The sequence below is a fragment of the Pleuronectes platessa genome, chromosome 13 (genome assembly GCF_947347685.1).
Source record: "Pleuronectes platessa chromosome 13, fPlePla1.1, whole genome shotgun sequence".
Classification (NCBI taxonomy): Eukaryota; Metazoa; Chordata; class Actinopteri; order Pleuronectiformes; family Pleuronectidae; genus Pleuronectes; species Pleuronectes platessa.
Window position 1 is genome coordinate 4865784 of NC_070638.1, and position 72089 is coordinate 4937872.

The window sequence follows — 72089 nt, forward strand, 5'->3', positions numbered from 1 at the left end:
TATAAACTGACGAGGGCTAGGGTTAATTATGTATTAATATTATATAACATTAAGAGGCATAGGAAACAACAGTATTTGTGAATATTGAGGACAAAGGTTAAAAATAGATTCATGTGATACTTTGTCTTTCAGAGTGAGATTCTTTAATAATTAAGATTCTAACCCACAGAACCTCTTTTCACTATTTCATATCAGTCAGTTGATTTCCTGATTCCAGATCAGTGGCAAGTTTGGAAGTGTGTTAATGGCATAACATTTACAATGAAAGTTTATTTATTTTAAATCGGTTCAGGTGTTTTACTTTAACTTAAGTATTTGAGGTGTTACATCTTTAATAGGTCAATGTTCAACTATTAGTGGTCACATGGTCACAGCTCAGATCCACAGGTCAGTGGGTGTAGAACCTGTGGAGGACGTAGCTATAAAAACGGTTCTTTGCTTCAGCTTTTTGAAAATCAATTAATGCAGAATTTTTAATTACCATTTCACATATAGGCAAAACTTGTAATATTAAAACAATTTAAATGTTAATTTATAAAACTGATCGAATTTTATGGATATGAACCAAACTTGTCACAAACTAAGCTTCCAATCTCTTAGCGTTGGATCCACTCGCACCCAGCAACAGAGACGGAGTGGGAGGTCTCACTGGTTTTTACTCCTCTGTGAAACGCGCACAGCAGCGGGGCGGGGCTTCAGAGGCCTCCGTGTGTTCGACATAATCACCTTCAACAGTAAAAAAAAAAATAGAAAAGGTCTTAATTAGCTCGAGGCTCTTAACTCATCAATTAAGTGTTTACAGCGTTTGGCCTCATGAGTAAAAGATCAGCTCACACACTCAGTAAATATATATATATATAATAAACTATATATAATTATATACAGCTTTAAATGATTACTCATCAATTAAGAATAAACTACTTAATAAAAAGTAACAAGTTGGAACGTTAAATTTAAGATGATCAAAACCACTGAGAGTTCCAGAATTATGATTCTATCCATGAATCTGTATAAGTTTTCTCTATAAGTCATTGTTGAACCTGGAATAATGTGTTTCATTTATTATTCATAACTGTAAAGTCAACAAAACCCTTACAATCTCACAATAACAATAAGCAACAGGTTCACTGGTGACGCAGGTTTCACTTCTGTGGTCAACGTTTTATTATTTCAGAGGAAAACAGCCAATTTAAAAAAAAGAAAAAAATGCGTTTGCCATTTTTTATTTCACCATTTTGAGGAAAAACGTGGCTGCACATGAACAACAGCTGTTTATTCAGATACAGTGGAGGAGGTGAGGGAGGCGCACGGCCGTAATGTGGGGGGGGGGGGGGGGGTCAACTGATCTCCTTTGGCTTTGCATCGCAGCCTGAGCCTCAGTCACACGAACCTGGGACTCGATCCTCTGCCCTGAAAAACATTCACAGGCTGCGCAGGCACATTGAACAAATCTGGTTCTTGCACAGAAACTTGATTCCTTGGCGCTTTTTCTTTTGCCAAAACAGACCTTCAGTGGTGGAATCAACTGATGAGAAACAATAAAACACTGAAAAGATCATTAAAAAGAAGTAAAACAAAAAACACAATTCAAGTAGACGATGACTGAAATCAACTGTGAGAGGATAAGTTGCTATAATCGGAGGAAAGCGTTTGATATGTACAGTTCTGGGCTGCGGGGGGGGGGATCATCCGGCTGTTGAGTGAGTGAGGCGCTGCTTGCTGGCAAATGAGGTTGGCACTTCTACAGCAAGGTTAAATAGTGTTTTGCTTTCTAACATATACAGCCTATGGCGATTTTAAAGTTTCTGGAGTGATGGCTTTATTTCATAAATACAAGTCTGCTACAATTATTATTCTCGATAATCATAAAAATGCATCAAAGTCGTAAGGCAGTGAAAGCAACAAGGGTTTTGCTCGCTGCACACACACACACACAGGGAGTCGGCGTGCAGGCGGGTCGAGAACCCTTTTTAAAAATCGTACAGGGCTTTCTGGTTAAATCTGGCCGTTTGTTGGGCGATGCGACGCGGCGTCCCTGCTCATGCAAAATGCATTTGTTTCTTTTGCAGGTGGATGGTTGCGACGAGCGGGCGAGCTGCGGGAGCTGGAGAGAGAGGAGCCGTTCCGGTCGTTTCCCAGAGTCCCGCCGGCGTTCAAGAGGAGATCTGGGAGTTGGATTGTGGGAAGTCGAACAGAGAGCAGCCCTCAGAGTTACTCCTGGAAGAGCAGAGCACACAGGTTGGATTTCAGCCGCAGCTTCATGATGACGGTTAAAAAAAAGGATATTTGCAGTTTCTTTTCCACGTCATGAACAGATGCACTGAGGGACTACTGGGTTACCACAATGCAAATACACAACATAGATACACACAGGCTGCTGGGGCACTTTGACTATAACTTACAAACCAATAACTAATATCTAACTGTCATACTAACTTACATTTGAATAACAAATACAGAAACAGACACTATCTTTCTGTCACGATGTGGTTGTGGGTGAGAGTTTCATTCCAGTAAAATCTAAACACATCAAAGTACAGCATGCGTTCTACACCAGCTTCACAGAGACTTACACAATCTGCTCTTTGAGAGGGAGGGAGGCGTTTGTTTTCTAAACTGGGCGAGTTAAGAAGGATGAGTGAGGAATGGGACTTGAAGAGTTCGTCGGTTTAAACGTGAAAGAAAATAACAAATTTAAAACTTAGTTCTTGGATGGATTTGATGAGGTCAGATACAGGTGGACTGAAGACATCTGAATATATTGTTTTCTGAAAAACTCATCTGAATGATAAGTATAATGCTTTTATACTATTATTATGTTCTTGGCTCCCTTCACTGAGTGAAAGTTGCTTTTAAATCATCAGTTGAATCATATTTTTATAGGAAAGACTCAGTTTAAGTTTTGAAGAGGATGTTGTTGTTTCTTATTTTCGTTGTTTTATTCCCATGTATTTGGAAAATCCCTTCATTGATTTGTTTAGATACGTGCTATTGAAATAGTTTTATTATCATAATGATAATTTAAATGATATTCAACCTTTTACTTAGTGATAAATTAAGAGAAATTATACATTTCTGTGTTAATGGTATTCTCTCAAATAAGAGTAATGACATTTTCTAAGTCCCTTTCCTCACATGATTGATCCAGTAGCTGTGTATAAAGAAACCAGAGAAACCTCAGACCCACTGATGAAGGGAAAGTATTGTTTGGTGAAACTGATAAAGTCTTGTGTGATGCTGAGTTTAACATTTTTAAGACTGTTGATAATACAACTTGAAAGTTTTCAGACTCAGTGCCACGGTTCTGTGTGTATCTACAGTGAGAAGAGACAAGCATCTGAAAGACAAACATTTAGGATCATGTTAACAAAGTGCTGCTCAGAAACAGAAGCTGTTCTGGCACAAAGGTATTAGACAGAGTGTGCGTGCACACACACACAAGACTGAGGGCAAGGCTGCAGAGACAAAGCCAAGCATTCCCATCTGGTGAGTCCCACAAGTACACACATGCACGCTGGCTCATCCCACACCCTGAACCTCAGGTTCACCTCAGACAGAAACTAATGGAAAGACAAGCTCCAGAGACAAAAGGTAGATTTGAACAAACTGGACGATGCGTCGTGTTCAGGGACAAACAGACAAATGATGCTTAAGAGAAAAGGTGGGGGGGTTATAAGGACATGCTGATGACATGAGAAGGTTCCATCACGCAGCTCTTCCCCGGGGATAATCCTGACGCTACTGACGGCGGACATGTTGAAACACAAATGGCTGCATTTGTGAAGTTTGTTTGTTGCCACAAGGAGCGCTGACCTATTTCCCCCCCCCCACACAGAAAGGAAGAGTGCAACTGAAAGAGCAGGACGTCACAGAAACACACCTGTTATAGTTTAGTGATCCACCCCAAGCCTGATTGTTCCCCCTGCAGACGACAAGCATGAGCTGCTGTGTCGAGCTAAACTAGAATTTATTTTGTTTTAAGTTAAGCACAAGATTAATGACGACACCTTTGGAAAACCACCGTGTCATTTAGGCTAAATTTACCTCAAATTTGTTTGTTAACCTTCTACTTGCTTCTCTGATTTAATAATTAACCTAAAATTAAAGATTATTGCGAAACAAAACCAGAATCAATGCACAATTTCATAATTTGTTCTAAAGTGAAAAGATCCAGTCGGCAGTTCACACCGAGCTCTCTGAGAAGCAGAAGCCGGTCGAGCCAGTATTTAATAGCACATCACTGCCAGTGTCCTTTGTGAGGCAACACAATGTGGACACAACAGTGCTTTGGAATGTGTTGACAGAATATTCACTGACATGGAGGTATAAATACTCCAACACAAGTTGGATTCTTGTATTAGCAGATTGTTAAAAATCACTTTTTCTTTTTGATGATGCAATTCTTTTCATATTCTAGAAATTTCAAAGATTGGCTATTCTGGATCTTTTGTAATGATTTGTCTGTGTCGGAGGTAAAAGAGCTTTATTATAAATAAAAAAAAGGGAAGGTGCCTTCCTCCAGCAGGGGGGGCTGTTGCAGTTACATTTCAGGGGATTGCATGAGACCGCCAGCAGCATTACTGGAACGGTTTTTAAGCCTTGTCATTACGAGTTGAGACCATGATATCCGCTCTGTGAGCACACACGCACCAGCCGACCTTTTCCCTGCAGTGTGAGTGGAGCGGGAATGACAACAGCGTGATGCATTAGCTGTGAGTGCTACAGAAGCAGGGCTGTCTGTACCAGTGACAAGAAGTGCTGATGGGAAAGCAGCATGCCCGAGAATGGAGACCAGCTTGGAAAAAAGCCCCAGTCGAAACTAAATGACACCAGACTACACCGGGCAGCACCGGGACCAGGACTGGGGCCTCGTGGTCTTACCTGGGTCAGTCCTCCCCCTCCTCTGGCGTGATCTCTGTTTCTTTATGAACCACTACTTTGGTCACTGACATGTCAGGATGCTGTTCTTTAGCCTCCTTTATGGCCTGAGCCAGCGCCTACACACGGGAGTGCAGTGCCAGAAGGGGTCACCAGGGGGAGACAGAGAACGGGGAAGGGCAGGGAGGGAGCGGGGTTTGGATTGTAAGTCAGTAGTGCCAACAGGGAGTCACTTTCAGTTAGACTTGTCACACTTCCAGTATCTGTTACATCACACGTTAATGTTTTGTTTTTAAATGTCACATGCTGGACCTCCGAACCCACAAAGGGAAAGTTAAGGTCCTGGCGATTCACTAAAGGTAAGAATTAACTTATATTGCTCAAACCCAAGACTTTAAAAGGCAAAGAAAAATAATGCCATTCGTGGATACATAAAAAAATTAATAAAGATTAGAAGTCTGAGAGACCTGGTCGTGGTCGATGTCGGTATCTCCTGTGATGACGATCCGCTTCTCGATTCTCGTCTCTGATACTCCTCCTTTCACCGTCTGACCAACGGAGCAGAGAGACAATCACATTAATAAAAGGTTTATCAACAAATAAGAGGTCATGAATTATAGAGCTGATAAAAAAGCTTGAACATCTTAAAAGAAAAAACCCATAAAAACTATGAATTTGATTCCTTATCTTAATTGTCAGCTATATTCATAAGATAATCATTAATTGTTAAATATAAGGAAGCATGTCTCTAAACTACACAGATCGGTTCACTTCCTTTCCCCACACTTCCTTTGTGTTTTGGCCCAGACACAGAGGAGCTGGAGACGTATACAAGGCTTCAAGTGCTAAAGAGGCCGAAGGGACAATAGATGAACCCTGACCTTTGTGATGTGTGTGGTGGTCGTGGTGCTGGAGGTTTCTGAGGTGATGGTCTGAGCGCTCAGCAACATCCCGGGGTCAGCGTCACCATTAGTGTCAACCTGGTGACAAGCAAAACACAAAGTGAGAAGTCTGTGGGCTGGAATAAGTCAAAAATACTCCCTCCTGCAGGTTTTCATTTGGTGCCAGGGAAATTTAATAAAAAGTAATTTCATCTCTACTGAGCAGCAGACATTATTAAAACCAGTAAGTGTATAGTGGTTTCATCAGAGCTAGTTTATTTATTTATCTTTACTTGATGTGGCTAAAAACAAGCTAATGGTGGAATTTGAGACTTGCTAAACCTAAACAATGAGCTAAAAATGAAAAGTACAATTATCATTTTAAAGAAATATTGATTAGCACAGCTTCAAAGTGGAGATAATATATATTTTTTAAAGTTTTATTTGTAAAGAGGAAGAAGTCAAACAGGGGATATGAAAGACATTTTCCTCAGGAGTTGGAGGAGCCCAAAACAGAGCTAATGAGGACTTATTTATGAATAAATTAATGCTTTTTTTGCTCTGTATCTGCTGAGTGTGTGAAAAACAAGTTATTGTTCCAAATATGAGCTAAAAAGATGACAAAACACTATGACATTGTTACCAATACTGTTTTATCACAATCTGCTCTAACAAACCCAGAACTCACCTCTGCAGCCTCATAGGTGATGGTCTTTGTCTCTGTGTGGACCACAGGCATCTCTTTGGTTCCCACCTCACTGTTCTCAAGACTCTGGAAGTAAAAAGGAAAGAAACGTAAACATTTAGTGAATCGTACACTAGGGTGTAGAGGGAGTACAGCAGCGCTAATACCATCTGCTCACGTTAAATTAGTCTGAAGCAAATTGCTGCAGGTGTTCGACCTCTTAGCTGCAGCTCTTTGTTCTTAAAATAGCACCACAAGGTCGTACATAAAATGTAATTAACGCAAATAAATACCGCATGCTAATAAACCGAACCAAAGGCTCTCATTGTCGGGCTTAAATCTCTCAACCAGCATGCAGTCATGCATTAGATCCCCCTAATTCAGTGAAGGAAAAGATACTGGGAAGTGCAAATCACAAGGTTTTGATCAAGTGTGTGCACCACATCAAATAACATATCCCCTGATCTGCTCGGTGATGAGTTAGGAAGCGGAGATGCAGATCCATGCGTTCGGTGGAGTCTTGGCCCCTGATTATTAACGGCAGATTGTGTCAGCAGGAGCTGGTGGTGAGGTTACAGGGCCGAGGGAGAGGCCGCTGGCGCTGACGTGGGGTTACCTCCGACTGAGACCTGGCTGGAGGTGAAGAGGTGAGTGGGTTTCCTGTGGGTTCAGTCACATTCGCTTCCTCCTCCAGTTCTTTAGATACCAACACGTCTCCCCCTTCTGAAGCCTGATCATCGACAGTGTCTTCTTCTAGTTTCAAATTCAGTTCTTTGTCATTGAACTTCTTCTCTGCCTCTTCTTCCATTTCAATAATCTCCTCCTCCTCCTCTTCCTCCCTCTCAACTTCATCGTCTGAGCTGTCCGTCTGTGCATAGTGGTATTTCTCTTTTTCAAAGGTCAAAGGATTCTTGGTGTCTGCAGAGATCTTTTGTTCTTCATCCTCTGCTGGTGAACATTCATCCACTTGCTCATCCACCTCTTCGATACCGTTGTTTAACACTGTGGGAAACTCTTCTTCCTCGAAATACTGCACCTCATGAGAGAACTGGACTCTCTTCCCTGATTCTGTCTCATTTCTCTCCTTTGCACATTTTAAATCTGTCAATTCATTCTCCAAAGCCTCCAAACAACTCTTTACTTCCTCTGTTGATGACAACTTCTCCTTTTCACATCCTCCTATGTAAGCAGGAGTTACATTGAAAATTACACCAATATTTCCATTTTCTGACACCAAAGGTTCCCTGTCGACACCTGAATTCTCCTCCTCCTCATCTATCACTTCCTTATTTCCTTTTTCTGTGGACTCTGGCAAAGCACTGCTGTCAGAGAGACTCTCATCAAACCCCGAAGTTGTTGCTACTGGCTGCATTTCTGCTTTCACAGACGCACACTGATGAACTTGCTCTAAAGACGGAGCGGAGCCAGGAACAACAGATTTTTCACAATTATCTGAGGCAGCTGGTGGATCTGCTGAGCTACTGTCACTACTATCCCTGTGTGAGGTTACTATGCAGCCTGACTCTCCCTCTGCAGGCTCTGCTGACATTATAGTGACTATGAGCTCTGCTGCGGTGTGCGCCGATTCGGCTTCGGCAACCTCTGTGGTCTGGATATTCACCGTTGGCCCAGTGGACTCTGCCGGCCCCGCCTCCGTCTCTGTGGCCAACTCTGTCTTCAGCTCTGGATCAGCTGGTGCCTGCGATTGATAATCGTACCGTTAGATTTTGTTTTTGAATATCCATGAGTTAAGAAAACAGTATACTGGAGATTCACATAAACCTGATGGGAGAGAAATGGTTGTGTTTATTAGCAGATTTCATTATATTCAACAGGACTGAGTTACTTACAATAGGCACAAATATTTAAAAAATAAATTATGAAGACCAGAGAGGAGTGGTCACCTTTTGAGAGGAGGAAACCCATCCCAGCGTAGACTGATGGGACAGAAGGATGGATGGACACAAGAACAGAGAGAAAGAGAGGATAGTCAAAAGTCACAGTGGACACCGGACAAAAAAGCGGAGGAAGACGGGGAAAAATGAAAAAATGTCTGAAAAGTAAAATATTATATGGAATGTATGGAATACCACGATAAAGCTCATTCAAACTGCTGAAGCTGAAGCCAATTGGAATGAATTGTAAAACAAACTGAAAGTCTGGTTTAAGAAATGCAGATTTCAACTAATCTGCTTTTGAAAAACTTTTCTCCTAAAAGCAGTGAAATGTCTTTTCAGGTAGATCCATATATTTGATCTGACTGGTTAAAGAGGGAGAATGTTTTTTTATTTTGGAGGATGAGTTGGGGGAAAGCTGCTGTAGTGGCACGGAGCCAGGGCTATGAGGTCACCTCTTTCAGGAAACTGAAAAGAAAGAAAGGCATCGTGCAGCTGAGCCAAACTGTAATAAACATGTCGTCCTTATCAGCTGCAGGAGCCAGCTGCTAAGGTGGGGGGGGGACTGGACTGTTTCAGCTGTCAACAAACTGATAAGCAAACACAAAACAGTTGTATCAAAAAGAAGCGGTAGGCTTGACTGCAACAGAAATATCATCAGCTTTGCGAGAGGGAGAGTAAACGCCGGGTGTTAAAGGGGCCGTTAGCCATGCACTGCGCTCGGTTACATGGTTGTTAGACTGGTTTTGCTGCTGCTGGGGGGAAGGCAATGAGGGGAGGCTGCAGGTGGTGGTGTTGGTGGAGGTATGGAGGGAGGGAGGGAGGCAGCCAAAACCAGGTCGTTGCCTTTGATTTATTTATACAGTACCACTGCTAAGGTCGTAGTCGAAGGTTCAGGAATTGAGTTTTGAGTAAAGCTGGACTTTGGCTGTTCGGTCAGGACGACTTCTTCGAAGAAGAAGATTTCTGCTTTCTGCTGCAGGCCGTCACAAGTCACCATCTCCTCGACTTCCTCTGCAGACACACGTATGACCTCTGAAGCCTCGGTCTTCACCTCCTCAGAAATCCAGGATGCCATCGCCTTTTTAGGTGAATCAATACCTTTAATCTGAGTCATGTCATCGGTTTTTACATCGATCTTCGGACTCAGAGTCTTGACTACTGTCATTTGGGCTTCGATGATGACAGCACTGTCTTCTTCGATCATTTCTTTCTCATTAGAACTGGACAGTAAGTCCTTCTCCTCGGCGTCTGTCTCTCCAGGGACAACAGGCTCTTCTTTTTCTTCCAAGACGCTCATCTCACTGCACTCGGCGTCTAATTTATCCTCTTTCAAGATAATAAGTGTCCCTTTCTTGTCACTGATGGCCTGGGACACTTCCTGTCTTACAGCTCCGGGGCTGACCTTCAACACCGACCTCTCCGACAGCTCATCTTGTGAGTCGGGCGTCTTCTCCTCCACCTCCCTGAGGGTCACTTCCATGAAGACGTCGTCATCCATAGTGGTTGACAGACTAATCCCGTGAGGCCCCGAGGAGGTGGCCCCATCGGTTACGATACTATCCGCCATGTATTTCACCAGATATCTTGCGGCCTGAGGAGACACTTGGCTCATTGGTAATAGTTCGTTCAAGTTAGTAAACAAAGGGCGACACACAGCCAATACATGGCAAGAATCAGCTTAAGAGACAGTTGATATGAAATGACACTCAATAAGCTCCATAAGTACTAGGACAGATTAGACTGGAAATTACTTTTATACGTTTGTCTGCAAAAATATGGCCATTAGGTTACTTGAAGGACTGTAAAGGGGAAAAATAATCAGGAGTATATAACATCAGATATTCTAAAAAGCTGTAATCATAATTAAAAACTAACCAATCATTGTGGATACCAAACAACCTTTCGAGCTTTGTATATGAAGCCGTTTTCAGACATAAACACTGGACAATTATATTAAATTTGCCGATTACATATGAAGAATGTAGCAGGAGATTATCCAGATATCATTGCATGTTTGAGGGCAGCTAAAAAGTTATGAGAAAAGGGCAGAGAAAGGAAAGAAAAATGGCAGAAACGCTTCTTATGTGAAGTCACAAGAGCCAAAATACCAAACTCTGCTCTGCTGTCACTATACATCAGGATCGAGGTCGATACAAAGAGCAACAAACACCATCAACACTCACAAGAGCAGTTACACAAGACAAACAAACTGGGGGCATTTTGTTTTTTACCTCAGTGGATTGAGGCTCCATCTCTTCTTTGGTCTCCTCTCCTGCAGGAGGCTCATCTTCAGTCTGCAGAGGAATGAAAACAATTCAAATGTCACACATTGAAACAGACACACTGGAGGAGATAAGTACTGTTACATCTTCAAATGGACAAGAACTGGATCCCAAGGCTCCTGCAGAGAATCAGTTTTCTCTTGCTATCAGATGAGAAACATTTGATGTCAGTGATTGGTCCTCAGAGGCTTCGATAAGTGTCGCTCATTAGTCCTGCACCAGATCATCAGATTGTGTTTCACAATGCAAGTAAAAGAAGAAACTCAAAAGAAACTCTGATTAATGGCTTCACTATCCGTAACTGTGATGAATAACATCTTGGCCGCTGAAGACATAAAATAATATTGGCAAAGAAAAACACATTTGCTGGATTACATGTAGAACTTTATTTCACTTTGAAAGACTTGCCCATATTCTTCTATAATGTGCACCGAGTACTGAATTTACTGCACTAGGTGTCATGATGCAACGACTGCTCAGATTAATGTCTTTGTATATAAAAAAAATCTCCTTGGTGATGTCATTCCTCTCTCACACACACACACACACACAAGCCGCCGCTCAGTCTGCTGTGGACTGCAGCTTACATCCTGCGGCTCCAGAGGCTCTATCATGGGCGCCTCGTCTGCCCTGGGTGAGTGCGCCGGGGACGAGGAGAGTCTCTTCTCCCATTCTGTCAGGCCCGGCGTGCCATCGCCGGTCTCAAGGAAGGAGCGCTTCAGTTCGCTGATGTTGGTTTGGTGCTTGACCATCTCCGCCGGGGGCTCGGTGTCCTGCAGTAGCCGGTCAACCACGACACAGAGAGATGAGGGCACGAGCAGCGCGGAGGGAACGACGGACATGCTTTATGATCGAGGCGTTAGCTTGCATATCCAATGAATACCCCAAAAAATATGTTGGTAGCATAAAATGCAGTTCTGAGAAGGTCTGTATCAAAATGTAAAGTGACACAGACCTGAATCAGATGCATTATGCACTTTATAATTCGTAGTTTCCTGTTCACAGGCCTGTTTACGAGGCTGTGCAGCCTTCCTGTGCAGCAGCTCACACAAGCAGCAAAGAAACAGCAAACGATTCACCCACACAGCGGCTGTAACTACGAGAGCAGCAGCTTCCACTTAAATGCTAACAGAGCATTTAGGACCAGATGAATTCAATGAAAAATAAAATGGCGTCATGCATATAGTTACTGATTTAGTTTTACAGGTTTAGTTGAGCACAACACTCCCAAATCTCATTAGAAGCCAACGATCTACTCACACTGGTTTTATTCTGTTAGATTTCGGTTGCGTTATTTCTTACGAAAATGAATTTTGATGCTCACAGCAAGAACTCTGTTAGAGAAAACTGTAATAAAAACAACTCTCATTCACACCAGAACAATCTGACGCTGGCAGAGCCACCGGCTTGTTATCAATATATGTTATCTATCCTGTTATTGGTTAGGATTCCTCATAACAAAAACACCTGCATGCTTATTTCACTCAAGCAGTTTTCTTACCAACCTCTAGCATCAGATTACTGTGCCTGATAAAAACGTCCTCCCCTTTTACTCGTCTTATGAAACTATACTGTAAAGACAAAGAGGGGAGAGGAATTGTAGATGAGGCTGTTTTGTCTTGTTGAATTTAGACTCTTGTTAGGAGAGATGGGAGCTTTGACTTCTTAGACCTGGTTGTCAAATGACACAATGGTGAAAAAAAAGAAAAAGTCTTTAAAACTGTGAAATCTGACTCTCGGGCGCAGCAGAAGGAAAAGAAAGGTAAACACGACTCCACCATTTGCACACAAAAGCACTTTGAGGAATGAGCTGGATGGCGTGTTCGCCAGCAGGGGCAGCTTTGCAGCGGCAGCCTGAGACGTGAATTCAGGCAAGAGGGAAAGGTCAGTCTGGTGTGTGGTGTGATAATGTCAACAACAGCAGCAGTAGCAGTAGCAAGGCAAGCCAAGGCGACAAGATGACAAAGAGTGATGGATGGCTGATGTCTGTGAGGCTCAGTGCATCTGGTGGGGGTTGTGATGGTGGTGAGATGCACTGAGCTGGGCCATGAAGCGAGCCCAGTGTACCTGAGTCCGCATCTCAGAGTCGTCCTCCCCTTCCGACTGACAGCAAGTAAAGAGGGAGAGCACAGAGAGTGTGAGACGAGGAGGAAAAGAGCCACAGTGTTAAGAATGTTAGAAGAAAGGCAAAGGGGAAAGTCAAGTTAAAGAAAGTGGTTTTACAAGGAGAAGCAAGCAGAGGGACAAGGAGAAGGGACTGTTTGCTAAACCCCTCCCATGAATTACATTTATCAAATTATGGATTAGCAGCCACAACAGGAGCCAGCGGGCCAGTGAGACAGCATTTTGTTTCTGCTGTAGAGAACGGAGTAAACAGTGCACTCGTCTGGTCTGGACTTCCTCCTCCTTTGAGTTTGAAATCTAGTTCCTGAAAAGCATGCATAGGGTTTTAAAAATACCCTCTTCACACTCTGCAAGTCCAATTGTTACAAAATGTGACACCTCACTTACTTCTCGTCCTGTAAAGTATTTATTACTTCTACTACAAGGCTGCTTATCACAGAATTCTTGTTCTAATGTCATCTCACACCAACCAGTCACCATTTGTAGGTTTTGAGGTTGTGCCCGATATCCACCGATCTGCCAAACCATCAAAACCAGTTTTCTTACCAGTGATTGGTGTAAAATAAGCTGAAGTCCGAGCTCATGTCCACTCATCTCACTGAGCTACGACAGCTGTCAACTGTAGATAATTAATTGTTGCTAGCTACAAATGAGAAGTTCTTCTACCATTGTATACAATCAAGGACCCCCCCTGTTTTAATTGGTATATCTGCAAATGCTTCCACTGTTTATTTTGTGCTGAGCAACAATAAAAAAATGTTAGCCCAGTCATGGGGCTGGGCTTGGCAAACAGTCAGTAGTTTAAAGACTTTAAGGGAAAGAGTGGAAAATTGTGTCAGGAAAACATCCTACTTTAAATAAGTTTACAATACATCTAAAAAGAAAATAACTAAATTGACGAAAAGGATGCAATGCATGCATAATATTTAGATCTTCAAGTGCAGGCGTTGTTTCACATTTCACAACTACGATCCAGCGTCACATTTTTGTTTCCCTCGTCTCTATCTGTGTGTCTTTCATGCCCGAAATACAATATTCTCCTCCGATGTACAGACCTCTGTGGCGGTCATCTCTCCGTCATAGGCAAAGTCAGTTTGATCGCTGTCGGTCTGCGTTCACAAACGCAGCAAAACCGATCCGAGTGGCAAGCAAAGGAGGAATGACAAGAACCCAGCTTTTAAATCCTTGCATACATCACACATCGACAGAGATTCTTCATTACCACAGATGAAACAAATGGAAATGCAGCGGCCGTTTCTGTCAGCTGCAAAAATACAATATCCGACAAGACTATATAGATAAGATTAGCAGTGGATCAACACAAAGACAAATAAAAGAAAAAATGCAAAGTAAGCAAGCAAAACAGACTCAGAGGAAGTTGAAACCTTGGGTCGGTCACTTTCAAACAGGAACATTATTTAATTTGCCTCAGATTTGAAAAGACTAAATCCTGGTATTCCGTTAATGAAACTCAGTCCAGGTAAATGAAATCTGTGTTGTGCAAAAGTACAACACGCGATGACAACATGGGATTTAGAATTTTTCTTTTGTTGACGAACAGTAACCTGACTTTCAGGCCCTCCCCCCTCCTCTCCATGCATGTTGACACTGAGGGTGATGTGGATGCATTTGAGCATCACACTCTCTCTGCATCACATGGATTTGGATTTGACTCGCTCTGAAAAAGGTCTCATCTTGACAGACTGCAGAAAGTGCTGAGAGAGTTTCCATTTTGTTTGAGGCTGCGTCAGCCAGCGATGCAGAGAGACTGAGAGCTTAAATCGAGATGGAAATGTTGTCATGCAGCTTGTGATGATCGTGAAACATTCACTATCTACACTTTTAAGTCTTAAATGTGGATGATATTACTGAGATGAGTTAGGCACAAAGCAGTGTTTTTAGATTTGAAGTTACGTAAGGAATTAGTGACAAAAATGGAGGCCGACGACTTCTTCAAATCCTGGTGATTATTAACAATCAGTAAAATAATTAAAAGTTGGCAGGAATAATTGTTTTACGGTCATACGGATGTGGTTTAGCAAGTCACGAGTGGTGCCCACTGTTTGTGTCGAACCCTCTCATGAAAGGTGACGATCAAATATGAAATGTGAGACTTGCAGGCTCATCTCTGTGCACTCGTGAAGTTGATGGGGATGTGGTCTACAGGATGAGAGTGTGACTGGGCAGAGATGAGGTTCTGAAAGTAGGAGACTGACAGACACTGGGACAGACAAGGTCTCCAGGTCGGCTCTGAACTGGTGGAACAGCAGAGCGGGATACAGGACAGGACAAGGAGTTAACGATCATAATGAACTGTACGTCTAAGCCAAGAGGCCATTACTGGAACATAAAGTCGCACGCACACACCTCCTCTTCCTCTGAACTGTCATGGTCATGGTAGCCCTGGGCAATGGAGGCGGTCAGGGAGGCTGCCTTGGGCTCCAGGTAGCAGAGGCACAGCGCCAGGGGGAAGGAGAGGGTGAGGGCGTAAGGGACTGAGAAGGACGTGGAGAGCAAGAAGAAGAAGATGAAGAGGAAGCAGGGGATGAGTGAGGGTGACTTAATGGGGAGGAAGCTGTGCGCGCACTCGGGGAGGAAGCGCATCTCTGACAGATCGGGGAAGGTGAGGTAGCCGTCCTCATCCAGCAGGGAGGACCAGTCGGGCAGGTGCAGGGAGAAGGAGAAGAGCGTACCGCCGCGGCTCTTGCCCTGCTCCAGCCTCTGCTTGCGGGCCAAGAGCAGCAGCGCCTGCTCCTGCAGCAGGGCGGCTTTGCGATCGGCGTGGGCTTGCCGGCGGCGGCACCCATTGCCGCTCTTGGCTGGACTGACTGATGAGGCCCGTTTACGGACATTCTCCCTGCGCCTCCGCCGCACTTTAGTTGATGAAACAGGAGATGAGGGGAGTGAGAGCTCCGAGCGGAGAGGGTCAGTTGTGTATACACACGGGGAGTACTGACGGAGGGTAATGTCAACGAAGGGATGACGTGTGTGTAAATGGAGAGGAGCGAAAGGGGAAGGGGGCGAATACGCATGAGCACACACGAGTATAGTGTGGGGTCAAAGGAAGGACAAGAAAAGAAAAGCTAATTAGTAAAGCGTACACAAGATGAAAGCACTTAGGCCTAGCCTACTGCAGAGGGTTAGGCTGAAAGCAACTAGGAAATTCTCTTCCGCCATAATGTTATTAAATAAAAGTTTATTAAGGAAAAAAAAAAACTCAAATGTTAAAAAAGGATTAAAAAGATTTGCAGCAGCTTCTAAGGAACATGATCCATTTCTTTGAAAATCCAAGGGCATATTTGCTAATATTACCTCTCTTTGAACCAAATACAAAAAACACTTCAAAGCCCCTGAAAGGTTCTTTTATCTGAGCGGAAGGCAGCTCTCACTGCGCTGAAGGTGTCTGTACACAGTGGATTACCTTTGTGTCGTGTCTGAGCGGAGTCGTGGCAGTGGGCTCTGCCGTTTCTGCTTCATCCATCTGAGCGTCTTCCTGCTCCTCCTTCTCTTCCTCTGCCTTCTTCTCTGTAGTTACTGTGGTGATAATGTCCCCCTTGGCTATGACTTTGGCCGCCCCGTCACTGTCCTTCATCAGAGTCTCGTGGTTCTCCATTATGGGAGCTGAAAACGGCCAGAGGACAAATATGGATGTGAGGGGACAGAATGATTCATGTTTTTATAAACACCGAGGGACTGAGAAATCTGTGAGCAGGGAAATCAAAAGGTTTCATTGTCGCTTAACTGCACAAGTGTTACAGATCTTTTTTGGGGGCTTTTACGTTTTTCCCTGTTATTTGATTCAGCTCTATTTTGTTTTGTTGTTTAAATTGTGCAGGGGAAAAAAACAGGGCTTCAAAAATACAAACTGGGTAAATAAACAAAAGTCCTGGAGTTGACAGCATTTCAACTTTGATGGCGCTTGTGGCCAGTAAATAGACACCACCACCAACAGCTCCTCACCTCCATCTAAGCTGAGGGACATGTTGTAGCGTTTGCTGGCCGAGCGCTCAAAGAACGGAGCCGGTCTGATGATGCTGGAACTGGCTTTGCGGGTCTGAGCCTGCGTTCTGCCACTGTAGCGGAACTTGGAACCGAGGCTCATGAACTTCTTCGGTGGTGCCTCAGGGGATACGAGCCTGTCGCCAGTTACAAACACTCACATTAGTCAACACGAAAACAGAACACAGATTTAAGCTGTGAAAATAATTAGAACGCCTGCTAATTTGAATACTCTCCCGAGAGCCTTCGGGGTGGACTCGCTACACAAAAGAACCCAGGAGACCAGTTTTTTGCCTAAAGCAGCACAAAGCTACTCTGCATGTTGTCCAAATGGCAACGGCTACTAACAGTCTGAGCAGCGCTTCAATAAATCAAACATTTAGGGTGGTTATCGGTAAATTCATGTTTGCACGGTTGGCAAGCTCTTCACTTTAGGAAGGAATGAAATCCAATATTTCTGATTTAAAATTACTGACCAACATGCTAAGTGAGAAAACATCTCCTCGTTTATTTCTTACCTGAAAAAGGTATGATGCTCGACACAGACCTTCCAGAGCCTTTTGGCAGCGCGATGATTTGGTAGCTTGAAACCGATCGTGCTTTCAAACTGTTCAAACTGCAAAACACAGATTAAACACTGTAGTCAGATTCTCTACAGGTAACTTTAACCTTGCTTACTCGTGTATTGGGAATCCCATTTCTCCCTTGATTTATAGTGCTGTGTTAATTGTAGACATTTCACCAGTTTATCAACAAACCTGTAGAGAAATAACTACTTTAATTCATTGTAAATAATTAGCATTATGCAAATAGTGAAAAACGGTACAAGATCAATTATTTACATTTCCTATGTAAAACAGCTTCACACACAACAAAGCCACTCCAATTAAAGTTTACATAAGTAAAGAGTCAGTAAAAGATATGGTGGGTTAGGAAAAAGTAGCGATGAAAACAACTGCATTTCTATTCATCTGCAGAAAGCTTAGAACTTCAGAAACAATATTTCAGCAGCAGCAGCAGTTTGCAGTTCACCTGAAACAGAAGTTAATTCAAGCTGCTGTAGTGAGATGGTGTCACAGTAAACACGGGATAAGAAATGGATGGTGCTTTGTGGGAGATAGTGAGCACAGCAGCTTTCATATGAATACATCCATCTAATTTATCTTTTCAAATGAGCTGTCACGAGTAGACGAATATCTCTTTACCTCGCCGGGTCGAATTTTGATGTAGAAATTGTTCCTCTTGTAGGAGATCTTGAGGATTTTGGGCCAGGCGAACCGGTTGATCCGCAACCGGTCTCTATAGATGAGGAGGCCACTTGCGCAAACGCCCAGCATGATCTCCACACCCTCAGAGTCCTGCAGACATCACATTAACATAGACACACAAAGAAATAACAAAGACAAAACACACAAATATGTTAAATTAGTTTAGGGAATCTCCTTAATAATGTGTAACGATCCCTGACAAAGGAGAAGCTTAAGAACAACAGTGCTCTTCTCTTCCAGTTCTGCTAAAGATAAACTCTTATTCGACAAACTCTAAGGAGTATGGGGGTTTTCGGGAGCCAGGGCACAGCAGGTTAAAGTAGACTTGAACAGAGCTAACTTGTGATAATAGAAGGGTAAAGCAGGCAGGTGATGGACTAATGAATTCAGGCAAACTCTTATCTTCTCTATGCAGGCTGTGTTGCTGTTGAACGGTGATTCAAACGGGGCACAAAGTGAGTGAGAGTTGGCAAAAGCGACAGTGAAGTCTTGGGAAATGGTGGATGAGGCACAAAATGACGCTCTTCACTGCAGAAAGCATGAGACGAGCAGGTGAAGCCACTGATAACAGGTCCGGAGAGGGAGGCTCTGGTCCCAAGCAAGAACAACCAGACTAAAGTAACAATGGGATGTTGAAAGTGACAAATTTGAATGCAACCATGCACGAGAAGAAGAAGAAAAAAAAAAAGCACACACACGCACTCACACACTTGGGTAAGCACATGAGATGCAGCCTCTTACCTCTCCCAAAGCTGGAGCCAAGCTTTCATAGAGGCTCCCTACCAACTTTGCATTTAATGAGAGAGGAGAGAAGACAAAAGAGGGATGCTGGTCTGATATGTGTACATATTTTTTCTCGTGTATCAAAACGGTGTCTCACAGAAGCGGAGCTGAGCATTGTTGTCGACTCGGTTTGATCAAGGCTGCGTGCTCGTCTCTGTCATCTCCTCCATTCTGATCTAAATCTGCGTAGGCAATATCCTCCCCATCACTCACATCTACACCCATTTTGACTTTCAAAGCACTTTGGATAACAGATTCATATCAGGACTGATGAGTGTAATTTTCTTTTATGATGACAGCCGTCCTGCTGTCATACTGCAGCTCTTTCCTTACTGCCTGTGTTCTAATGAAGTGTTTGATCCCATCTGGCTGGCAGATTAGAAGAGCAAAAGGAAGGCAGAGCCGGGCTCCAGATCCCACCCCATCCTGCCCCTTTCTCCCCCTACCCCTTCAGCCCCAGATCCACGGTAGAAGTGAAATAATGTCAGTCAATCAGTGGTGCAGCAGAGGCATTTCTGTGGCAGCCATGATGTTTCGGAAGCAGCGGTGTTGTGGTGGAAAGCGTCACTACTGAGTGCATGATTGCAATGTGTTAGATTGCATAGAGAGAGAATACAAAATACACGTCCATAACATTAGTTGAAAACATCTTAATGCAGCGTGGAGGCACTGACCAATTCCTGGAGACATTAGGTTAAACAAATGAAAAGATACAACTTACGATTGGTATGAAAGATATAAAGCTACACACAGCAGCTGGTTAGCTTAGCTTAGCATGAATGCTGCAGACAGGCATTGTGGTTTAATTTGAGGAAATGTTAAATCATTTATAGCGAAAGGATGCGATAACTTAATCACCATCTACAGCTTTGATGAGCCCTCTCCAATTGTTACATATAATTTCCCCCGTGAAAAAACAATTCTAAACTCTATACAAGTAGTTAAAAGTTTACAGCGACTTGTTACCTTGGCGTGGTGGAGGTCCACACCATACATGGACAACTTCTTGGCGTTTTCCAGGAAGTGTATCTCCGCCTCGCCCGGTGTCATCCCCCTGATAAAGACGGAACCAACAAACTCAACAAATGGAAACTACAAAAAAGAACGATTTGATGCTTTCAGACGGATGTTGTATTCAAGAGCAGTCCTATGAGATCTGAACAGGGATAATTCACTGATTTATTGTATAAGAGCTTTCTGGGAAATGGTTGTTTTTATGGATGCTTTCAACTGAAGCGACACAGATAACCATGAGTGCATCCACTTTTAGCATAGAGGCCTTCAGGGAAACTCTAATCCTGGTACTGCCATAGCCTCGCTCCACCCACAGGGCGAGACAGGACTGCATCAAATTACACACAAATCACTGTAATACAGGGAGAACAGGGGACTCAGACAAAAGGACAGCCAGCTGGATCCATTTATAAGAAAAGATAAATCCAGTGACGGCAGACGTGTTGCCTTTCAAAGAATATTATTAATCCTGGATGTTAACGTCCCACAGGTTAACCAGACTGACTAAAGGTTTTAGGGTTAAAAGGATCTGAAAACGTATTTTCAAAATCAGCTTCAATATGTGAATTTTCTGCTTCAGCTAGACACGTTTTGGTTGTTTCATAGGATGTAGTTTCTCCTTAAGGAGGTTTTTTGCACAAATCAAAGTGCACATTCAAAACTGAGTGAACACATTTGTTGGGCTGAATTCAGGCCACTGTCAATAAAGATCTAAGATTTATAATAGCTTTTTAAAAGATCTTTTACAATTTGATGGATAAAACAGTCCAGGTCCAGGGCTGTATGAAAGGATAAAGCTATAAACATTGTTTTAGAAATATAGGTTGAGACTAACTTGTAGCTCTTGTGGAGTTCCATGACCTTCTCCTCGAGCTCTTTGGTCTGGTTGGGTGCGAAGCGCAGTTCGCTGATGTAGTCGCTGCCCAGTTCTTCAGGGTCATAGTCTCCCAGTTCAGACTGCACTGCGTAGGAACCCAGTACTGTGTGGGTGGCGAAGGAGCAGGGCAGGCGCCCTGACACCACATCATCTCTCAGCTGCAGGCACAGATAGTACCTGGGTGAGGAAGAAGAGACACAACACAAATCAGAAAATTGTTTTGTCTGGATTTTCTCGTGCATTTCCTTGAAAGTGTTTTTTAATGTAATTGCATCAACATAATCAATTATTTTCCCATTTAAACTACATTGTTAGGAATCAAATCAATTAAACTAAAGCTTAAAAAAAACCAAAATCTCATTACTAAGGGAGCTGCTGACTCACCTTGTGATATCCTCAGTGAGCTGGGCGGGATCTGGGGGGTAAAACTTCACGTTGAATGCAAAGTTCCAGGGACCAGCTGAGACACAGAAAAGACATGGAGTTATTAAAAGCAGCCCTTTTGAGGTGATGCACCTCATTTGATCAATTCACTGGATTCAGGAGGATATGAGACTTACTCCTTATCTGCTTCTTCAGTTCCTTGCCGGGGTCCAGCCAATTCTACAAAAGACAACCACAGACAAAAACATTCATCAAGACCACTTTGTGAGCATATTGCTAATTCAAGTTTCTTTAGTCGGACATTCTGGCTCTGTGGGAATGTTTAGCAGAGTCATCATATAATTTTCTTACGCAAGGACTTTAGGAAAGTTTTTTGTTCGGTCTGGTCTCAATGTGGAGCATTGTACTCCACTAACTTTATAACGAGGGTTGTTCCTAATGTGTCAGTCAAGATGATAGTTTGCTGATTATACAGTGAATTGTTTTTAATCACCTTCTGGTTCTCTACATCCTTGTGTGTGATTCCGAAGTAGTCTTTCTCCAGCAGATTGAGGTGACCGCACACTTTGTCAAGGAGCACTTGTCCCTTGGCTCGTTTCTGTGAGAGGAAAATAAACATCCAGTAGTCGGTATTGTTATATAATGAAAAAATTGATAAGCAGTAGGAATATAAGAACGAGTGATAAGAGTTTTTTTTAAAGAGTTTTAATCAAGACACCCCAAAGCACAGGTTTATAAATCTCAGGATGTTTGCTGGTGTATACAGTTCCCCTATATCTTTAGCTACCTGAATGAAAATTAACTGTCGACAAATTTTTGCAGTGCATCAACTTGACATATTTCCTATTTGAACAAAAGTGTGATGACTCAGCACACTACACTGCTGCATGATGACGCTCTTTCTGCCCAGGCAAATCCTCAAGGTATTGGAGCTGCTTTCTACCATCTGGGCATCTCTGGACCAATTACTTCCCTCTGTATAAATAAAATTATACAACAAACACACCTTCACACTCCTGAGCTCAAGGTGAACCTCAGTTATGTGAAGGCTTAGCAACGATCCACTGCACATCACTGACGGGGGAGCCAGATGTCATCAGCTGGAGCTGTGTCACTTCAAACTCATTTGGCTCGGCTCACACGGGATATTTTAAGGCCCGAGTTGCCACAACACAGACTGCGCTGAAAGCCACTGCCACATTTCAGCAGCAGGAGTCACAACGCACCGTCACATCTGTCAGATTCACATGCAGGCCCAGTATTGCCTGACATGGATAAACACGCAGGGATTTTGAACAGATGCTGACCAATATAGTGTCTCAACACGCGGCTGATTTGTGTGATTGTCTACATGCACATATTTCAAGCGTACCCACGCCCTCTTTATGAGAGAACTCCAGGGTGAGTGCATGATTTGAAGAAAGCTATAAAGCCGCTGGTGGCAGAGAGTTAATCCTATCAGAACATCTCAGAGGGAATTAGCAGAGTCATGTCAGACTAGTGCTGCCTTGCTGTGACAAGCAGCTTTTCAATGCAACACTTAACTCTGGCTTTTAATGACAGAGCCTCCACACACACACACAAGACAGACGGATCTGCAAATCTGTTAAGGCTCAGTCACGGAGTTGTCTGAGCGATACAGCTCCAGCAACCAGACTGCATGTTAGGAGAGCAACAGATTCCACAGACTGATCTGGTTGTTGAGGAAAATGGAAACAGCAGGAAGCTGGATGGAAAATTGACGTCATATTAAACAGCGACTGGAGATTCATAATGATCTTATGGAAAAGGAGCTTACATCACTGAACCATGTTTTAAAACTTGTTATACAACTATTAGTGACTATTTCCTTCATTTATTTATCTGCAGACCATTTTTCTTTGATATATAACAACAACAAAGTGAGGCGTGGGATTATTCCCCCCCCTCTAATGAGAAATACCAGCCTCTGAAGTGAAGCGGAGGAGGTTCTGTCACAGAAAATGATAGAAAACGATTATGCAGTCACATTTCAGTTGAGCTGGAAAGCTACAGGGTCAGGGGGATAAAAATGTCAAATCTTGACATTTCTGGATGAGTTTAAATGGGATCGGGGGAGAGGATGAGGACTCCCTGGCAGTTCTCTAAAGGATCCTCTGACCTACCCTGTATCACTGTGTCAAACACTATAAGCTGAACTACCATAGATCAGGTCTGCTTCGTTTTACTTTCACTATTTTCATAAATAACAGTATAGAGGATGAATGTTCATGTTTCTTCCTTCATGGTTGCTCACCTATTTGTTGTAATTTGCTTTTATATTGTAAGTAATTTGTTTTTCATGAAACCCTTTCTGTCGGTATTGGTAACAACTGGATAGAATATACTCATGAAGACATTGTTACTGTGATTTGAGGTATTGTCCATCAACTAGCATCACTTGTGTATGATTCCCGCCTAGTGCACCATCACTGCATCATTAGCAAAGCTTGATTCTGTGATATTGCTCGAATTTCAAAAGGTGCTTGATTCTATAACGACGATGTGAAGAATCAGATGAGACATGATTGTTCAACTAAAAATACAAACGTTTGCTGAAGTGTCCCTGGAAGATCTGAACTGAAATATAATCTGTTTAGAAATTTGTTTTTTGCCACACGTTGAGAAAGGAGAAGCAGTTGATAAATTACTTGCTTGTTGGATGAAAAATGACACCAAGCACCAGCCTGATAATGTTAAATTATAAATGCATTTGAGATTCTGTTTGATAAAGATGCAGAGCATAAGTCTAGGTAAATTTGTGGCTTTTTACTGATATATTAAAAGTATATTTTAGCTTTGGACTGATAACTCAATCATTCCAGTTTGTGTCTCTCCTGGATCCGTCGTCTCATATTCCCTCTAATGACCTCTACACCAAGGTTAGCTCTAAGTATTCCTCCTCTAATGGCCGTCACTGTCTGGAAACAATGAGCGAGACCCAGGAAGCAGGGTTGGAGATAAGATGATTCAATACTGTAACTATAAGACACAAATATCCCCTTAACAGGGATTTACATTTCTATAACACATTATCTGAGAGTAGACTGATTACATTTAGGATAAGCCCCTTGAGAAATATAATCTTGCTTTAAAGGAGGGTCCAAATAGATTAAATGAGAATTAGATAGAAGGTTGTTGTGCTTAGACAGTTAAAGCTCAACTGCAGGAAAACGTAAGTAATGGCCTCTTGTCTATACTCTATATCTGCTGGATGATAAAATCAATATCTTCTAAGAAATGAGTTTTGATTTAATGCTCATACCACTTAAGTTGATTCACTTAGATAATTGAAGAATCGTGTCTCTTAATTTATGAAATATACGAATTTTGTTGTTTTACTGTCAGCTGTTTTTTTTAGAATATCAGTTTACTCATCATAAGATGTATTATCCAGTCAAAGCAGTTGGTAAATGGAGATGCAGCACTGGTGTTATAAGGATTGTCTCAGCTTTAGCTTGGAGATATCTTATTATTCTTTTTAAGGGAAATAAAAAATAGGGAAATGATGGGTAAAAATAATAGAAGACAATATCACTGTGTAAAAAAAGAGTTTAAAAGAGATTAACATTCTCCAGACAGGGAGTGCTTAATGAAAGAGACAACTAAATTGCATTGTGGGAAATGTCAGATCCAATGTCCAGCTTGACCTACATTAAGTCATGGATGTTTCCGCTGCATTCATTTGTTATTGCGCATCACAATTGCAAGTCCACCATCTTTATGGTATAGTGCTCTGCTTTCACTCAACATTCAGGTTGGCGCCAAAGCCACAGAAAAATAATTAAGTTACTTTTCTCAATTCAAGTTCTTTGTATTTGATTCCCATAAATCTACATCGATCGTGCTATAATTCAAATACATAATATCTTCAGTTATATTGGATGCAGTACAAGGGGGGATTCTCATTACATTACCTACAGTATCTATTTACCATCAAACAGAGCATTCGCACATCTCTCTGAGCAAAATCCTTTCAAATCAGCAGCACTGCAGAAACCCACAACAACAAGTCGCCCACATTGACCCTCGTTTCCAGCTCCTTGTCCTTAAGAATCCTTCCCTGGTCTCAGCGGGACATCAAGTAATGCTGCCAACGCAAAGTCAGTGACACTGATTCCCTCCAACAAATGCTCCTGTGTCACGGTCAGAACGCCTCACCTCACCGCCACCACCCAAAACAGTGGGATTATCTTTCGATCCAAACCCCTGGTGGGAAGGAATCTGCTCAGAGGAGACCCGAGAAGAAAGGTCTGGTTCTTTACTTCAGCCCCGCACACATTGTTGGGGGGAAAAGTACAAAAAGTTGAAAGCCACACAACCCTGAGAAAAGGCTCCACTTAGTATTGTTTGGGAAGAAAGTATGCAAGAGTGAAATGTCAGGTGAGTTCACTGGTCAGATTTCTTTTTGAATTTTTGAAGTTCTGGGAAAGAAAGGCGACTGTTTGAAGGCAGAAAGCTGTTTACTATGACTGACTGTGGTCTCTTTATAAGACTTAAGATGTGCAGTGTCCCCAAATATCACAGCCTTCCTCTGGTTACCACTCTATTGTAATGCAACTAAATCTGAATCAATAAAATTGAGAGAACATTCTATTTTAAAATATGACTGTTTTGGTTAATTGTCCAGACTCCAGCCGAGAAACTGACGCAGCCATTCATCACCTCGGCCTGCTCTCTCATTCTAACCCATTGTGATCAACAACCATCTCATGCTCCATTTCTCCTCCTCACAAACATCCCACCACAGTATTTAACTTCTCCACATTATGATAAAAGCAACACTGCTGGGATGGTGAGGTTGCAAGCTTCGCATTTACAAGACAAAGGCACGTATTTCTCAGTGACTGTCGGTTCCCTTTCCCTCGCAGGATTTATTTCTGGATCGCGGATGAGCTTTGAAGTAAGAACTAAACATTTAAGGGCTGTGACGTGATTTTTTTTTTTTCTCTCAAGACTGCAGGGAAGAAGCTTTGGAGGAAAAACAAATCCCCCAAAGCAATTTGGCTCAATGCATATATGCACAGTGAAATCCATGAAATCATTGTTTCTAAGAAGCATTGCCAAAAAATATACGATATTTATTCTATTTTATTACAGCGGGCCAAGTGTCAGAGGACAGATATATGGAGGAATCCAGACACAAATTCTCAAGGGTTTCATCTCCTTTTTGTGGGACACCTGAATTTGAATATCAATGCAGAAAATCAAGTTGATCTCTATGGGGCATAAATTGAATGTTTTGTAACCCTCGGGGTAAACAGGGCTGCATACTGCATTATTTGTTTATTGAAATGAAGAGAACTTTTCCATGAGCCATGTTCCTCCATTTCTGCAAAGTAAAGTGTTTTTTAAGTAGGACTACAGTGCAACAGGACCCAACAATAGCGTTTATAACCCACTATAATTATTAAAATGCATATATCATTAGTGCTGCTGCATTGAAGCAAGGAAATTCAAAAGGCCAAGTGATAGTTGTTTGAAATTAATCTGCCACTTCTTTATCTAAAGCAAAAGAGCTTATACATTAATTCAGACTGAACCAGCTTTGATTCATCTTTAACAAAAAGACATTGCTTCAGTCTTGACGCAGATGGGTGTTAATTTTTCAAGTGTTCAACGCAACACCTTTCGAAATATAGACAAGACAAAATTAGTTTTAATAAATCACACAGTACCAACCTCCACATCGAGTGTGAAGTCCGAGCCGTCCAGCAGGGAGACCTTGCACTGCATGATCTTCACCTTCTTCACTCCTCTCAATGGAGACTTGGATAGACGACTGAGGGACGACCTGTGGGATTCCTGGTCCTCTTCCTGCTGCTCCTGAAAGGACAAAGGGAACAAGTGTAATTTAACACCAATGAGTACTTAGTATGGACTCTGTGTCCATTTCACTGGATGAGTAAAAGAATTCTGATTGAGACTTAAATGATTTTTGACTGGACGTAGAAATACTTTCTTCACACCATTTCCTTACCTAACTGCCTCAGACTGACTTAAAGGATTTTTGATGTAGTGCGATGCTGTCACATTTCCAAAACCTCAAAAAAATGCAACTGGGACCCTGAGTGAATGTAATCAGGAGTGGACCTAGAGGTGTACCGCCATTTTGTCTTAAACACAGAAATCCAATTTTCCACTTGGCTGAAAACAAAGCCTTCCTGACTGACTTTATGCTGAAAAAAAAAACCTCGAGCTCAGAGACATTTCTTTTTTCTTGTTCGCACACAAAATGGATTTAACGCCCCCTTTCATTCCCACATTGCAAATTTATTATCTTGTTCTTCAGAGGAACTTTGGAACCGCACAAGACAATTAGGATAATTTTTATAGAGAATGAGAATTAAAGTAACAGCGTAACTTAGATATGATTTACTTCAACTTTCCAAAGAATACCAAAGAATGTGTCCTAAGCTTTCATGGGTGATTAATGAGCGACAGAGACAAGTGTCACAGATGAATGAAATCCCAGTAGAGGAACTGTAAACAGAGGCCACTTCACGGATGCATCACATTAATGACTGACTGGGTTTCATCACGTTGCTGTGATATCTTTTAGCCATGTTTCTGCTAATTCACACAAATCCGACAATGGCCGAGCCTCATCTATCACTCTCAGTGTGACATGATGAGGGCTGTGCCAGGGGCATTGCTCTCATTGTGTCAACATCAGAGTGTTGTTTGTTCCAGAGTGGACTACCTCAACTGCTAAATACTTTGGTAAAACCACATTTCTATCAACGTCACCAGTAGCAAACCATATGCTCACAATCTTGCTTTCTATTCCTGAATTGTGGCTGAATCATGAACAGGAAGGAAGACAAAAATTATGGTATGACGTCACAGTGAAGGTGCCCTTTGTGGAAAAAAAAAATCACCACTTCACTATTTTATCCATTTACCACATTAGAGTGAAATCTTTTTTTTTCATATTTAGTGTGCAAATCTTTGAGTTATGAACAAAAAAGTGTTTGTCCCAGTGGCCTTTGATAAGTCTAATCACTCCGTCTTCCCTCTGTGCTACGGAAATATCGTCTTCACGAGAATGGGACGGAAAACCAGAAGGTCGCTGACCTGGCCATCGTGGAGTCACAATAATAAGAACAGACAGCTCAGAGCGAATCCCTCCTCTAATGCAGTCTGAGAGCCCACATACACCAAACAAACCTTTTTTCAATAGAATTATAAATATGTTTTCTGCTCTTCAGGTTAAACAAATCAACGAATCAATTTCTTCCTGATGAAAAAATAAACATATAAATGGGTTTCATACCTTGTGCAGTGAGTAAACATCCTACAGCTGAACTGGTTTGATTTAAAGCCCGTACACGTGGTGCTCTTTAAAGCGAGTTGTGCCTTGGGCTATATCAGCAACCAATTTTGTGATCGCCAAGGTAGCCCATCCTGAAGACCAAATCTGTATGCATGTACTGTACCGCTGGCTAAAGAAGTACTAAAGCAGGGAAGGGGCTGTAGTTTCAAAGCCCTGGAAATCTGATCCCCTCAGATCGATTAGATACTGAGCCCTTGAGGTTGTTTGGGCCAAAACCAGCAGACAGGCACTTAGTATTCAGATAACATCAGAAGCTACCTGGGCTGTCTCTCTTTATAACATGTACAGGCCACTGGCCATATTTGTATTCATAGAAGATAGTGGAACTGGTGTGTTTCACAGCAGAATATATAAATACCAATTTCTTCTCAATGCTCTTCTCTAAAAGCAAATTGTTTCAAATTTTTTAAGAGTGTACAATTGTCAGCGAACTGAATATCATGTGATTCACTCCCCCTCACTACTGGATGTTCAAGTTCATTTCAAAATCAAAGCACAGATTAGGCAACAGGTATGTTTTAATGCAGAGATGTAAGCACCGCTGAGGCCTCCGGGGCCATGTTGTCAGTATTTTCTTTCCCATGTTCATTTCAAATTTTTACACAAAGACATAATTCATTCAGGAGAAGAATGTTGTCTATTGTGTTTTTCTCTCTCAAATTCAAGCCTACGATATGAGAATATGTGGAGTGTTTACATTCTGAGAATTCATTCTTAATCGAAACCCTCCAGTGTATTTTTAGGCCTCATAGAAAATAATAGGGCTGAATAAGATGATATTAATGTGGATTTAATTTTAGTCCAGATGTCCATGACAGCTAGCTGGGTATTTTGTCGGCCTGCATGTTCCGACAGGCCTGTGTTGTAAATGTGGTTCTGAAGAGGCTGACCTGTTCTTTCCTGGCCGGGGTGCTGTGTCCGACAGCGGCTGGAAGCTGCTCCGGTTGGTTCCGAGGTGAAGTGGGCTCGGCTGCGGCCTGGCTCGGCTGGGAGGATGCTGCTGTAGCTTTCCCCTTCTCCGTCTCCTTGTTCTCCTGCGGCTGCTTGGCCTCTGCGTCTGCGCCTGATTCAGTTGTCATGGTAAATCACGCTGAAGTGGAGATAAAGAAGAAAAAATGGATGAGTCAGCTGACTTGTTATGAAGTGACCTAGTGTTGCTCTTCAGTCCAATTGCATTGATGCTAATGCAGACAAATGGACAATGTTTGAATTGAAATTAACTGAAGTCGTTTTGTCCTTTTTCCATTCGTGTCACTGGCTGATGATGGAAAGTGCAGCGACAGCCGGTGCTTTGACGTCACGGAGGGGTTTGATTAAAGTGGTTTACAATTAATTGAATTTACAGATGCAACTAACTGTTGATTTTCTCATTAGTCAATTTCTCCATTTTATTATGTATGAATCATTTGGTAACCAATCTTTCATTGCACCCTCCCTTCAGTTCCTCCCTGGAGTATTAACACACAAACATCCCAAGTATCCCAACAGCACTAGTAAGCGTGCTTGACCTTCTCCCTCTGTGAATAGCAACATACCGGCGCCAACAGATGCTGCCCAAGAAGCCAAAAGCTGGGTAATGAGAGGAAACATCTAATGGCCAGTTTTGCCAAACAACGATGACAGATCCCTCTGGGGACCCTGAGCTAACCGTACCCACAGGCTTTGGCATTGGGGATGTGTTTTCATTTTGTTTTTTTTTGTTTTTTTTTTGTGTGTGTGTGTGTGTGTGTGTGTGTGGGGGGGGGGGGGGTATGACTAGAATCTGGGGTGTGTAGTACGGATGCCTGTCATTCTGCTGCTGGCATGCTTCTCCCTTAGCACTATTTATAGGGCCGTGTTTACGCTGGGGTGGGATGGCTACGGGGAGGATCAGTGACTTCCAGCCATAGCAGAGGACGTCAGCCTCTGCATCAACACAGCACTGAGGGCTGAGGTGATCCCTGAACTTCTACGCACTGATGAACGACTGAAACAACCACACTGGAGAGTTGTGGTTCGGGGAAAAACACTGTAGCAAAACAACAGTTATTGATTATCTGTTGTTTCGAGGGGGTCAACATGTTTTACAATCTGTAGAAAACTGTTCCCGTCAGAAAAACAAACATCCACATGATCCACATGTCAACATAGTCCGCTGAGACGAAACACTGGCACGCACATAGCTTGAGTATAAACAGCTGGGGTCTATGGCCCCATCATGCCTTTACTACATTATTAAAAAATGGTGTGGTTACTGGGCATTAAAACATAGTAGTGTAATGCAAAATGATATATTAAGTAGGGAATTGCTTAGTTTTTAAATAGATGTATATGATGTTAACTCAAAATAGCAGAAAATTCTGGACTCAGAAATGGGATAAATCGGTTTGGAGTCTTAAGGTTTCTTCTGCGTTACCTTCACTTGCTTTCCAAGAAATCAGGCAGGAGTCTGGGTTTGAAGAATCAAGGGTCACCGAACACGACATGCTGATCACACTGAATATAAGTAATTTCCGGTGCCATAAAGGACTATAAAGATAACCAAAGCGAGACTATGGGCCTGAGTGGCATCAACGTGAATGGAGTGATGCAGTCACAAGATCCAATCTCCAACACTTGCTTTTAAAAGAACATGAAGATAAAAACCACTCAACTGAATTCAACCAAAATCCAGTCAAATCCTCGCTGCTGTTTTCTTACTGCACCGTGGGGGGGCAGAACTGAGGAGCGGTTCAGTAATCAGCGGACTGATTACAGTTGCACAGTAACCTTTGCCTCTCTTAACCCCCCCAACGAAACAGGAACTATGGTAGGAGGGGAAGAAAGGAACATCTTAGCACCATAGAAATGGAGGAAGAATACGTTCAGTCACTGGTGACAGGCACTCTTCACATGACCAAACAACAGCCCACACAGTAGCCTTGTGTGTGACCCTCACCATGGACTGGCACATACATTATGCATTCAGAAAGCTGTATTCACAACTCATTTAGCGCCTTGGATTACTCCAAATATACAAAGGCGCCAATTTAGCCTTATCATGCCGAGTATAAGATTCAATGAAAGTCTATTTGATCTAATCATCCTTGATTGTTTCAATAAATAAACACGCTTTGCCGCTTTCTTCCTGAGTAATCTTACGAAACAAAACTCCAGTCCCTCAGGGTCATGAAGGCTTTTGCGTTCTGAGTTATAAATGATTTGTGTTTATACCCAGAAAATCCTCTGGCACACAGGAAATGGAAATGATGTTCAACAGAATATTATCAGATCCAAATCTTATTGAATCCCATTGAGAATCTTATAAAAAAGGTTAAAATGTCTATTTGCATAGAAGGCAAAACGGTTCAGTTTTAAGTGGTTGTTTTCTTTATATCCAAAATAAAACGACTAGCTGCTGCCTTGTGTGTGACCTGTTGCCGGTCAGTTGAGACTCCGGATCACAGGACAGAAAGTTGTGTGGTGTGGATTGCACAGCGATCCAGTGACTCTGAAAGGGACGTTTTGTGAACTGGGCAATACGGGAAGTTTCCTTTGCATTGGTATGACTAAGGAATAACAGATTACTCAGCAATCAGTATGACTGCTAATGTGACTGAAGAGAGAAACGGAAACTATGGTAAGAGCAGAACAAAATGCAAATGGTCGTCATGAAATGCATCTTTCAGATTAGGAAACACGTTTTGACTCAACTGTCATTGGAAAACAGAACGTAAAGCTCTCAGTGTTAATGTGGCTTCTGGAAAGATATCAACTCCCTCAGAAACAAACATCTGCTTTCCAACATGAATCAAAACTAAACCAAAGTTGATCAAACCATGTGCGCCAATGAACAAACTAGTTGAACCAGAAATAGAACAACAACACAGAGACAAGGTTCATGTCCATGCCACACACACTCTGCACAGGCTTATCTATCTTAATAGCTACTATAAACAATTGATCAGTGACTATAATTGCAAATCTCCATTTTAAGGTCCATTTATAATCATAAAAACACACTGTTGGAAAGTCACACTCACATATACAGAGGAGGATGATGAGCCGCCATCTGGGCTGAGTGACATTAGCTGAAGTACACCACAGCTGGTCCCATCCCCTCCACTGCTGCCCCCACTCCCGCAACCCCCTCCCTGGGGGCTTATAGAGGTTACATGGAGGGGTATGGCCTGTGTTTTCGGACACATCCCAGCCCATCCCGAGTGGGCCCGCCGCGTATGATGTGACCCCTCCACATGTCTGCAGGGCTGACAGCTGTTACACAGCAACCCAGCTACTGTAACAGGATACCATGTCGCTGGCCTGGCCAATCAAACGAGACACCTCTGCTGAAGGGTTAAGGATCCCCAAAGTGTTTTCAACTATCCAGACTTCAGAAACAACAAACAACATTATTGATGTGTTTTGTCCTGACTCGTCTTCTGAGAGGCAAACGTGGTCCTTCAGTATCTGTTATTGCCGTACATATGTAGTAGATTCATGGCATTCATTGAATACTGTGAAATGCAGTTACTTATTATAGATGCAACGTTATATTCAGCTCCTGATGCAAAGAGTACAACCACTGCGTAGAAGTTGTACTGTTACGATAGCAGACCTACTACTTTAGAGTAGACATGTTCGATGATTCGTTTTGTAAAGCTGATGTGATGAAAATATTAAATTATCTTCAACAGTCATGATCAACTGTTAAGTCATTTCCAAGCACAAATGTTGTTGTTTTCATGGTTCCAGCTTTTCAAATGAGGTATTTCATATTGAAAAGTTTAATCTTTTGGGGGTTTAAAATAAATAATTAAGAAAAGGCTGGAAGAGACAGAGAGGGGCGGGGTCGAGCTTTTATCTGCCTTATACGTCCATCATGGGAAACAACTAAACCAGAAAATACAGGTGTTACACCATCAAAACTGTATAATTTCTTCTAATTCTCACCAGATACCTGATGATCATCAGTCCAACTACAGTTGGTCATTATGAAAATGTGGCAGACGCATTAAGACGATGGCAGACTGCCACTAGGTAATTCCTGGAAATACTGATGGATTGTATCATCAGTGACTCAGCAAAACATTTCAAGGTTTTATAGAATTGCTTTTTCTCTCAAATAAAATTAAGACTTATTGAATAAACATGGTAAAACTAACAGTTTAATACAATAGTCCTGCAAAAAATAGGATATAGGGTGTAGTTGTACTTTATTCATTATACTAGGGAGTTTCTATTATTTCTACAATCCTATGCTCTGAATAAACAATAAAGTTCAAAAGCCCCAAATCATGCATCCTCCAAAAGCATCACACAAACTGAACATCATAACCTTTGTGAGGGAGAGGAGGTGTGGCTGAATTTTGAAAGATTATTCAGTTGAAGCCTCGCTGACCGAACTGGACAGCTCGACACCAGAGGCTAAACTGGTCTCAGCAAGGTGACTTTAAGCAGAGAGCTGTTTTGGCAGAGGAATGCCATAAATGCTGTGAGGTCGCTGGGTTCACATTCTACTGTCTGCAGCAGAAAGGCTTTCAGGGATACAACAGACACAACTTACTATCGTCTCAACTTGACTGACTCGTTTGCACTTCTTTGTGCAACAACAGTTTGTCTTTGTTGCTGTGCTGTTGTGTAGGGCTGGGGTTATTTCCTTGAAAGCCGAAAGACAAACAACGCAGATGTGGCTGAGAAGAAAAACAATTCTTAAATTACATGTTTGCTGAAGTTAGCACTCACTCGATCTTTACCGCTCCTTTGACAAAGGGGAAAATCTCCTATAAACGTAAAAGATTAGAGCTAATTCTCTGTAATAAGGTCTTATGCAGCTACTGGTCGATGGGGATTAAGCACTTTATGAGATAAGCTATAGGTAATCAGTAAATCAGCTGTAAACTGATATACTGATCATTTCTTTCCACAACCATAAACAAGGGTCACAGGAGCAGCAAGTCACTTTTTATAATGATTTAAGGTGAAATATTCTCCAAATAATATGTTAATGTGGAGAGGTGGTGTCAATACCCAATCAGAGATCAGTTATTACAATAAGACAGGTTAAGTCAGGGATGGGAGCTCAGACTGGTTGATCAATATGTGAACGTGCTTCTGGTCCATCAAGTATTAGCTGCTGGTCGAGGTCACCATCTCTGGGTGGAGCAGTGTGAAGGAGGGGGGGTTGAGAGGAGCAGGGGGGTTTTGCTTTGATTGCCTTGCTAGCACGAGCTTGATTTCCAACTACTAATGTGCAATTTGGGTTCTTGGGCTCAGCTAAGATGCATCTGTCATTTGTATATGGCTCTAGATTGCCTGCTAATTGGAAACCACTATAACCTTAATCCCAAAACGAATTTAAAAGACTATTAAATATTGCTATTTAGAGCCTTCTGCACTCTGTAAAGAGCAGTTGTATTTAAATGCATATCATACTGTAAAATGAAAGCATGAATCGAATCATAACACCGAAAAGAAGCTGTTGCATTTGACGGCTATCCTGCCAATTAATGTAATGGGCCTTCTGGCAAACATGTCCCTCAGCCTGGTGGGGTTGTCCTCAAGTGGCTTTTCTTGCCTCATCCGTTATATTCAGTTTAGAGTCGTACAAAAACATGGAAAAGCTGTCCCCTGATATCCTCCACTGGAGACTTGCTCTCACGAGGACCACAACGAACAATAAGGATGTAAACACAGTAAATGACGCCGTCTCGATTTGGATTTGAATGCCGGGGCTTACGGACACTTGGACGACACCACAGGATCAGTATGGAGTTACCTTTAAGGAACTGGTTTGTGCCGTTTCCCCTTGAAACTCCCAAAGAGCTTTCTGGACTCAAACACTTCTCCCCCCACCCCTCCATCGCCTTACTGTTGTGTAAATAAAGAGTTAATTTCCATTTTTCGGTGAACTATCCCTTTAAGAGTTTTGAGTGCAATATTCACTTCAGTTCAGTTCTGCATTATCATTCTGGCTCTTCCCCGATATGTCCTTGTTGCTTGTTGGACAATGTGCAGCTCTGCAGCTGCTGGAGCACTTAGGCCCCAGATAAATGTCCCCATGGGAACAATAAAGTATATTTGATCTGAGAAGCGAAGGCCTCCCCCCCCACCCTCCCACCCCCCCTGTGATGTAGCTGCAGCTCCCAGTGCATCTGCAACAACAGCTCACTGTGCTGGTCTTGATGAAATTGTCAAGTCAGACCTCCGGCCATTGCGTGCAGAGCCCGGGGGGGGGGGGGGTGAGAGGATGCTAACAGCGGAATCCGCCCCCCCCCCCCCTCCCCTGGTCACGCCTACCCGCACTGCAGATCACAAACAGCCCGGGATGTCGTGTCTGAATCCCGCAGGTTTCCCCCGTTCTACCCCCGTGACATGTCCACCGGGACGGAACCGGGTCCGTGTCGTCTGTCCCCCGGTGCGAAGACGTTTGATTCAAAGCATCTCTGCCGCGTCGTTTTCTCCCCCCCCCCCCCCCCCCCCCCACGCACACACACACACACGTTAGCCCGCTGCTCACTTCGTTATTCATTTGAAAATACACGCTAGCTTTTCACTTTCCAACACGACGGCTCGTTGTTTCTTTTACACACACAGACACACACTGCACTGCAACACGACAACCACCGGGACTCACAGACCCTCGGAGGAGCCACGTCCACCGGACCCTGTTCTCTCCGCCTGACTGGGAACAGCCGGAGCGGATTCGAACGTCGATGACGCTGTCACCGTCTTGGCTGTGGTCAAACGAGGCTAAACGAGGCTAAACCCGAGACAAGAGACGCGTGCGGACATCCGGTGCTAAAGATGTCTGAAGAGTCAACAAGCGAAAAGGCAGTAGAAACAAAAGAGGAGGTTCGTTACCGGGCACAACCGTCACTGCTCGGCTGGTTCTGCGAGTTGTTTAGCGGGCTCCTGCTTCCTGACAGCGGTGCTACTCTGCTGCAGTTCCCCCCTCCGCTGCTCCGGCAGCCTATCACACTCCACCACTACTGACACTGAAGAATTGTGGGAGATCAGGACAGCGGGGGCAGTTGTAGTCAGACACACACACACAGACACACACACACACACACACACCATCAAGCACTCAAACACACACACCTCTCCATCAGATACAAACACACACACCTCACCACCAGTAACACACAGACTAATACACAAACACACACACACTTCACCATCAGAAAAACAACCTCACACACCAATTACAGACACACAGTGTGTTGTTTCACTCAGGGAGTCATTTCTATTTAAAGCAAAATGTGATTAAATGAAACTGAATAAGCGATGGAATGTCACAAAGTACATGTAGTACTGTACTTGCATAGAAACGAGGTACTTTACTTAACTTTACTTAAATACAAGTAAGCCGTGTGACAACCTAAATGATTAATTAATCATAAAACAGTTTAAAAATAATCCACGAGTCTGAATACTTCTCTCCAAACAACAAACCAACAGGATGAACAGGGGGAACAACATTCCCTAATTGGCGGAGATTTGACTTATAATTGTTGAATTGTAGAATTACTGCTCCAACATAAGAAAAAGATCTGAAAATAACTTCCGTGGCTGCAGGATATCCTACTTCCTGAAATAAAATAAAAAAAACACAATCCAGGCCATATTAAACCAAGTTAATAATAAGCACATGAATATACCGACACCACACATCTGGTTCCCCCCCCTACAGTTCATATGTTCTCGGTGCACAAACACAGACATAAAAGCCAGTTTGTAATTAGTGTCTGGGCTGCTCCCTCCGGGGATTTGTGGGGTTTTGCCTCCCGCCTCCCAGTGGCAACTTGACCCGACTCGGTCACCCATTTCACTTTTATTTCATCTAATTGCTTTCATGCTCGAGTAGGAAACTACATGCCGACACTGTAGAAGTCCGCAAATATAAAGATATGGTTACGCACATGACGTCTTACTGCTTGTTTTCTTTTCTGCTGCAAGTCGAACATGAATTCCCTAAATAGTGGCAGGGACAGGGGAGGCCTGGCTTTGAGATAATGGCGTGTAAATGTAATAACACACAGTGCAGCTCTTATGTGCAGCAGCCAGACAGCTGGCTCCTCATTCAGCCTCTAGCTAATTGTAACACAACTCGTAAAACAAGCTCACTGGCCACAACAATGGAGGTTTTAACACTGAGGACATATAAGCCACATTACAATAAGAGCTGTTGTACGTGCAAATCCAAATTCTTAAACACAAACCTCACAAGAGCCACAGTGGCCTGACAACACATGTAACTAAATATTCCTGTAACCTCCAGTGCAGGGAGGAGAAATAATATCTGATACTTCCTTCAGAGTGATCTCAGGCACTGTAATAACTTATTGCGCTGTCAGCCTGAGCCTGAACGTGATACCTCCCTTAACAATAAAAAGTCCAACGATAAAAAGTCCAAAGGCTGTGACAATTTCACAATCTACAACTTTAATGATTCAGTGATGTCAGCTCGTTCAAATCACATCCTTCTCTCATTTCTCCAGATTCACGTCTTTCACTTCCTCCTTCATTTCTTGCTCTCAAAGCAGGAGAACTTAATTGTACTGACAAACCAGTGCATCACCACAACATTAAACAACACGCAGATACAAATAACTGGGATGTCTGATTCTCCACTCGGCCAAACAATAGTTATCTGCATTTAGAGTCCGGCACTGTGTTGTCCTGACCCGACTGGTCGTCCCAGACATTGCTCATCGGGGCCTGTCTGGCCAGTGGGTGGTGACTGTGCGGCTGTGAAGCAGTAAACAATCTTTAATTGGAAAATGAGAGGTTACACAATGACTCGTCTTCACAGGGAATACAAATTCTGACATGCCTTCGTTGTTCAAAATAACAAATTACAATGAAGCTGTGATTTATGATTCCATTTTTTTTTTATATAATTATCCGACATCTGCAGAGATTAAGTCAGGACTTAAATACTGTACCTGATTTTAATGACCACTGAATTATGTATAATATTAAATAATTCACATTCAGTCTAGTGCATAGACAAAACATTAGGGCAGAAAACAAAAGCATGTGATGCATAAATTGGCCTTTGAAGCTGCATTACGCCATTTTGACCACCAGGGAGCAAAAATGCTACCCAGTAGAGCACATACCACACAGTACCACAACAGTCTCTTTAAATGCAATCAAGCTGAACCAAACTTCACACGCTTCTAAATGTTTCATCAAGATCCAGAGCTATCCGCCCCCCCCGCCCCCTGCGGATCCACGCCTAAATTTATCTGCTTCCTTTTTGGGTCACGCCCCACCCTTCCACAAAATTGACTGAAGATTGGTTGGTTAGTTTTCTGCGTAATCCTGCCAATTAGCAGCAGGGGCATCACAACAAAGCAGGGAATCCCCCTCAAACTCTATGATCGCTTCTGTACAACGAGGACACCACGGTCAAACCCCCCCGATGAGACGCCTTTTAAAGCTTCCTGCCAAAAGCTTCAGGATCATAGAGTTTCGGATGAAGACTAGAACGGCTAAATGTGAGAGTGTGATGTGTTTGTACCCTCTTTATTGTTTTAATAACATGAGAATAGTTTGAATATGGAGGAGGTGTTTTCAGTTGCTTCAATGTTAGCATTGCCCCATAAGTCCTCTACAGTGAAAAACAGACGAACACACATACAAATGTAGGTTTACTGTTGACCTGTGTTTTCAGTCTGTCTCATTTAACTCTAGTTTATCTACTCTGATGTTCTGTTGGCTCCTGTAACCACCTGACAAGCTGCTGCCTTCAGTTCTATATCCAATGACAGATTGAATGTTTTGGTTTTATCAGCAGATGAAAGCAGTGGTATTGTCCGTGCTGGCGGAGCTTTCACAAAACCATCAGACATTTGCGGTAAACGTTAACAAAATCCAATCACTTCCTATTATAAGCGGGCCATGGTTCAATTCCTTTAAAATCACATTCAATTCCAAGAAGAGTCATCATGTAGATTGGAAAAGTGTGACTGTGCCACGGAACACACACACACACACACACACACACACACACACACACACACACTTTGTGCTGGCATACTGCGTACAGGGAATTGAATTTTGCTATGACATAACGTTCTGTTTGTCCTTGTTAATTAATATAATACTGTACGTTGAGCATTTCAGCCCTATTAAGAAAAATGCTTCATGTCAGAGTAAGTCATTTTTACATCTGTGTTTTGGAAACGTAGAGTTTAGATGTAATGGAAAAACTGATTATTGATGCTTTAAGAGGAAATATCAGGCCCAGACTTCTATGGCGATATCCTGAGTTTCTTTCCTTCCCTGAGTTTTTCGCTCTCTGTTAGTTCAGTGACCTGCAGGTGAGTGAGAGTTCAGATCTATGACTCCTCAGGGGAACAGCCCTGCGTCGGCAGAATGAAATAAAAAAAAACCCACACGAGACAGACAACATGTGATCTCTGGACTCCACTTTGCTTATGTGGCTGCTTAACTCTTCACTTTTTTTTCTGCTGCGTACAGACACTTACTTCCTGTGCAGCTCCTCTGCTCCCAAGTCTGGACCTTGAACTCCATTAACCCCGAGTCCTATTCGCACAACCAGGGAACAACCGGGACCACTTCCACTATCTTATTATTATCTGATTGGATTTAAAGCTTGAGATACATTCATCAGATCCTCTGATTGCATAGCAATTAGGTGAATGAACTTAAATATAACTGAAGTCATTAAAAAATAATCAAAAGCAAACAGACGCTTTCTCTCTAATCTTAATTGTGTGTGAAAATGTGTATTTGCCGAGTGGACCTCATTACAGAAATCCAAACTCTGGAGTGCTGAGGTCAGAACAAGCAAGCTGCCACTTCATTAACATATAATTACACTGGAGCATGCTCTTTTCAATACAAAGTAAATCAGCCACGTGATTCAATTTAAGCAAATCAAGTCCTGACGTACGTTCCCTGACATCCCTGTGGTCTGAGAGGAAATAATTGCTGGTCTAAATTTCTATTTTGTTTTCACCCACAGAGCCTTGGTACTCAGGGCATTTCCATGGGCCCTGATACAAATAATAATGAGTATATAGTCATTTATAATAAGCACATTTAAAAAGGCCTTAACACAAATAAAAGACACAAAACAGTGAATAATTCGCACACGCCTGATTATTCACATTAGGTTCAAAGCATTTAACAAATGACTTAAAAGGAGAAAAAAAGAAATTCCACAGGAGTTGAGTTGCCTGTTGCTTGATCCAGGCATTTCGCCTCTGACTGACCAAAGCTACTATTCCCCCCCTACCATTCTAATCAGCTGTAAATACCCTCACTCCCAATAGGCTGCAGGCCAGCGAACATACATGCTTGATCCTGATTACCCAAACTGGGCCGAATCGCCTAAATCAACACCCCACGATGATCACATGACCTCTTGGACACGTCAGTGTTTCCCCAAGGATAAACGTGAAAAGAAAAATTTGAGCCAAAATGGCGAGGGACACTCCTTTTTTCATTTTTTATTATAATTTTTTGCTGGCAGGGAGCACATCTTATCTCGAGGAATCATAAATGCAGCCTGTATTTCTAACCTTTGGAAAGCGGCGAGGTAATGATTGTGCCCTTCAAGTGATTGCAGACAAGGACACGGACATGTGGCTGAAAGGAAAAAAAGAATCACTCTTCCCTTTTAGAGCTTTCTATGGATATCGATATTTCCGCTAAGGGGAGAGTGATTAAAAATAGCCTTGTGTCCAGGCAGCCATGTATATGAAGTGGTAGAGATATTGCTTAATTGATTTTGGTGGCATTGTTAAAAAGATATTGGATCATATCTCTTTTCTCTTTACGTCAACAGGACACAGATCAGCTTCTCTGTTCTCATCTTGAATTTGATCTTCTAAACCTAAAATAAAAACAGGAGACTAAAATGGAGTTTGCTGTGCAAGCTTCACATCTTCTGTGTTTGGTTGATTTAGCAACACCGAAGCTGTGAGGCGTCGTTTGGAAAATCTTAAGTGTCTGAATATTTTGGCAGCAAACAAAAGTTCCTGCACAGTAACACGTTGGAACGGGGACGTCAAACGGAATCCCAGTTTGGAGACTTAGCCCCGACTCTCCACTATAAATACCCCAGTGACTGTCAAGGTGCCGTCCCAGGAGCCGCAGCTTTATAAGGCAACGACGGCTCCACTCCGCTCCCGAGTGATCAGGCATCACTGGGGGGAGATAACAGGACTCCCAACAAGCTTATCTCTTCCACTCAGCAAGATTGAGTCATACGTGTTATCTCCCGCTGCTCCGAGAGAGACTCCGGTGATCAGAGGCACTGAGCTCACGTGTGGAGCTCGGCTCACACCGGCTGACTGTGAACTACCGAGGAGGAAGCTCAGGGCAAAACATAAAAAAAACATGTGTGTAGATTGAAGCTCTTAGTGTTACAGGGAAGATATAAAATGAGTAGGAAGCCACTGTGAATGGAGTCTGACACATTCAAGAGCCAAAATTAACTATAGGGCTTTAACTCTGGAATGTTAACAAGAAAAATGTATCTTTGTGTTATTATCATGAACTGTTTAGCTTAGAAAATTGCAAAATAAATATTTACAAGTTAAAATTATCAATGGAATTTTCACATTTGAGAAACTGAATCCAGCAAATTTTGAAATGATCAGTTTTCAAAATAGTCACATGTGAATAGTAACTTAAATTATCTCTATTCAATCAAACATTCTAGTAAAAAATGGTGTCTCAGGGAGAAATAAAGGTGTTTGGCTTTAATCTTTTAGGATCATGTCAGTTGCATGATGACAAAATGCATTTGTATTGATTTAAATTATTGATTTTAGAGCTGAAAAACTTTGATAAGCCCTTGATAAATCTGTCAATAAATGATGAACATTGTATTTGACTTTGAATTTTCAAGCAAAATTGTCACAATTACAATTATTCTGCTTGATAATATGGATAACATACTTAATATTTTAGGTCTTTAGTCGGTGGGTGGATAAAACAACACATTTGAATATGTTAATTTGAGAAAAGCCGACACTATTAGCTGGGGGAGGTTCTATAAAGGCTCCAGCATCTTTTGTACCATGGGTTGTGGGTGCAATGTAATAACTCAACCCAGTGTCTCTTAACCTTTGCAAGTCTTATCAGTAAATTGTGATAATGGCCGAGATGTTCAGACTCTTTCTTTTAACCTTTAATCCCTTATTTCTGTCCCACTCTCAGGCACAAGGCGCCTCCACATCCTTCATTACGCCTCGCACAGCATCAAAGAGCAGGGAGGTAATGTAATGGGTTCTCCTGCAGCGCGGCACCCGTGATATTGATCGTAGCGGTTGATTTGAATTCCCGGGATGAATAGGAGATAGTGTTTATCACTGGTAATATCAAATGGGGGGAAGAAAACTGTCTAAGACTCAAAGTCTTAGATGTTGGGAGAGGGAGAAGCGACAGAAATTAGATTTGACCTTGTTACGTCATCTTGTTCGGGCTGAGGAATGCAAAAACCATCCTGGCCACTTTCTCTGAGGAGCTCGGTTTCTCTTTCTGAGTAAAGGTCACAGGGGTCACACAGGACCATCTCTAACTCAGGACGCCAAAAGGTCCTTTTCAGCGATTTTTGACCTCAACCGCTTCTTCGAAACTGCACCTGATGAAACAAACAATCCTGGGACACACGCTGCATTCCTCCCGGAGTCAGAATTTGGAAACTCCCCACTGGCTTTCCCATAATTACAACCCTCCCGTGCTCCAGCGGCCTGGCTTGGAAAAACCAGGCAAGAAACATGGTCACCCACGAAATTTAAATACACTTTCCCATGTTGGGGCTGGTATCACGTAATTTACTGTCCACTGGCTGCTCTGTAAGTGCAACTTTCCATTTTGAATTCTGTAGCCACGGGATTATGACATTTTGAGCAGTGAAGCTGTCAGTGTTTGGGATGTGAGACCCCTTCTGGGAAACCTCTTGTCTGAAAATAATAGAGTTTCCTGAATGGAATTCCACTTTAAAGGGCTCTTCCTCAGGAAGGTTCTTACTATAAGAGACAGGATCAGAATGAAACCAGACCTTTTTTCGGGACAAATCTAAAACAGTTTTGGTTCGGCGTGTTTTTGTCTTAGTCAAGCTGGTGCACAAAGTGAAGCATTCATCAGCTTAACTCCCAAAATTGAAACCAACAACGGAGCTAAAATAGACAGAATATTGGACTTAAATTCACCACATGGCTGAAAACACAACTCCAAATGAAAGACAACACTAAATAAACAACTGCTTGTTAAACAAACTTCATATGTCAATGCTGTTTGTCAAATCTGTGTGTTTTAAGATTGCTTATTCAAGGTTTAAGATTTGAAGTAAAGATTTAATTTGCAGGGGGAAAAGCAAACCTTTGATTTAAAGCAGTTTAAGTTTGCGGAGTTTTGAATATACTCAGAAGAAGAAATTCAAGTTTTTTTCTGCGAATCCACAACCGTTGGTTCCATCTGTCAGTGCAGACAACTGCAAATTACATAAGTCACTTATGGGATGACATAACACCACCTCCCCTGCAGACATGGTACGACCCACATTGTGTACGTTTCACATATGCGGGTCTGAAAGGAGAACCCCCCCCCCAGGCTCAGGAATGCTTCATTAATGAACTCTGTCCAGTTAAAAGCTGCAGGACTGTACATGTCACCAGCAGCCCGTTGAACATGACAAGTCCCCCAGACTTTGCCCGGCCTTATCTCCCCGCTCCTCCACGTTCACCTTCATCCCTCAGCCTCATAAACCCGGTAAAGTTACTGAACTGTGTGAGCGGCCATTAAGAGCAAAGATCCGTCTTAAGACCACATGTCCAAAACACTCAATATTAAATAAAACTTAATCACACACACAAAGTGGACATTGAGGATATTAGAGAAGTGACCAAGCAGGGAAGTGTCTGGGTGTCTCTACTGGTGTGAATGTGCAGATGATTTCAGAGTATAACTACAAAGAGCTCTTCCTTCTTTGATTCATCCTCTATTCTGGGGAGCGACTAAGCGGAAACACATGCTGAGAGCACTTCCCATTTCCGAACAGTCCGCCCGTGCCCAGCAGACTTTGGATCAGGTGTGTGACTCTGTGCACGTGTATGACCCTGTGCATATCTGTGTGTGTGTGTGTGTGTGTGTGTGTGTGTGTGTGTGTGTGTGTGTGTGTGTGTGTGTGTGTGTGTGTGCTTGCTCAGCAGTCATGTCAAAGAACTGAGTTAAGAAAAATGCTGATCTGGAGACATGTCAGCGTGACAGAACCCAATCAGCTCGTTCAAAGGCCTTCAGACCAAAGTCTTGTTGAGAAACTGTCAAGTTAATATGTGGTGAACCTAAAAACAATAAATATCTTTAATAAATGCTCCAGCTTATTCTACATTTGAAAATAAGGCAAACTTTTAAGAGCTGTGATCACTTTATCAACCCTTAATGACCTTGTTGGCTTTTGTTTTGTTGCAGCTTTAGTGAGAGAAACTCAAAGTTATACTTAAATGTGTGAACTTCACTTCCCCCACTTGTGTGAATGACAGCTTGTACTCACCAGTTCATATTTCAAGTCCCCAGTAAAGCAGCAGGTCACAGTGAGAACCGGCGGTTGCAACAGAAAGAGAAATTATCATTATTATTATTATAATTATTTCTAAACACATAAAAAACATACTGTGAGAGAGAATCAAACATCTGCCAGATGTTCAAATGACTCAACTGGACCGATCTAACTCTGCAGAACACACTTTATTCCCAGTTTAGAGTCCCAGTATAAACGAGCAGTGTGTTTTGAACGCGCTTGACAAACCGACGGTCACGAACACCACACCACACCGTACCTGGGTCTTGTGAGCGGGGACAGGGGGAGTCCGAGAGCCGGCTGAGAGCTGCGGGTCACCGGGGAGCTGGATCCCGACGTGGGGCTCGTCCGGGTGGAAAAGGAGCGGACACCTGTGGGAGGCTCTTCTGTTCGAGACCCGCGGGAGGAGAAGCACGGCGTTGACTCCGCCCCCCACACCCCCGCCTCCGGAACGGCGCTCATCGTGCTCTGGAACGGGCGCGCCCACGACAACAAGTCAACTATTTATGATTCAGCGCCTCCTGGTGGCAGCTCATGGGAAGAGCAGTGCATTTAATCACATATCACATGACCACTAGAGGGCCACGTTAGATGCTTCTGTGGTTTGTCTGAACACTGATGAATTATGTCGATGAAAGATTGTTTGTTTTTGTCTGAAACAAGTATTAGTATTATTAGCATTATTATTAGTAGTAACATTTTTATTGATATTGTTGCTAGCTTGAGCTGCTATCATAAATGACATCCTTACAGCTATTTATATTACTATTCATATTTTATCATGTTTTGTTTTATAACAATAGTGATGATGATGATGATGATGATGATGATGATGATGATGATGATTCTTCTTCTTTTCCCTCTTCTTCTCATTATTATTCTTTTTATTCACATTTATTCAGTCCTATATTCTAGTTATTTAACCTTTAAACATCTGTCACAACTGTTCCTAGTCTCTCTCTCTCGCTCACTCCCCCATTTTTATCTCCTCACCCCAACTGGTGGAGGAAGATGGCCGCCAACATTGAGATTTCTTCTTGTTAGAAGTGTTTGCTCGCTTGGGGTTTCTCTATAATTTGATGGGTCGCAGCTTTACTACGTAAGGTGTCTTGGTTTATGTTGTGATTTGGGCTATGCAACAATATTCAATTGTATTATTACTTATGATTTGGGGAAATCAATGTGAAAAAGAACTAAATAAGTTTTAAGATCCTTCACATGCTGTTGACAAGTGTTGCAACAATTCATGAGTGCACATCTCCACCAAGGCCCGACAGTTCCCTTATGTAACCACATCTAAATTCACTAGATCCAGGTTTTTATTTGAATCTGCACCAAATTGTACAAACTCATGAATATCAGTCCCCTAGAAATACCTGTGGTTTCCACCAAGAACCATGAATTATTCTCTGAGAAATCAACAACCATGTTGAAAAACAAAGGAGTTTTATGACTGGACAAATGACTGGATCAGCACCTTGATCTGGATCCACACCAAAATGAAATGGGTTCTTTTTGGGGTCATGTTCCCTCCCCTCAACAAAATATCATGGAAGTAGAACAGTGTAGTAGTTTTTTTTATAAATCTGCTTACTAACAAACAAGCAAACAAAAATATAACTTTGTTGGTGGAGATAATCAAACTCAAATAAGAACTGCATCTGTATAAACTCAGTAAAAGTATGCCGCTACTGAAAAGATGTATAATATTTAATTTAATACTGAAAATAAACTCTGAATGTATCAAAGTACAGCTCTTTACTCTGCAGCAGAATGATCCTGATGTTATACTTTATATTATTTTAGTCTCAGGTTATATTTATTGATGTATGAACAGCTTTTCAATGTTGTAGATTGTCTATGTGAAGCTAATTTCATCTACTTACAAGCTGCTTTGCTGAGCTGAAACTAATGTGTTCAGTGTAATGCTACAGAACTGTAATAATAAAAACTCACCTTCATGAAGGTCATGATGGTAAGTTTTGATTAAATTTGCTCAGGGGCGGCATTGATTGAATTTTATGATCATTTTGGAGGCTGAAGTTGGATTTTATTACACTGACATGTGTTTGTAGTAATTTGCTAATCCAATTTATATTAGTAAATAACAGAAAAACCTCTCTGCAATATTGAATATAGCTCACGCAGCTGTTAAATAAACACAAAGTAAAAATAGAAAGGAGTAAAAATTGCAATAATACTGCACGAAAAGATGCACTAAATATTAAAACTGAAACAACGTACAGTTAAATATACATATAGTTACATTCCATAACTAAAAATCTCTCAAGGATCCTCAGTGGTTCAGGGAACACATTCAGATGACGACTCTTTAAAATAGAAAGTTATTTAGCAAGTTTTTCAATGACTGCATTTATAAAGTGATGTCAGACAGTTTGGAAAAATAGGATGTAGGACTCATTGAATAGCGTTGATGATGAGTATGAAAATGATGTGAATGATATGCTATGGATTCCTCCAACATTAAATTAGCACATATCTTTTTACTGGAGTTAAAGACACTTGCAATAAGGTTGTTCAAGAAGCCTCTGGAGACCTTGTAAAAACCCTTTCTATTGAGTTTTCCTTTAATTCATCACCAATCTGAATAAGCACATAATAGCCACCGCTAATTATTTCCCTTTTGAATGTTAAAGCCCGTTAATTAAAGACTGTAGCAAAGGTGACTGGTCTCAGTTGAGTTAGCTCAGATAATGCAACATCAATACCACTGCAGTATTTCCCAGTAGAGCTGCTGAGGAGCAGGAAAACAAAATCCATATCTCTGGCTTCGCCCCACACGCGTAATCACGCACACGTAGCTTCTTCTGAGGCTGTTTCATCGCCACATTTAATCTCATCTCACACAAGGACACCTTTCAGAGCAGGCAGGAGGTGTTACAGTCAAGTTTATTCAACCATGAACGTCTCATATAAACATGTGTGCACATAATAGGGAAGACCTCGTCCTCAAGGTCCCGATCCTAAACCAAACGTCTACCTGAGATTCAATTCAGTTCACTTATTCCTGTGATATTACCACAACGATGTAGAGAAATAAATCTAGGCTATGTTGTTTTGTAGTTTCCCGTGGCGCGTGTCCGTGCCGCAGTACAACGTGTCGCACAGAAGGTCCCAGTGACAGTTTTTTGGCAATTCTACAAGCTACAAGGTTTGCCTAGTGTTTTTACAAAAGAACAGTTCAAACTCCTCGGATATTCTTCTTTTCTAAATCTTTTACTAAATCTCCTTACAAGTCTTTAGTATTGCTCTTGCTACATTGCAAAAAAATAGAAACTTTACATCTGAAATGTTGTAAGTTGTGGATGTGGTGTTTGTAAAGATCCTTGCTCTTGAGGGTTCATGGCTATGTTTCAATAGTCCTTATAGCTGCTTACTCTCCACGGCTCCTCTCCTCTGGAAGGGCCCCGGCTTCGCGTCAGCAAAAACCGAGAAGAGGCAACGAAGCAAAGAACGAGACATCGAAGAGTTTTGAGAGGCTCATCAGCGAAAAGAAAGAAAAGAAGAGATGTCTAGTATTCTGCAGAGGGGCCGGGTGTCACCAGGTCGTCCTCTCCCTGAGCGTCCTCCTCCGCCGCCGCCGCTGCTACAACCGAGTCCGCTGGTACTTCCTGTTCAATGGCCACTAAAGAGGTGTCTGTGTCGGGGGCTTCGAAGGACTCGCCCCCCAGATCAGCCAGTTTGATGTAGCCCTTACTGTTAGAGGGCTCCAGGCGAGGGCAGCTGAAGCGCCTGGCTCGGTCGCCTGGGCCTCCCACCGACACCGACATGCTGCAGCGCCGCACGGACCCGGGCTGATCCGTGAGGGAGTTGAGCGACAGCCGCGACCCCATCGCCCTGGCAACAGGCGATGGGGGAAACAGCTGTGTCCACTGTGGTTGCGGCGCCCCCTGCTGGTCAGCCGTGTCTGTAGCTGTGTCCTCGTGGCTGTGACGGGCTGGGGGATGATCTGCGGTCGAGGCGTCCTTCTCCTCCTCCTGGTAAGTGTGGCTGCTGCTGCCGGCCTGTCCCTCCCCGCTAACGCTTCCAGCAGCGGCCTCGACGACGACCCCTTCCCCTGAGTGCCCCCCCGCCTCCGCCCTCTCCGACTCTTCCACCTCACAGTTGTTCAGTTTGATCACAGGGAGGGTGAAAGCGTTCACGGAGGAGGTGACGATGGAGGTGGTCTCCCACTGGCGGGGCTGTGGCGCCGGCTTGCTGCTATTGCTGTAGTCCTTGTAGATGCTGTAGACAGTCTCTGTGAAGGTCTGGACGTCTCTGGACCAGCTGCGAGGCCGGCTGGCCAAAGACTGGCGTCTGAACACCTCCTCGCCTCCCAACTCCCCCTGGAAGCCGAGTGCAGTGGAGGGCCAGGAGCTGCGAGTGGGCAACCCACTGGAAGGTAAGGAGCCCGGCGGGGCCTCGGCGCTCCTCGACTGAGTGTAGTTCACCAAGCCGTTGAGAGGGGGGTGCTCCTTCGACCGGATGCTGTGCAGATCTATCACCGTGGAGTAGATATCCCTCAGGTTGATGACTTTGGTTTTCTTGTCGCGGTTTTCATGGAGGACTGCATTGGCGCAGATGAAGAGGAAAATGCCGATTCCCATCACCAGCGGGCCAAAGACTTTCAGATTGTCCGAGTACAGGTGATTATTCAGGAAGTCACAGAGGAAGCCACAGTGAGGGGAGGGCTCGGCGGCGCTGCGGTTAGCATGGCTCTGGTTCAGGACGGAGGGATCCTTATCATGGGTGAGGTTTGAGGCAGCAGCTGGACTCTTGGAGAAGCCCATCCTGTTGTTGTGGAACGCTCCCATTCTGCGTCGCTCCTGGTACTCCTGCTGGTTCTGACTGGGCCAGTAGCCCAGTACGGCCATAGAAATCCCCACCATGAGAACTATAACTCCAACGGCAGCCACCAAACCGGCCGGGGAGCACAGATTAAGCTTCCCCTTCACCACCACCACGTCGTTCTTCTTCTTCTTCGGTTTCCGCTTCCGCTTGTTCTCCGCTCGGTTCTTGGAGCGGAGGGAATCTTGGCGCCGGTTCATGCGCAGCAGGCCGCCCGTGGCGATCATGGCGGCGATGGGACAGCGGGCTTGTCACTCAACCTGGCAGGACACAGAGCGTGAAGCGTTAATGATATACGCGGCAGGCAGAGAGAGAAGGCATGTAGAAACAGCTGCAGAGTAAATGTTGATTTGACTCAGAGATTACACATGTAATCCAGATCTATTATACATTCAAGCAGGCAAAGCTGGCAACTAACCCTCAGGGACCACAGAGCCCTCAGGTTCCCTCGGAGACAAGTACGCTGCTGCAATGTGATTAATTTCAAACCTGCTCAGAGATATTTAACACTGAAACACAGCAATGTCAAAGTTAAGGTGTCGAAATCGAGTTTTTACATGTTCTAGTTATTTATTATAGTTGTGAATCAAACGACACCCACACACAGTCCTGATAAAGCTTCATGAACGTCGAATGTAAATACATAAAGATGCTTTCATGATGCTAAGTTGAGGAATATTGTTGGTTTCTGAGGCATAATGAGTCGGATTGAAAATGGGAGGACTTAATGGGGGGGCCCAATGGCTAATTTTTGCCCCAGGATCCACTCAAAGGGTAAATCCAGCCCTGTAACTCAGATTATCCCACAGGTAGAGCAAACACTGCTTCTTTGCACAAATCCAGCCAAAGGCAGATGCAATATTAGTCATCAGCTGGACACTAAACCAACAGACATCACCCATCGGCTGCTGCAGAATCTATAAATACGACCACGTCAGTGAAAACACAGACAAATCGGCCAAGTTGACAGCCGAGAACCAGGACGGTTATTTATCTATATTCTGCCGGTGCTATATCAGATTATGAAAATGTGATGTGTCCAGACAGGAGGCCGGCGGGCATGTATCTCTCCACCTCGCCCCTCGCTTCCTTTAACTCTCCTTCCTCCCCCACTGCTTCCCTTGCCTCCCACCAACCTCCAACACTCTCCCTCCACCCGGGTCCACCTCACCATCACCCAGTGCCGCCGTGCTTCAAGATGACAGCGTCCCTGCACAGTCCTGTGGGCACACGTGAACCACTGGCCACTTGTTTACACACCGGCCTTGTCTCTGCGGTGGAGGGGATGTTTGCGTTTGTTTTCTGCTTTTCTGATTGTGCAGCACAGACCGGTTAGTGCTGCATGACGGGAGAAGCTGTGGTCCAAAGGGCAATGAGAGCCACCAACACTCATCATGATTACAGACGCTGTTGATGAGCCCTCAGCCACATGTGGTGGATCATAATCAAAGGATAAGGCTGATTAATTAGACACCAGACTGCAGCATTGATTGGAACCAGGTATTTAATTTGACTAATCACGCCTGATTGTGTGTAACTTAGGGCTCAGCTTCATGAATAACTTAGTCCACAAATTCCTGTCAGGGGCAGCAATTAATAAGAGCTTTCCAGAGGCTGCTGTGGATGCTGCTCTCAGCCCAACGTAATGATGGCGGAGGCCTCTGAAATCCCTTTATGGTCCAAGTTATTACGCGCAGCTCCCACGGAAGGCAGAGCGCGTTGGCTGGGTGCACCTGAGCCTCGGCAAACAACGCGCCGGTGCTCAGCTGCTGTTTATAGCGACGCTCTCTGTATATCACATCCAATAACCACTCGAATGCCTCCCGGGTGAGCGCAAGTCAACCTGCGCTAAAACTGACAGCGCGTGGGCGGACCTCTCTCTCTCCATCTCTCTCTCTCTCCATCTCTCCACGATCGGGAGGAGAGGAAGCCGCGGTGGCGTGGACCAGAAGTGGGTGTGGACATGTCGGCTTGTGTCTCTGTCTGCGGTGCTGAGCAAGAAGAAGCCAGCTCCTTGGGTTCGTCTCCGGGAAGCTGGAGACTGAGAGCAGGGGATGGAGGATGGAGATGGAGGATGGAGATGGAGAGGGAGAGGAGGTGATGGAGGATGGATTCAAAACGCGGGGGCGCAGGCATTTTCTCTTCGCGCAATGTTGCATGAGTAATCGAGTGTTGACATTACAGCCCATCTGTTTCACTTCTGCTTGGAAAAACGCAAACACACGAAGCCGCCGCGCGGAGCTGGGAAGGTGTCCTGAAAATGTCCAGAGCCACGGCGGCGCGCGTCCCCCTCACACAAAGACAAACACGCCGTATTTTCTGCGCGCACCGGGCGCCAGACGGATGACAAACATCCACACCTCTGGCCCGGCCTGACGAAGCCCATGCTTTCTTTTTTCTCACACTACAACTCAGAGCTGGGTGGTAATAAACGACAGGGCCTGTGTAAACCAATAACGCACCTCGCCAATGATTTGCATCCTTGGAAAACGAGAATGTATAAACGCAACATGCAGCCATAAAAAGTTTAGCTGCGTTTTTAAAATAGGCATGTTCTCGAATTCACTGGTATCTTTACATCATGTCCCCTGGAAATCATACAGATGAGACGTCTGGTGTGTTGGACGGATAGAAACATCTCAAGTAAATTGCAGCCTCGTTTTTCAGCTCAGGGATAAGAAAGTACTCGAGTGCGTTAACGCGTCAAGTCCTCCCTGGCATCCGAACGCTTATCGATCTATTCGAGGTATAAAAATACTGCAAAAATACTCTCAACCCTCCTATAGCTCGTCTTTTTTAGTTCGACCCAGCCTGCATGTTCGAGATCTGTGAGGAATCAGCTGCACAAAAGAATCACAGGGAGCTGGAGGAGAAAAGGGCGCAGGAGGAGCTGATGTCTGACACAACGGAAAGAATGAGATAAAGAGCAATAACGAATACAAAAAAAAACGCACGTGAGCGCGTGTCTTACCAGAGATTGCGGTGTTTTTTTGTCAGTCGAGCATCTTCGAAAAGGCGCACTCCCCTTCGCTCAGCCCCGCATGTCGTGGTGCGCCACTTCGGTGCCACTGCTGGAAGTGCGGTTTCCAGTTGAACGCGGATTCATAACAGACCGGCAGGGGCGGGCCAGCTGCATTTCCATTGGTGCTGCTGATTATTGGGCTGCGTTAAAAAAATAAAACAACCGAGGGCTGCTCAGGACATTTATCTTTTTCTATGTTATACTCCGAACATGTTCTTTCCTGTGAGGAGGTAAAACAAATCAGGAACAGGGCTGTTATTGCACTTGACTGTTTATGTAGTCTGTTCTTCTCTTTTTTTAACAAGATCCTGGGATTCTTCATGGCAGCAATGACAAATGGCAAAGAACAAGCTGCTTGATAAACAGTTTGAAAATACAATGCATGAAAAAAATGGCACACAGGGAAGGTGAAGTCAGAGAATCCATCATCTCTTGCATCACGCCCCTTCCTCCCCCTGCATCTCTCCCCTGGGCTACATTCTTATAATTGCTGGTATGCTGCATCCGCATGTTTAACAAAATGAAATATGACGGAGTCCAGATGTGTTCCAGTGATGTGGGACTGGAGACCGAGGCAGGGGCTCTGGCACTGGGCAGGAGGGGAGAGCGTGCATAACAAAAGCTCGAAGCTGCTGCTCCAGAGAGTTGACTGCGAATTGATGACCCAGAAATGTGTTTTGTTTACGGCATAAATTAGTGGAAGGGAACAGAGCAAACTCCAGTGTGCCTGGATGCTGCAGTTAGAGTCAGAGTACACACGGACAGGGGGTGTAATCCAAGGGGGTTGTGGCGTATAAAGCTGTCTTTTAATCCATGGTTTCTTGGAGGTCTGGAGGTCTGGAGCAGCTTTCAGTATAGCTCTGTGCAATATAGGAAGATAGAGTGACACACAACAGATGTTTCTGAGCTCCTGACAGAGGCTTATGATGTCTGAGGATGCTGTTACTGCAAAGTAATGCTCCCGAAATATGCTTTAGCAAGATACCCGAGGTAAAAAGACAGCAGCCATTGTCCCAGCGTCACTGATTTACATGTATCTTAAAAGTCTGTGTAGAAAAAACAAGAATTTCATGATAATGTTAAACTTGAGAATTGGCATGACATTGTAAGAGCACAGATAGGAGCTGTACCACTCTGCACAAGTGCTCTATGTCCTTATCTCTCTTGTTTAAAGTAGCTAGAAGCAGCTCGGAGCCGGGAATGTAATACATCATATGTTTTATCCTCATGTTCACATGTGTGGAAATAAACTCTAAAAACACTCACATCATCATCCGAGTATCGTTAATCCACGACAATCTCTCACTTCTCCTTCAACGGCTCTTGATTCCAATCAGCAATCAGTCTGAGAACACACACTCAGTCACGTCCACGTCCACGCTACACTCACACACGTCCTCTGCCTTTCAAACAAAGTCTGCCTTCGCTTATCCACGGATCTCAGGTGGATCTCAGGCGACAGTGGCTAATGTGCCGCGGTGCCAAAGGCCGGCCAGCACCCGTCCTGCTTGATTAATGAAACAATATTAAAGGAGGGTAACTTCATTATCATCTTTTCACAATGTAGGGCTGCGTTCAGGTTATTGCTTGTGTTTTCCATGACCTACACACAGCTGAAAGAGGAATAACTTCACCTCATGTGCTTCATAGTGTGTTATCAAGGTTTCTGCAGGTAATTAAACTGCACACACGACATGTTGATGGATTGCAGGTTTCGGTGGGTTTTCACTGTCATGGAGAAAAAGAACAAAGGAATATGACAAAGAGGAAGGAGAATAAATAAAGGTGTGTATTATGCCACTGTCTCCTAATACTGCAGGTTTCATGTTGGGGTGAGGTATTCCCATCTATTCTGCAGCAGTAATTCAATAACTCTATTTATTCCATAGTGATTACATCCTGTCTGCTACACACCGTTCTATTCTAGCTGGAACAGATGTGCTCCTATACCATTTTTGTGATGCCTGTGTTTCATCCCAGGAGCCCCAGGAGACAGTGCAGAGGCCTCACACAATCTGTGGTGTCAGAAATAGTTCCAGCGGATTCTGCTCCTGAAATCTTCCTGCACAGCTGCAGCACAGAGGAAGACATTCACACTGTTTCCACTCCGTCCTCTGGCTGCCAGCCTCACTCGTCAGATGATCCTCTCTGTCATTATAATCCCGGTTAACCGCCACGAGATCTGTCTGAGGTGGCGTTAGGAGCTGCAGGGGGGGGGCATTTCATTTCCTAAGCTCGGATTTTACTGGGTTAATTGGGATGTGTGGAAACTTGGAATATGGGGCTCAGCGAGGGTTCAGCTCCCTCCTGGAAACGTTGTCATCATTACTGGGCGAGTTTCCCCGGGAGTCAGAGGGCTTCGTGTGCTGCAGAGATAAAAGAAGTTGCTCTCTCTCCGTTCTGAGGCCGTGGAAATGGAGACACAGCAGCTGAGAGAGTTGTTCGTGGGAGATGATCATCAGTTCTACTCACAACAACTGAAGGAGTGAAGGATCTGAAGGAAAGAACAAGCCTGGCATTATTCTATATTATTACTCTGCCTATGTTTTGATCTTTTAAACGATTCCATTTGCTTCTTACACTGATTACACTGGAATCCCCAATGCCCTTCCCTACACGGGGGGGGGGGGGGGGTCCCCATGGGTTAAGGCCCGGCCACCAGATGTTCTCAAGTGAGCTCCTCTTCCAAGTCTATTGTGGGCGAGGTTACCCAAATTCTACGTTGATTATTTAATCGGGATGCCTCCAGGGCATCTTCTGTTGGAGGTTTACCAGTAGACCCAGGACTCACTGGGACTGCATAACCCCAACGGGCCTGTTAACTCCTACTGGTTCCCCCAGAAGAAGATGGAAAGTACAGCTGGGGAGAGAGATGACTAGAATACCCTACTTCTGTAACCATAGCTCGGACAAGCGGAAGACAATAGATGGAATGATTACTAAAAGGTATATTGTGTATTTAAAGCAGAGTTGACTCAAAAACATGTTGACCAGTGCAACAGTGTGGCTCAGAAAGTTTAGTTTTTGGACGACTATGTAGATCTATGGCATAAATGTTTCCTTTTTAGCTTCATTGGCAATTCTTGTTAGTATGATCAATTCATATTGGATTTTGGTCTTTAGTCTTTTAATGGGATTCGTTGATGATGATTTAAACGCATCACCAGTCTGTTGACCTCTGGATCTTTAGACCCACGGCAACAACAGGTTCATTATCTCTACTCGTTCGAACTGAGACAGGAGAAAGGAGAACCTCCACATAAATCACACCTGAGTCTCCCACACTGACCATCATGTGCACCATTGTCTGCTGGGTGCTATGGGGAGGAAGACATTTCTGTTGATGAACGACCATCAGGGTCCATCTGCAGGTTTTTCTGGTTTGCGGGCTAATGAGATGCGTGACAGCCGGGCGACTCATGCAGGTCGCCGAGACGTATGGACATTACTGGTCCATCTCGTTCCTGCACTGGGCAGCCGTGCGCCTCTGACATGTGGAGCGGCTGGGAGTGGAACGAGACAGGGGCTGCTGGGACCAGTGAGATGGGTTCAGAGAGGAGAGAGAATCGGGAGAGTGTGGGCGGGTGGAGGAGGGTGGAGGAGGGTGGGAGCGGAGAGCAGCGGGGCGAACACTTGCTCCCAGCGGGCGGCCCGTTCCCACTGGTGACCTTGTTTCATTTCCACAGTATAACCGGCTGATGAATAGTCAACCGAGCGCCCTGAACATGAATAGAGGCCAGAATCAGCTCACATATCAGCTGTAACACTAATGGGAATTCAGGGGGTAAAATATGGTGCTAATGTGGATAATGATGTAAGATACAGCCCTGGAAAGAGAACCCAGACACCTCTTTTTAAGTTTGAACTTCCAAAGTTTGAAGAAACAAAATGTAAAATCTTTCTTTCTGTGAATATGAGGACGGAGGGGGTAATAAACAGCTCGGAGCAGAGAGCCCATTATCTCCAGAAGAAGACAGTAATTACAATCCTCCACATCAAAAGCTCCGCTCCCCCTAAACTGCAGGATCATGGATCTCTTTTCTCCCACTGTTCAGCTTCATGGCCACGTTATTTTGCAAGTGCAGCGAGGCAGTTGTGCAATAAGGGCATGATTCTGTGTTTGTGTGTCTGTGTGTGTGTGTGTGTGTGTGAGAGAGAGAGAGAGAGAAAGAGATCCAAGCTTCGTGGGATCACAGTGAAAAAAGCCTTCTTTGATCTCTCATCCTGGATAATATAGGTCATCTCTTCGGGGAGAAACAACAAAAACCCAAATGAGGTGGAAAACACCATTCAGCCAATCTCTGTGGAGCAAGAGGCAAACCGCTCGTCCACCGCGACCACAACAAACACCTATTTATAGGGACTTGATCTTTGGCATCGTCTACACAACCGTCCGCTCGCTGTCGCGTTGCTGACGAGGGAGAAAGAACAGGGAACTCGTGTTTTTAAATATTGCATCTGTCATCCTGCTTCTCTGCAGCCTGCATGTGGAGCCTGTTCCGAGTGGGTATCCATGGCAACCGTTTCATAATGCCTCGCGAAACCACCTTAGAAGAGGTTTTCCTTTTTATCTGGGCTGGAGGGGAATCGTGACAGAGGGCAAGTGATGGCGGACGGGGGTCCTGCATCAGATGTTTCCACCGGCTGACACGCTTGTACCACGAAAGGTGTGACTTGCAGAAAGGCAGCCGATAAGGGGGGAGTTGATGCAAAGAGCTCAGCACTATGAGGACATGTGATGACATAAGAATACGTCTGTTTCTCCAATGCCAAATGTCCTCAGGGGGCAGATTTAGAGATTGTGCTGCTGCATTCAGGAGCACGGCTCTGCAGATCCTGCACAGAGGCAGCGGTGAATCGAATCAGAGGGCAACAGCGATGGCTGCTGGGAAATGTGTTTTCAACTGACGCTGCTTGTACGTCACCTCCTCGGAAGGTGTGACTTGCAAAAAGGCAGCAGGTGAGGCTGAAGAGCAAAGCCTGACAGACCAGAGGACACGTGATGACATGAGGAAATGTCCGCCGTGCCAAATCTCTTCTGGGGGCAGATCTAGAGATTTTGCTGCAAACAGCCGACTTAGTGTAAAAAGACTGCTGTCACTGCATGTGTCTCAGTGAGACATCCTGGCTCCAACACTCACCGCACATGAGCACGGTTCTCCAGGTCCTGGAGGACGAGTCCAGTCATGTGGAATACAGCAGGCGTGAACATGATGGGAGGGGGGGGGGGGGGCACAGAGCCAGCTGGGTCTTCTGCAGTGGGGGGCGAGCCGGAGCACATGCCAGGGGCTGACAGGACCAATCAGGGGAAGAGCTCGGGCCCCCATCCATGCATGCTAATGAGCCTGGGTCGAGGGCGTCCATCATGGATACAGCGGCAGTCGCACAATATCACCTGAGCAGGTAAACCAAGCGGAAGGAAAGCTGTGTCCTGGCATCGGAGTCAGGAAGCAAAAAGGTTCTTAAAGAAAGCACTGTTTGATTTATGGAGGAATGCAAATCTGAATATTCATTCATCCTTTGTTCCCTTAAAAAACAGGTCGGAAAGAAAAATCCAAACCAGAGCACGGTGGCAAAAAGAAGTTGTTTATCATTTTCAGGTCCGATCCCATATAAGCGGATTTCGGGGCTAATGTGGCCGGTTTATCTTTTTTGTCACAGCTCCACTCCTGCTTCTATTTTCAGTTGTGCGACACACATTGTGTTACCTCAACTTTGTGAGTCAGGTTACGCTGGAGACCAGACGGAGCGACGTGAGACCAACATGCCAACTCCCTGCAGAGTTTGATTCTGTGGATAAGCTTGTTAATCGCGTTAAATGGCTCGACTGAGTCACCAGATTGACAAACATCATGTAGATATAACAGCGGGGGGGGACTCTGGAGAATTAAACATGCTGTAAATTTGATGCCATGGATTCTTTGCAAAATGTATTCATCCTACGTTACATTGCATTTGGCAGACACTTTTATCCATGCAGATGGGGAAGAATGAGGATTGAACCGCCAACCTTCTTGTTGGAGGATGACCACTCAGACCCCTAGGCCACACCGCCCTACAACCAGCTCTTCATTTTGCACATTTGAGTCACTGATCTCCATCCCAACATTTCCAGTTTTGAAGCGAGTGCTGTTTTCCCGTCTTCCAATCAAGTTGGGTTTCATCATGGTGGTCGACCTGACACAACCACTTTTGACTGCTTTAATCCGGAGCATCTCTGAGGTCACTCATCTTTTCATATGCTAATGTTTTAATCAACGTGTCCCGATGAATGAAGCTCGGACTCATTTGTGTTATCGGGACAAATTAACCTTTCACTGCTTGAAGGACAGTTTGAAAATCCCCGGCTGTCCGACTCTGCTCGGGAGGTTTTCATTCTGTGAACGGAGATAACAGCCGAGGAGATTATGTTCTCACCCAGTTCCACTTGTTGATTGGTTGGTTTGCTTATAAGCAAGATTACACAAAAACAACTGAGCGTATATCCTTGAAACTTGGGGGGGAGGATGAAGAGTGGGTCAGGGAAGAAGCCGGTCAATTAACAAAAGTGCAAAAGTGCAAAACACAAAAGCCACAACACAACCGTAGCTTTTTCTAGCTTGTGCGGTCGAGCTGTGGCTCTAGCATTAGCTTTTAATGCTAAAGATTGTTAAGAGCGTGGTTCAGACCTCAGTGGCAGCAACAGGTGATATTTGTTTATCTCTGAGGTTCAGGAAACATTGTGATACAGACGTCCATAAATACACAAAGCAAAGCAGAGATGAAAAAGTTTTAATTAAGAGCAAAAACAAAAAGCTAAACATATATCAGACATTTGTTCCTGCTCAGATACTGTACATCTCTCATTAAGAAAAAGAACATTATAGGACAGTGTAATTCTTCTTCTGCTTCTTTTAAACTATTTTAACCCAGAATTAATATTCTCTACCACTGGGAACAAGCGGCAAACAAAACTCTGAGATATTTCAACTTTAAAAGTTAGCAAACTGTTTCTTGTTTTAACATCCAGCAGATACAAGAGAACAATTAGCTTTTCCTCCGACTTGTGCTTCGAGCCACCTGATAACAGTAAATCCAATATACACTCTTCCTCCAGCTCTGTTATTGCTGTACCATCTCCAGAGGGAAATATCAGCCGCTCTAATGCTCCACTGTAAACACCAGCTCGTTGCCAACCTTGTCTGTTTGGTGCTCGGCCAGTAACAAACCAGTGTGTTTATCACAGCTTCGCATTAAAACAGCTGCTCGCTGCATCTGGATGTGAAGCCGATGAGAGTCTGTGAGACTGACTCAGGAACAGCATCAAATCAAATGCTTTGTTTGAAGTGAGAGGAGCTGAGGTGACTTCTGTATAAATATGATCGCTGGTTGAAAGAAAAATAAAAGATAAAAAGCAAAAACACAATCGGCTTCAACACCTTTTTGATTTGGTGTTGGAACAGACGACCCGAGGAACTCATGAATATTAAATATACGTAGGATGGGGATGTGCTGCGGAGCGGAGCCGTACATAGAGATAAGAATTTTACATTTTAATTTTCAATTTTAATATTAAACAGAACCGTGCGGAGATCAGAGAACAGGTGTGCTGGGATGAAAATGGGTCTTTTTATGTGGCCCGCAGCCACAGTTGACTGACCAGTGAGAAGCCAGTTTCAACTACAAACAGAAAGAGATGAATTACCTCTGTGTGTTTGTGATTTTTTACTTCCAGTATGTTATAGGCGAAAGAGACGCTGTTCCCACTGAAGTAAATGGCTTTGTATTTCTATAGAGCTTTTCTAGTCTTGATGACCACTCAAAGCACTCTACAGTACAGTTTTACATTCACCCATTCACACACTGCATCTATTCGCAGCACTTAGTTATTCTATGGGGGGGCCATTTGGGGTTCAGCATCTTGCCCAAGGACACTTCGGCATGCAGATTGGTCAGAGTGGGGATCGAACTGCCGACCTTCAGCCGCCCATGAAGTCTGTTCATTCATCTATCTGTTGGATGAATAGGCTTAATACTGCCTCAAATGACAGAAAACATCTTTAAGAATTGATTTGATGTGCATGTTGACTTTTAAGTTTGTCCCATGTCCCGTTTGCTAACATGGAGGAGGCGGGGTTTATGACCTACACTGCAGCCAGCCACCAGGGGGAAATAGAGATGCTTAGGATTCACTTTCGAGGGGTGGTCATATTTACATTCTATGGTAATAACTTGAGTGATTCTGTCATTTTGAATTTAACGCCATAAACTGAACAAATACCTGCAAAAGTCAACAGTGCATTTTTTTATTTGTCATCATTTTGAGCATGTTAGCATTGCAACGATAGCATTTAGTCTCAAACACTGCAGTGCTACAGCCACAGAGCTGCTGACGTGGCTATAGGATCAGGCCACATTATGACAGAGGTCACGTTAAGACCAAAATCAAGAACAACACCAAGATGTCTGACCTTATTGTCATATTTCCTTGAGACAGAACAAAAACAAGCCTGATTTATCACAGCACCGGTCATTATAGTAAATAACCCTAACCCTAACATCATATCATATTATATTATACTGCACTACATTGCATATTGCAATCGGACAAGGTTTACTGTTTTGCATTTTGCATTTCACTTTTTACTTCACTTTTTATATCTTTTATCTTCTATATATTTTTATTCAGAAATGTTTATGTAAAAATAAATGTTACTTTGTATAAATATTGGAAAAAAGTGAGTAAATAAGAAGTAAACAGTGAGTAAATGTATACTGGTTTTCTATTTTTTATTGCCTTTCATATGTATGTTGTATTTATTGCGTTTTTATGTTATTGCGTTTTTATGTCCTATGTTCATTGTATGCACCAATTACCAGAGCAAATTCCTTGTAGGTGTAAACCTACTTGGCAATAAAATACTTCTGATTCTGATTCTGATATTGTGCAGGCACAGGCGGCAGAACATAAAAAAAAAATCCCTCAGACATTCTCCTCGCTCCACGGTTCTCACCCTCTGCCGGGTCTGCAGAGCGTGTGAGTGGGAGACGGAGAAGTGGAGCAGAGCCTGGTGTGTACGTTGGCCACGGACCAAAGTGTCCGGAGAGAGAGCGCCTCCTCATCGCTCTCCTCCGTCTCTGAAGACGCCCAGCGAGCGGCGGGACGGTGACTGATTGACTCCTCTGTTTAAACCGCATTATGGACACGCATGGGGCCGAGCACAGCACTTACTCACGTGCTCTGTCTTTGCTTGATATCAATGCTCACACACCGTCCATGTGCACGGTCGATTATTCACTAGACGACGATGGATGTGTCTGAAAATCAATGAGCTGGACACGTGTTTCCTTATGGAAAAGACTCTGGGGAGCAGTCACACACAAATCAGAGGTAGTCACTGGTCATGTATTCATAGTCTGTAACGCTGACTGCCTTTATATTATAGTTTCTGCAGCATAACCCTGCACTTTTAAAAACTAGGTATAAATTTGTAATTATCATTTTTATTTCCCCTGCAGGATTGTCACAGTAGCTTTAAGGACAATGGGAGGAAAATGCAGAAACAGCTTGAATTGTTTCCTGAAATGTTCCCCCAGGTATTTCTGTGCACTGACAAATCGTCCCTGAAGCTAATTTATGCAGCGAGTGTGTTCTCCCGCTGCACCTGATCTCAGTGAAGCTCTGCGGGATCTGAAGAGCGACTGATATTAAGTGTCTGTCATGTTCCCCGGGTCCATTAATGAAGGAGGAGACTCAATCAACAGCAGAAACCTGGGCGTATTAAAATAATGCAGAGAGCTGCTGCTGAGCCGGGCCGACCGGGTGCCAGGAGAAACCATTAAACAGCAGCCAAAAGCCTGTTGGTCAGACACAAGGGCAACTGGATCAATGGGCTCCTACTGGTAACAGCAAAGTGTGACCCTGACATCAGCATCTCGTGACCTGCATTACAATTCATCAAACCAGCAAAAGCGTTTCCCACTTGATTGCTTGGCGCCGGGAGCTTTATTGTTCTTATCTTGAGGATATAATCAGGATGTAGTTCATCCACTGGTGGCAGATTTGCCCGAAGAGATTAAAGGGATGGTTTCAGAAGGAGGAGTTTACCCGAAGGCCACTCCCGCTAAAGAGGAGTGGAGCGAAACATCTGAGAAGTAGAAAGGCCTCGAGACAGAGCGGCCCCGGGACAGACGGCCCTCTGGAGCCTGACGTGAGGAGAGCAGATCGCTGACTCGTACGTTTGATAGCAGGATGTTCCAGGCTGGGCCCCCTGCAGGTTCTGGTGATGGACGGATGCGGATGCAGAAAGAGATTTGATTGACAGCAGGGAAATTATTGAAGATTTGTTTATGGCTATAAGGTTGGATGCATCCTCAAGGCTGACACAGACGACTTGGATCATTTCCTTCTCATGTGCATTTCTCTCCTCGGAAGAATCTGGTTCAGAGAAAGCAGAAGACACTGGAGGTGAAGTTATGATTTCTGTGAATGATGTGAACTGGGACAGATCCACGGTGAGAGGAAAGGTCATTGGTTTGCCCCATAAAAGACCAGTTTTGTTATGGTTAAAAGAAGGTTGGTGGGAAATGACAATCATCCATATGCAACATGTTTAGGTCGGACATTTAAAGATGTAACAGTTCCTCATTAAAATGTATTTTGTTGACTGGACAATGTTCAAACCCAGAGAAATCCTCAATTTTCAAGATAACACAACATTTAATTTGTTCATGGATCAGCTTCACACATGGCTTTTCTGATGCAAACAACTAAAGACAAATAAAGCAAACACTGTTAGCCAGTCTGACTGTTTCTTCCACTTTTTATGTTGGTCACGATTATTTACTGGCGTTTGCTGTGTGACGTGAATAAAACTTTATACATGACCTCATCCTGGATAGTCTTGCATCAGCAATGGTGGTGAAGACAACAGCTCCCGTGATCTCATGTTGTGATCGGAAGACCCAGAGCATTGTCAGTTTAATTTAATTCTGCAGAACCAGAGATCTGGGTCTTAAGAGAGGAAGGTTCCTGTCCTGATGCAACATCACACTCCAGGAGAACCTCAGGAGAATGACCTCTGATTTAATCTCCCATTGAAAGACCTGAAAGAAGAAGAACAGACGAGTGAGATACACTTTTACAAAGATGCTGCTTCTGCCACGTAGCTCTGTGCAGAGCAGCAAGGCATCGTCTGTCTTTTCCAAAAGGTTAACCAGGGGTCAGGCGAGCTGAACATGAGTCACCATGTTAACTCCCGCTGTCCTCACAGTGAGGTGACCAAATGGCTCTTCTATATTCTCACCACAGGCAAAGTCTGGCAGGTCACCATGAAACGAGAACACCACTGCTGCTGCTGCTGCTGCACAGGGAGCGTCTCCATGAGGCTGCACATCTTGATTAGTGCATCCGAGTGGAGAGAGGAGATCTGCTCATGCAAATTAAAACAACACATCTCACCTCATCTCGAGGTGAACAGTTGTGTAACGTCCCTTCAATGCTTTGTGCATCATTAATTAATACACAAAACCTTGTTGCAGTTTCCTCTGAGAGAAAAACAACAAACACATTTTTTGGTGAGTCATTATTATTTAAATTATTCAAAATAAATGAAACTTGGTGGAAAGATGGGACAAATGCATTTTCTTTTTACATTGGGAGATGTCTCAGAGATTTATTAGAGAATCTTGATTAAATAACCTACACATTTAGGAAATCATCATCAGTGCATGTGTTATTGTGCATAACTATAATTCTGGATCTAGTGGATGTAAAAGTGATTTCATGGGGGTGTAGTTTGGTTTGTAGCCGCCTTATGGCAGTAGATGGGTTAAGAAGCCTGTTGCTACCACTGGGAAACATGATGCGGCCTCAGCTATAAGGCTTGCTTTAAATTAACGGGACTCAAGGGGCCTTTGCATATGAGAGTGAATCTCCACATTATCATACAGAGAACCTGGCTCTCTGTCTTCCTCGGCGCCTGCAGGTTCACCATCACCTCGAAGGCTTCACATGCACATTCACACACAAACCCAGTCCACTGCAGGTTAGCTTGTCAGGCACATCTCCCGAAACATCCAGCGTCTCTGTGTAGCTCCTAATTATTACCACATCTAAGTGCAGCGCCGCTCTAGATCTCAATATAGATTCACTATCTTGACATCTACCTTCCCCCCCCCCCCCCCCCCCCCCCTTCAGGCTCCTTTTGTCCGCGAGCGCCCGAACACAGGCAAGCTCGGCTCGATATAATGTGTCAGGAGATAAAGGAACTGACTCCCCGCCACGCCAGATCCATCCAGAACGCTATTATGGTGCCATGGCAACAGATGAAGACACTCAGGGGGGGGGGGGGGGGGGGGGCACCGCTGGTTCACTCGTCTTCTCTGCTAGACTGACTGGCAGTTGAGCTCCACAGGGCTGCTATGGCAACAGACTGGTCATATGCAGATGGGGGCTGTTGGCTGCCACAGCAACATGGGGGCAAGGTCGTCCACCCCCCCCCTCCCCCCTGAGTTGCAGGAAATGAGATTGACTTTGATGAGGACTTGACCTCGGGCGCGTTCTCAATATCGGTTTGTATATTCGGTATTTTATGACAGGATGGGAGTGGATGCTGCAAGATCAGCAAATACTGCATGTGTGTGTGTGTGTGCATGATTTTGCATCCACAGAAAACAGGAAGAGGAGTGATGCAATAAGGCAGCCTTTCACCAAACTAGGCTGTTCAATGCTGGGTTGACACTGAGCTCGCAACTTCTAAAATATGTAGTCTCAAGCTTCTGAAAAATGTATGCTCACGTCTGTGCCCAGCAACACTGCTCCTCCATCCTCCTCCTCTCACATCCAGCCTGCGACCAGGAGGAGCACTCGAGCCCCGGCGGCCTCACAGGGGCTGACAATGCAATCACATCAAACTGTCGGGGGGGATAGCCACACTATCGGGAGGCCGGAGAGACATCTCACTCTCTCACCATCTACCCCCCCCTGCATCTGCATGAAAATGGAGGAAATATGAGATATGGATTTGCCTCGGATGTGAGAGGCTCGACAGGGGCGGTTTTTTGTATGTTGAGCCGGTGCATCGATTGATCGCCCGCTCCCCCTTCGGCAAAGCGCTCGATGGCAGAGCTGCAAAACCGAAAAAAAGCAAATATGCTGAATTATTGGAAGTCGGCTCAAAACAGCTGCGACATCATTCTGCAAAAAGGAGTAAGAAGCTTTTTCAAAATGTTAGAGATCGCCATGCAGAACTTGACATAGTTTGAAATGGGGCCACATTCAAATCACATTTTACATCAAGACCTCTCTGTCACTGTCAGTTAAAATACACACAACAGAAAACCACATGGGGCCAACTGGAGATGACGTCCACTCCATGCTCAGCCTGAACGATTGTTTGTGGTGAAAAGGCAAAGCGATGAGGGTGGGGTGGGGGGGTGGGGGGGAGTGGTTGAGGTGTTGGTGGTTGAGAGAGGAAGGAGAAAAGAGAGAGAGAGAGAGAGAGAGAGAGAGAGAGAGAGAGAGGGGGGAGAAAAGAGAGAATAATCCAGTCCCTGGAGATAGAGACATGCTGTTATGCTCCAGTTGCTTCTGCTGCCCTTTGACCTGTGTGTGGATTGCGTGTGTGTGTGTGTGTGTTTGTGTGCATGCGTGTGCACGTGTGTGGAAATCTGCAGGGATGTGTGTGTGTGTGTGTGTGTGTGTGTGTGTGTATTTGTGCGCTGCAGGGTTTTTTGCCTGTAATTCCGTGCAGCATCTTGATTATGAGAAAACTCACCACTTAATCTTTCATTGGCAATTGCAGGCTGATTAATTATTCAGGGGTTTGTTCATTACATTGTTACATCAGCGCAGAGGAGACGGAGTGTGAGGAGAGATTGTGTTCACGGCTTCAATGTGCCGATGCAGCCTGGAGGAAGAGACACAATGTGCTCCTAACAAACCACAGCTACCCAACTACGCCTCCATCCATGACACAAACAAGTGCTGACTCATCGAATCAACACAAACAAGACAAAGCTGCTCGTGTCATGCTCTGGGAATTTAAATAAAACAACCTTTTCCTTATTTCACACCTTGTCGGAATGTTTAATTTGTTGAATAATAACATTGAATATGAGCTCAGAGCTGAACTGAGCCTGAAGCTGCTGTGGACTTCAGTTTGTCAAGAGCATGTGTCCATCCTCTGCTCCGCACTGCCACCTCCTGGACACGCCACGCCACATCTATCAGCCCAGGGACGATGCATCTGCAGCAGCAGCAACTTTGCTTTGCTCTTCTCAGTTGCAGCTCATCAAATATTAATGCAATCAATGCACTGCCTACTGTGTTGGAAAAATGCAGAACTTGATACCTGCAAAACGACGTCTGGGGATCAAGTTATTATGGAGGTTTGGAAATAAATCACTTCAATACATTTTACTGCATATTTTAATAACTTTGTCGTTGTTTATGTGTTATTGTAGTTGTTTTAAACAGTTGTGTGTCTCTTTATGGTTGTTTCGAGAGTCTTTCTATGAGTTTGTGATCATTTTGCACAACTTTGAAGTCATTTTGAATTGTGTCCCTCTTTATTTTTGCAGTTGTGTCTTGTCAAGTCTCTATTCTGTCTCTTTGTCGGGTTGTGCCAGATTGTTTTGTGTCTTTTTGTCTTTAATCTCTTTGTTATAATTAGGTTTGCATCTTTTGCCAGACACATTTTGCATCTCTTGATCGTCGCCTCTCGAATGGTTTTAGAACCTTTGGTCTTTTTGTGTAGTTTTGCATCCTATTGTTGTTGTTTTGTGTCTCTTTGTGATCGCCTTGCATCTTTATGTCGCTGATATGCATCACAAGTGTCCTCCAGGTCTGCTCAGTATTCCATCAACACAGTAAATAATTCACTTATAAATCATAATTTGATTTATATCTTTTGTGTTTATGCATCAAACCCTGATGAATGACGAGTCTGAGACTAGTTAGCTAACAGTCTGTGACGTTTTCTTGGCTTTACATTCATTGTGTTGACTCATCAGTACAGATTTCTGTTGCTGATGTGGCATTAGACTCTTCAGCTCTTGTGCGTGTGTGTTTGTGTGTCCACATCTCGTCCCTGATCAGCTCCACACGTCCTTCCCCTTTCTACCCTGAGACTCCTCTGCTCCTCTGCTCCTCTGCCCTCCCTGTGTGAGCAGAGGAATAACTCACCAGCAGTGTTGCACTGAAATGTGAAACTGTCCCTTGGTGCCACGGCGCCTGCAGCTCTGACCAGATGGAACGTTGTGTAAAAAGGGAGAAGATGAGACCTTCAGCTTCCAGGAGGCTCTGCCAGAAATTCCTTCTTCCTTCCAGCAAAGTCCTCAACGCTCTGCTGCAGCAAACAGAGACGAACCGGGTGGATAAAAGACAGAAACAGTCAAAACTTGTGCTGTTGGCTGTTTTCTTTTTAAATCTGCCATGTGGAACCCAGATAAACATGGACATAGTGCACGTGGTGATTTGACAGGGCTGCATCTCTGGTGCTAATAACACAAGTATGGCCACAAGTTGCATAACAACACAATATCAGACGGAGAGATTCAAAATGAAGACGCATGTCATATGACCGAGATTTAACGACCTCTTGTGGTGGAATGTTGTAGCTACATCACTGCAGGAAGAAAACTAGTCTGTACTCAGCTGAGTTTTTCCTCCAAGGCCCAACTGTCACCTTCGATTCAATTAGGCTGTATCAAATCTCACATATTTATAGATATCGGCAACTGAAATGTCCCTGAAAAAAATATAAAAAAACTTATTTTACTATCTTAAATCCTGTTCCTGGATCAACTCTATAAAGTAAGGCTCTCTCTCTAGGCCTGTGTCTCATCTCTCATCATTCTGTTTACATGTTTTCACGTAACTCTGTTGACAAACCAACAAACCAACCGATGCACGAGGCAAAAAGGTGAAAAACAACCAATAGAAATATGATTTTATTATTTAATCACTATTTCTTCACATTGAATGATCAAACTGACTCCCAGTGTTTTCTTGTATCTGCTAACGTATCCATGCAGGTCACTTGCAGCTTTCCCAAGCCTCAAAGTCTACTGGTGAATAACAACTACAACTGGTTGCTCTTCAAATGGTTTCACGAGGACTCTGTTCTCTCCGAGCTGCTCCCAGTGAAAAAAGACAAACAACTGGTTTTACACCAGCAGCCTGAAGCTCGAGTGCTCCAGTGACAAGAGGTTTGTTTGGTTTGAGACTCTCACACAATCTGGATCTCTGCTGAACAACATCCAGAGTGTGTGAGCTCACATGACCTGAAGGTGGGCAGCAGTTAGAGATATCATTATTATTATGATAATTGTTGTTATTGGAGGTGTTGTTAATAAAATCATAATAAAAGAATCCCTGTGTGAAATAAAGTTGGTTACATTGAATTGTATTGATGTTGTTTTAATGTTTTATTGTTGTTTTTATCCTTTTGTGAAGCACATTGTAATTTGTTATTATCAACATTATTTATAATAATATCACTAGCAGTAGTAGTAACAGTAGTAGTTATTCCAGGGTTTATGAAAGGTTCCTAAGGACACCACCAGGGGGAGCACACACCCAACAAATCAAGAAGTGATGTCCTCACAGTGGCTCTAGAAGCTCCAGGTTTTACTCATATTAGCTTTATTACAAAAGTATTTAAGTATAATAGAATAAAGCTTCATGCAAGTTTTCAGAAAAAGTTTTATAAGAAATAAATCTTCTTCCAAACGCTGAATGGTTTTAACACCATAATCAAAAAACTAAATGTTTATCAAATTTGTAAAAATAGTTTTGATTTGTTTACCAACAGGTTCCTGGACTTCTGTTACTAATATTTACCTGTTTCCTTAAGTTTAGTTTTCAAATGTACATCTTGATACTTTAACAGTGTGAGTACAATACACACTGAATACTGTTCAGTGCTTTAATCTCTGATCCATGTTCAGCTGTTTTCAGGGGGACCTCAAACTTTCTGTCTGACGCACAAATCCTCCTGAAGTCTCCGCACACGTCTGTTCTATATTCATCCACTACACAACAGTGTGTGTCAGTCCTTTGTTTCTGAGCAGGTGCTCGACAAGCTTTTCATTTTTAGAGTCAGCTATTGTTTTATCTGTGAGGTGTTTGTCTCCGGCTGTCAGTCAGAAGAACCGGTGAAGGTTTGGTGTCACTGGGGTTTGTTCAAATTAAATCATTTGAAAGGAGCTGAAGTGCTTGTTCTAGTTCCAACTTGTCAAACTCATCAAACACTCATCATGTAAAACTTTAGTGTTTATGAAAGAGAGACGGACAAAAGGAAAAGTATACTCAAGGTCTAAATGATTTTAAAAACTTATTTCTGTTCAGCAAATCCAAAAACTTTTAAATATAATGTACCCCAATACACCAGTATTTACTTATGTGCTACCTTAGAGGTCAAGCAGTTAAATATAATAATCCTGAATATAGGAAGTGTGGATTTATGGCTTGTAGTATTGGAAGTGTTCATATTATTGTGTCCACCTTCTGTAGGTATTTGACAAAAGTAAACTTGATACTTTAACTTACTTGGTTAAATGTTACTGTAAACTCACCCTGTATTTATGCTGTAGAAATAAAGGGGGCCATATTTAATGATTTCTTATATTCCTTAATTAATATATACATATATATAGCATATGATTCGTTATCAAAAAGTATCCATCAATTTTTCCCAGATTCCTATTGAGTCACTGTGACCTTCAACTTCAATTCTACTTCAGTTAAACAGTTAATCCATCAGGTCAAGTGACAACTGGTCAGTTTGAATTCCCTCAAGGGATTTGATAGATCAAGTGTGGAAAACGTGTTTGTTAGGTAGCCGTGACCTTTGACCCTTTCCCACCCAAATAGAATCAGGTCATCTTTGAGTCAAACTCAACTTTTGCACCAAATGTGAAGAAATTCCCTCGAGGAGTTCTGGAAATATCGTGTTCACAAGAATAAGATGATCAGAACCTGATTCCTCCAGCAACTGGCTCTACCAGATGCATAACAATATTTGTGTTAATAACAATACATATTTATATTTTTTATTCAACAAATGTGCTTCAAACTAAACTCTATTTGTAAAATTTTAATTTTAAGACATGATGATCCTTTAAAATCTGTCAACATGTGGTGTTGTTTTCCCTCATCTCTCCAGCAGGTGTCGCTCTGACCTCATGTTTCCCATCTCCACTCAGAAAAGAGGCAGAGATACAAGAATCCAATGTTTATAATGTGGATACATTTATAGAATATCATTTTTCTTTACAATGGAATCCATCTGTCATTCCAAGATGACCAGAACAAAACAAAACAAAAAAGCACACAATACAGTCAATAAAACAAACCAATAGAACACATGATTGTCACTTACTGCGAGTCACAAAGGAATTACGTACCGTGAATAAATAATCTACAGAAATATGTACAATATGCACAACGAGAATTCAATGGAAGTGCAAATAAAGCTTTGGATCCCTGCACAGGAGGAGGAGGGAAAGCAGATGTAGACCGAGCCAGCTGCCCCCAGCAAACAGTGATGAAGCAATAATCACCCAGAAGTCATCAATTCACAGGACATTTAGTAACATTTAGGCTTTGAGCTCCTGCATTCAATGACTTTTTTCAAAAATTAATAAGCTGAGCAAAAAACAAATATTATGTACAGTGCATCGCATTCCACAGAAAAACTGGATTCGATCCTCGTCGTCCAATCAGCATCAAGGCAACATCCACGGGAACCACAGGCGGCGGCGGCGGAGAGAGAGAGAGAGAGAGAAGGAAACGGAGAGAGATCCAGAGAAGAGGCGACTCACCGCAGGAGAAAAAATAAAACCTCATTGTGCTCCTGCTGGGCTCCCTTCAGCCGGTAATGACAGACGCAGGCTGCGGGTTTATATTTAAACGCTGTACAACTCTCCTTCCTTTCCCATTTACACCAACTGGAGACCAGGAGAAGAAAAGAGCTGGTTGGTGAGAGGAGCTGCATGTGTGGTGTGTAACTCGCTCCTGTCGGGTCAGGAACACACACACAACCACACACACACACACTCACACACTCACACTCTTAGCACAATGCACACATGTAAGGTCCCAAGCTTTGAGTCTCTGGTGGGTTCAGTCGCTCCCAGTTACCCAGTGTTCAAGTACTCCAGCGCCACCTCGTAGCAGAACTTGTACTGGTCCTGAAAGAGGAGAATCAAACAGAGGAAACTTTAGAGAGAATGAAAAGACACCGCTGCCTGGTCATTTGATTAAATACATATTATTATTAGA

General features: G+C 43.5%; 3 protein-coding genes across 3 annotated transcripts in view; all 3 read right to left on the reverse strand.

The window, feature by feature from the left end:
- Positions 1-1123: 1123 nt before the first annotated feature.
- On the reverse strand, positions 1124-33502 carry epb41l3b (erythrocyte membrane protein band 4.1-like 3b). The gene is made up of 26 exons (XM_053437840.1): positions 32429-33502; positions 29318-29517; positions 26774-26917; positions 21567-21671; positions 21250-21292; positions 21074-21149; positions 20648-20866; positions 19765-19852; positions 17953-18105; positions 17266-17363; positions 16709-16884; positions 16170-16369; positions 15116-15700; positions 13804-13857; positions 12692-12727; positions 12130-12195; positions 11212-11397; positions 10574-10636; positions 9208-9933; positions 8349-8381; positions 8066-8143; positions 6448-6531; positions 5760-5858; positions 5346-5426; positions 4882-4997; positions 1124-2217 (listed from the first exon to the last, which is right to left on the reverse strand). The coding sequence occupies exons 2-25, from the start codon at positions 29504-29506 to the stop codon at positions 4887-4889; spliced, it is 3693 nt and encodes a 1230-aa protein (XP_053293815.1). The 5' UTR covers positions 29507-29517; positions 32429-33502; the 3' UTR covers positions 1124-2217; positions 4882-4886.
- A 14486-nt stretch (positions 33503-47988) lies between these two features.
- On the reverse strand, positions 47989-50027 carry LOC128455102 (transmembrane protein 200C). The gene has a single exon (XM_053438741.1). It carries the CDS (start codon positions 50025-50027, stop codon positions 48486-48488), a length of 1542 nt encoding a protein of 513 aa, XP_053294716.1. The 3' UTR covers positions 47989-48485.
- A 21917-nt stretch (positions 50028-71944) lies between these two features.
- The window catches only part of LOC128454507 (receptor-type tyrosine-protein phosphatase mu), a 127007-nt gene continuing 126862 nt past the window's right edge, over positions 71945-72089 (reverse strand). The window contains exon 39 of the mRNA XM_053437921.1: positions 71945-71998. Within this exon, the coding sequence (XP_053293896.1) occupies positions 71945-71998 (54 nt within the window). The remainder of the gene's footprint in view (positions 71999-72089) is intronic.

Coding starts and splice junctions, on each gene's coding strand:
- epb41l3b (XM_053437840.1), bottom strand. CDS start 29,506: ATGACAACTGAATCAGGCGCAGACGCAGAGGCCAAGCAGCCGCAGGAG. Junction 15,701..16,169: donor CGCTCAGACACGACACAAAG/GTAATCCACTGT, acceptor ACCCTCCGTCAG/TACTCCCCGTGTGTATACAC. Junction 12,196..12,691: donor ACTCTGAGATGCGGACTCAG/GTACACTGGGCT, acceptor TTGTCTTTACAG/TATAGTTTCATAAGACGAGT.
- LOC128455102 (XM_053438741.1), bottom strand. CDS start 50,027: ATGATCGCCACGGGCGGCCTGCTGCGCATGAACCGGCGCCAAGATTCC.